The 71,892-nt window shown below is 39.8% G+C and overlaps 6 protein-coding genes and 1 long non-coding RNA gene across 8 annotated transcripts; 5 read left to right on the forward strand and 2 right to left on the reverse strand.

The window, feature by feature from the left end:
• Window positions 1–14,269: 14,269 nt before the first annotated feature.
• Window positions 14,270–17,852, forward strand: LOC121467933. Its single transcript, XR_005977960.1, has 3 exons — window positions 14,270–14,369; window positions 14,433–14,667; window positions 17,795–17,852. It is a non-coding gene; the product is annotated as an uncharacterized LOC121467933 (long non-coding RNA).
• Window positions 17,853–19,114: 1,262 nt separating this feature from the next.
• LOC108134838 (protein Diedel) lies at window positions 19,115–19,762 on the forward strand. Its single transcript, XM_017255300.1, has one exon. The coding sequence runs from the start codon at window positions 19,115–19,117 to the stop codon at window positions 19,502–19,504; it is 390 nt and encodes a 129-aa protein (XP_017110789.1). The 3' UTR covers window positions 19,505–19,762.
• A 3,283-nt stretch (window positions 19,763–23,045) lies between these two features.
• LOC121467852 (actin cytoskeleton-regulatory complex protein PAN1) lies at window positions 23,046–35,599 on the forward strand. 2 transcript variants are annotated; one of them, XM_041710332.1, is made up of 2 exons: window positions 23,046–23,084; window positions 33,167–35,599. In XM_041710332.1, exon 2 carries the CDS (start codon window positions 33,190–33,192, stop codon window positions 35,365–35,367), a length of 2,178 nt encoding a protein of 725 aa, XP_041566266.1. In that variant the 5' UTR covers window positions 23,046–23,084; window positions 33,167–33,189; the 3' UTR covers window positions 35,368–35,599. The 2 variants fall into 2 exon arrangements, with proteins under 2 accessions (XP_041566266.1, XP_041566264.1); XM_041710330.1 differs by lacking the exon at window positions 23,046–23,084 and adding an exon at window positions 28,531–28,653.
• Window positions 35,600–36,998: 1,399 nt separating this feature from the next.
• Window positions 36,999–37,664, reverse strand: LOC108134823. Its single transcript, XM_017255277.2, has one exon. The coding sequence runs from the start codon at window positions 37,537–37,539 to the stop codon at window positions 37,396–37,398; it is 144 nt and encodes a 47-aa protein (XP_017110766.1). The 5' UTR covers window positions 37,540–37,664; the 3' UTR covers window positions 36,999–37,395.
• A 9,578-nt stretch (window positions 37,665–47,242) lies between these two features.
• Window positions 47,243–48,241, forward strand: LOC108134836 (loricrin). Its single transcript, XM_017255297.2, has 2 exons — window positions 47,243–47,323; window positions 47,416–48,241. The coding sequence occupies exons 1-2, from the start codon at window positions 47,318–47,320 to the stop codon at window positions 48,052–48,054; spliced, it is 645 nt and encodes a 214-aa protein (XP_017110786.1). The 5' UTR covers window positions 47,243–47,317; the 3' UTR covers window positions 48,055–48,241.
• A 2,273-nt stretch (window positions 48,242–50,514) lies between these two features.
• Window positions 50,515–52,441, forward strand: LOC108134812 (glycine-rich protein DOT1). The gene is made up of 3 exons (XM_017255267.1): window positions 50,515–50,640; window positions 51,451–51,552; window positions 51,722–52,441. The coding sequence occupies exons 1-3, from the start codon at window positions 50,515–50,517 to the stop codon at window positions 52,316–52,318; spliced, it is 825 nt and encodes a 274-aa protein (XP_017110756.1). The 3' UTR covers window positions 52,319–52,441.
• Window positions 52,442–52,615: 174 nt separating this feature from the next.
• LOC108134835 (myotrophin) lies at window positions 52,616–53,202 on the reverse strand. Its single transcript, XM_017255295.2, has one exon. It carries the CDS (start codon window positions 53,104–53,106, stop codon window positions 52,732–52,734), a length of 375 nt encoding a protein of 124 aa, XP_017110784.1. The 5' UTR covers window positions 53,107–53,202; the 3' UTR covers window positions 52,616–52,731.
• Window positions 53,203–71,892: the final 18,690 nt, after the last annotated feature.

Raw genomic sequence — 71,892 nt, forward strand, 5'->3', positions numbered from 1 at the left:
TAATGTATAGATATAATTTTTGTTTGTTGACTCCTTAAAGTTAAAGTTAAGGTTAAAGTTCATCATGGAAAACCAAAAATTTGACTATATTTTTACTTTTCGGAAATGTTTATATTACTTTAAAAATCAGTCATTGTATTTTTCTAAAAATACCAAAGCCTTAACTATATTTCTACTCTTTAGGAAATGTGCAAAATTTCTTTTTCGGTCATCTTTAAATTGAATTACTTATAAACTGACCTTTTCTTCCACTGCATTCTTTGGGGTGGCGAGCGGTGGGTAGTTGGCGGGGAGGGTGTTAATTTACCATACATGTGGCACGTCTCGCCTCCTTTCTATGCTGCTTTCTATTCCACACCCTGCCATCGCATCGCATCGCATCCCATCCCATCTCGTCCCGTTCAGTTCAGTTCTCGTCTCCTGTCGCTCTGCGGACCTCCTGCGGTCCAGAGCCATGGCTGCATTCATAGAAAATTACGCGCTAAGCTGCAGTCGCAGTCGGATTCTGATTCTGATTCTGATTCTGATTCTGATTCTGATTCGGATTGGGATTGGACTTGTGGACTTTCGGACTTCTGGACTACTGGACTACTGGAGTCCAACTCGGACCGGACTTGGGTTCGCTGAACGGGATTGGGCGCATGATTGGGCTCTTGAATTGGTTTGGAAATGGAATTGGCCTGGGGACTGCTGTGATTTCGGACATTATAACTTTGGCGCAGGATCGTTGCAGAAATTCTCATATATTTGCGAAAGCCACGAAAGGTGGGTATTTGCAGCTCGCAAGACAAAAGTGCGGTTGACAAATTGTTTACGTAACCTAAGCAGTTGAAGAGGGGGAACGGATTAAGCTTGTTGCATAAAGCTAAATCCAATGGAAAGTCGGACACAAAGATGGGTTTTCCGCTTATGCGGCTGATTAGGGTTGGCTTAAAAGTTACGTACTATTATATATTTTAAAGGCTATACTATATATTTTAAGATCACCGAGACCTCCCAGTTGTCGACCCTCGAGCGAGGTAATTAGCTCTCCAAAACCTTTAGTCCAAGGATATCGGCTTTCCGCTCTCTAGATTTCCGCATCTGCCGGATCCGAGCTTGTTAGCTGTCAATTTACATCTCACGTTACGTGATGAATTACGCCATTACGTGGTGGGGTGTGCGATGTGCGATGTGTGTGTGTGTGTGCGAAGTGTGTGGTTTTGGGCGCAGCGAGTTTTTCAATTAGCTCATTTCTAATAATTCAGGATGTGGAGGGAACTGCCGAAAACCCCGCCGGCCATTGTAGTCATACACGTATGGCCTTAGAGCTGTACGGCAGTAGTTCAATGAGGGCGGGGGATTACAACAAAAGCCGGCACCCACCCACCCACGTGTGTGTGCCATGTGCGTGTGTGAGTGTGAGTGGCAGGACCTCGTGGGCAATTCACCTGACTAATTAATAACTAATAATGTGCAGTGCGCTTATTAGAGAAGCTTGCATACATTAGTCCGGGACTAATATCATTATACGCTGGCTGGCGTCGCTCTGGCTCTATAAGGCCCCCTCTTCGGGCCGCCCCTCCATCCGGTGCCAGCCCCATCAGTAGGATATCCACCCACAATGTGCTGACGGCTCTGACAGCAAAGCCTTCGTCTGGTGCCTACTCCTGCACTGGAGAAAATACGAAGTACTTATAAGCAAAACAAAAAAAAAGGGGGAACAGTCCGTAACTCTGTTAACTAATTTTCAAATAGATCTATATTCCACCGGCAGATGTCGCCAGTAATTCTGTAGCAAACCGTAAAGTCGAAAGCTCCATCTGTTGTGGAGTACATATATGAAGGCATTTCTTGTGACTGTGACTTTAATTTCTTAATAACCTCCAGAACAATTATTTAATTTGAAAAGTGGCAGTTCTGTCGGTGGATATAGACCGAATTAACACATACCGTTCTGAATAATTTAATATATTACTTTCATTTTTCAGAGTGTAATAAAACAGGATTTTAAATTAATAACAGTGTAATTTTCTTTGAGTGCATTGGTATCTCCTGTCTGACTTCCTGCCATTGTCACGTACACAGTGCAGGCTGGACACCAACCAACACACACACACACACACACACACACACACACACACACTCGCACACCCACAGGCACATGGCCACGCATACAAAGAAATGCAATTATGACAATCAAAGTGGACAAATGCATTTTGCTGCCGAATGCCAAATGCCGAATGCTAAATGCCGAATGCATCCGTGCCCCAATCGCAGGCCCATCAAAGGTGCGACTCCGACTGACAAATGACAGGTGCACGGCCACTCAAAGTCACCTGGCCGCCCAAAAAGCACCCAACCACCCAATCACCCAACCACACAACCATCCACTTCTACTGTCTGTTGGCCTCTTTCAACCACCCCGAAATGCTCCAGGAAAGTTCTTTGTTAAAGTGGAACTTCACTGCAAAAACATTATATATACTTCATTAGGAACTATAAAATATTCATATAGTAATATAATATTTATTTTTAAATGAAATATATTAAAAAGTGTGTGTTACATTGGGTTCCAAAAAGATTGGCTATCTCTCAAGATAGATTGGTAATTGGTAATTGGTAATTGGTAATTGGTAATATCAAAGAAAACGGAAATCTCCTAAGAATCAGTAAGAAAATGTCGTTAATTATAGCTTAATAAATTTGTACTATTCGTACCACTCCGAAAATGTATCTCATTATAAACATGGGTATAAAAATTATCTAAATGAGTTGATGTTTCTTTATAGATCTTACCCTTCAGTTGAACCCAAAAGCTCGCGTTCTTCAACTGGCTGCAAGAACATTTTCCCTCGACTCTCAATTTAATTTGCAACTAATTGCGAGTCATTAAAAGGCATCTACAAAAAATGCGGGAAAAGGTCAGCACTGCTCATTTCATTGCTTGACTAGCTCAAAAAAAATACCGAAAAGAAGATGCCGGATGCTGGAGAAAAAAAAAAGGCATTTTAATCTAGCAATTAAGGCATAATGTGCTTTAATTAACCGCTAAAATCTAAAAAGCGGGCATAAATAACCAATTGACAGCAACAGGGAAGTGGGGCAGAGGGGGTGGCTAGGGGGGTTGGGGCTTACCAAGGCCATAAATTGAATTACGTTAAGCCCCAAGCATAATGGTCAAAATAACACGCAATTTGCCGGCTGGCCGCAAAACGCCCGAGAAAAAGCGCCCAGCCACCCACAGAAGGAGCTATTTAAACATCGCCAGCCACTTTCCACCACTCAACCACCCAACCACCCACAGCAAGGCCAAATCGATGGCGTCCGGCCACCAATGCCACACCCTCACTTGTGTTAATTTCTGGGAAATCACTTAATCCTTTAAATATCGCCCGTTCGGTGCTCTGTGACACCTTAACCCACATTTGCCCGACGAACCGAAATGACGCGCAAATTTACATTGCCACCCCCACTTCGACCGTCCCGCCACGCCCCCTTTATTCGGGGTTCGCCGCGAGAGGGCGCCAGAAAGTCATCGCATTAGTGACGCTCTGAAGATTATTTACCTAGGAATGCGTGTAAAATGACACCAATGTATTGCGACACCCCTGCAAATCTGCCACCCCCCTCTGCGCCCCCCTCTCCCTTCCTATCCGTCACACTTTCTCCCCTTTCTCCCAGTTCTTCGTCTCAGTTTCTCCCATTTCTCCCGGACTCTCGCCATTTCTTCAGGCCACCAAGCGTGTTACTCTATTAAATTTAAATTAAAAATTGATTAAAATGAGCCCGGCTCCTGGGCCTTTGCCGCCCCCCATTTGGGGTCACCACGCCCTTCGAACCCTCCCGCCCCTCCCGCCTACCCTCAGACGGTAAAGGACGAAAAAGGAGGTGCCAAGCACTTGCAACTCACGGCTCGCAGCTGGAGGATACACACAATTAACGTAAGCTTTTCCCTCGAAATATGGGCGGGCGGCAAAATGGGCGGTGGAAAAATGGGGAAAAGCGGACAGAGGACAGCGGACAGAGGATAGCGGACCGCACTGAATGCGTTGCGGGTAAGCAACTTTCGCCGTTGATGTTCCGTGGCGAAAGTTCGCCGAACGGGCAGCATCTCTTTCTTGGGCTGCGTTTTGGTAAATTAAATTTGTGCATTACGCAAATGAGCAGCCGCAACATGAAGGTGATGGCTTCCTCACTCTGAACTACACAGAGAACAATGATACAGAATAGCAAATGAATGATATGAAATGTTGTATATTACGCTGATTAAAGTTCTATAATCTTGGCCCTACCTACGAAAATCTAAAAGTCAAATTTAAACTGAGAAATCTTATGTTATTTTACACTTTGAAGACTGAGAATCGCATAGAAAGTTAGAGTTTTGAAAAATACTTATATCTAACCCTTATGTAAGGTATTATGATGTAGGGGGTGGTACAGAAAACACTAAGGTTTTGAAATAATTTATAAATTAGTCTGAAAAGTATGCAATCAAAAACATAAGCATTGTCTTTCGTAATGACTCTATCGAAATTTCGGACTTCAACTATATTGTACATTGCATACTTTTAGACACCTTTAGATTAATTATTTCTGAAAATGATAAGGCTTGGGGACTTCTGGCAATGCAATCATTTCGATTAATCTCATCTTTTACCGTGTAGGCCAGATGCGGTGCGAATGAACCCTTGCTTTTGTATCTCCCAGTATCCCCTCCACAAGTCAGCGCCTAATGATCCCTGGCCAAGAGATTGGATGGCAAGCTGGAAAATCAGGAAAATGAAAGGGGCTGCCAGAGGATAATGATGGTGCCATTTGATTGGATTGTTGTGGCCTGAGAAGGCTATGTGAATAGTTTGGGGGAAGGACATCAAGCTATTTCGTCATCAACTAAGAATATTAGTAATATTGTTACTCGTAAGTCGAATATTCAAATCTTCAAACCTAAGTATCTTATAGCCTCTTGAGTCACCATTAGTATTTAAATCGAAGTATTTCGTGTATTTGAAATAAAGGGGAGTGGCTCCAATACTATAAATTAATTATATCGAGAGTATAGGCAATGAAAGGTTATATTTAAAAGGTTTTCCCTTCCAAACTTACTTCCGCAAAGGAAGGAAGATGAGGGATTGCGTTAGTTGTTCAAATGTTCAGGCAAATGCGCTGTGATTTGATTGAATTTTTGTGGTCTCAAGTCTCTCCTCGGGAAAGGTGGATTCTCCTCAAGACGGCAAGTGATTTTGCCGGTCCTCCTCCGTCTATTTTAGCCATTTCCCCAGCAGTTCTTTTCACTCCCGCTTTGTTCTAACGTTTTAATTAAAAAGTGTCGCTTAGTGCGACTGTCCATTTGACTGATGGGTGGAGGATATAGAATGCAGGGTGGTTGGGTGGTTGGGTGGCTGGGTGGTTGAGCTGGTGGGTGGGTGGGTTGGTGGGTTGGTGGAGCGTTTCAGCAATTAAGCCGCCGTGTTGCACGCTGGCGCCCCCTGTCGCTTGGCTTAATGAAAACGATTATCGACTTGGACGAGGAAGGGGGATTAGGGGGATTCGGCTATTGGATGGATGGAAATAGGATTGGCACAACTGGATCTGGATCTGAATCTGGATGTGGATGTGGATGTGGATCTGGGGCTAGGCGACGGACGGGTCCTGCTGACTGGCTACAAACTTATTGCTTTACAAATTCTTTAATAAATTAAATGTCCTGGCAGCTTGGATTCCCGGTTTGTCCGTTTGCCTGGATGAGGAATGGGGAATGAGGAATGGAGAATGGAGAATGAAGAACGGAGAACGGAGAAATCTGCCATAGCATCATTGCCATTGACTGGGCAACTGAATTTCCATCGTTCGTTGGCGCTTGAGTGAGCAACTTCATCATCAGTTATGTACCAAAGCAATCGGACTGCGGATGGGTCAAGCTGATGGATGGCCAAATGCCCGACTGCTCCGGCCGGGCATTGAGTGATAGGTGGATAGGTGAGCTCGGAATTAAATTAAATCTAATTTGTCCTTGACTGTTTGCGGGCGGCTTTTGTCAAATGTCTCCTTGTCGCACAAAAAAAAAAAGCAGTATTAGAAACAAAATTTCGGCAAGTTGACTTTTTGGTATTAATTAACAATTCTCATTTGGTATTAAGTATTATTTTTTCCCAAAAACATCAATAAAAAAATTATTTATTTCTTGTAAGCCAAGAACATTTTGAAAACAATAATTTATTTTAGTTAATATTATTCTAACTCTGAGGCCTGAGCAAGCAATTAATTGTTGTACGAAATAAAACAAATCTAAGCCATCGAAATACATTGACTAAAAATCTGCAATATTGTTTATCAGCTCTTTAGTCAATGTAGTAATGTGGGTAAGATTGACGTCTTTTAATTATATTTTACAACATCTGAAATATGGATGTAACATTTTTTTAGAAGTTTAAATTATTTAATTTTGGGATTCAGTTTTGGAAGATGCCGATTAAAGTGGCCACCGAAACTAGGACTTCTGCATCATTCGCTTAGCCAAGTTTTGTTTTTTTTTTTGGGTTTTTGAGTTAATTTTAATTTTTGGCTCTGAAAACCGTTTTTGTGTCGGATGATAAATGATGTTATGATTTTAAAAATATTTAGGGTTTTGCCTTTTGTGCATTCTGCTTAAAAATTGATTTTCCTTTCTTCGTGGGATTTCCTTTTGAATTCTGTTGAATCGATGGAATTCCCACTAACTGGCGCTGGCCAAGAACATTTACTCATTTGGCAGTTTGTCATTTTCATTAAGGAAAAGGCAACAACTTAATAGGACGCCTTTTGTGCTTTCAATCCTAACGTTTTTATTTCTCATTTCTCTTTCTCATCTTCTTTGGATTGCATACGCAGAAAAATATACTTCGGAGAAATCTCAATCTAGGTATTACCCTTTGATATAAACTCCTCGATTAATTGTTATAGAAAACTTTTACCTTTTTTAAATATACAATTATTGTATGAACCCAAAATCCCTTGTTTATGTAATACAAATTATAACTATATGTATATGGCCTTGTCTCATTAAAATCAAGGGAATATATTTCTCAAGATGAAAGTATATCAATGCCCGGAAAACCCTTGCTACCCTGCGAGTACCAGGAAAAAATGAAGTCGGGGAAAATGAAATGGGAATTAAAACGAGCCACTCAATTACGCAAATTAAAACGAGAATGTAGGCGGCGCGAAGGCAAACAAAACCGAACCGAACCGAACAACACAAAACAAAAACAGAATGTTAAAAGGCATAAAATATCTCAAAAGAGGAATGCGAACAGCGTCCTTTCCGCATTTTCTTTTCGCCCACCCTTTTCACCCTTTCACCCGTCGTGTTTTCCCTGTTTTTCCATGTCAACGTTTCTTTTTTTTTGTTGTTGTTTGTTGTTGTTGTTTTTTTTACGAAATAATAAAGTTCGCCGAGGTCGCCGTCATAAAATGCGCCAATTGACGCGGGTCACAAGCTCCTCGAGAACCCTTTCCCAGACCCATTTACATCCCCCCTTGAGGTCCTGTGCCGCGTGGCATGCTGAGGGCCAATAAAATCAAATTAAAAGGCGCCAAAGTGTCACGATTATGAGACTTAAGCGAAATCAATTAAAAGCAAAAAAAAAAAACGGGAGCGGGCAAAAAAGGCGAAAAATGAAAACGAGAAAGTTGAGGGCAAATGTGAAGAAGAAAAACTGGCACAAGTGGGTGTTTTTTGTTTATTTATTTATTTGTTTTTTTTTTTTTTTTTTTTTTTTTTTGGGGGTGCAGCGATGGAGACGTTGTCCATGTGTCCCCACTGACTGACTGACGTTTTTGGGTGCGCCCATGCAAATTACAAGGGCTAACAAATACTTGTTTTTTCTCCGCTTCCCCGGAAGATAAAAAAGTGCAAAAAATGAAAGGAGGACAAAGTTCCGGACAGGGAATGGGAGGACAACAAGCCACGAACTGGGCTGGGCAGCAAAAGTCAAGGCAAATGGGGCGACGAGCGTGGCATAGATGTAGCCAGAAACCCATCAAAAGTCCGGCTGAACGTGCGGAAAGCGAAACGGGATGGCACTGTCTCTCCACCAGGAAACAATCGAATTGTTCGGGAAAATGCGTAGAGAAAATGTGTGCTAAGATATGACTCATACCTTTGTTTAATAGCATTTTACAATGGTTTTATAAGGTTTTTTCGACTTGGAAACACAACAATTATATTAAAGACTTAAGGAAACATAAATGAAAAGGGTTACAAAAAATATATCACCAACATCTGCCATGGATTTTGTGAATTGTCTATCAACTATATCATTTATATAACTTCAGTAAACATATACAAATAAAGTACTGTTCATATTTATAAAAAGTTGTAAAAATATATGTCTTATTATTTAATTTAACTAATTATGTTATAAAGTTAAATGCGATGCATATTAATTTAAATGATTTAATATTCAAAACATTTATTTATGTGGAAAATATTAGATTTAAATAGTTCCTTTTTAATTTCAATGCATTTTATTTGAGTGAAATATTTTTTTTTATCTGATCCCGAAAAATCTCAACTACTAAAAAACATGTGCAGATTTCTCATGTTTTTCCTCTTGTCTAATTTCGTAATACTCTATTAATTTGTAACATGGAAAATTCATAATTAATAACATGGATACAACACCACTTTTTTTTTATAAGCTGAATAAAAATTCGAAGCCTCCATTTGCTTTCAACTGACCCCAGAGTCTTAAAATCGAAATATAAACTTCCCAATTACTTAGAAGCATGTCCAGATTTTCCATAATTTTCTCTTATTCTAATTTCGTGGTACTTTATAATCCGGAATCGAACAAAGCACTCGGGGAAAATGGTCTCCTCAGCAGTTTCATTTCATCCTACTCATCAGAATAAGTTCTTTGCATGTGCGACTTCAAACGAAAGTTGAAAATGTTAAGCCCGAGTGTGCGTATAGAAAAGAATTACCCGTAGTCTTCCAATTACAGATGTTTTCCCCCAAAGCCCCTCTCCCCCCTCTAAGTTCGCCCCTCTGGAGTTGACTTAACATTAAGTATACGGGATTGAGGTGGGGAAAATAAATGGAGAACCGCTTCAAAGGCGACGGAACGGGAAGTCGTCGGCCAGCTTCCGTTCCTTCATTTTTCAGTTTCAGTTTCGATTTTCCCCGGCTTTTCTTTGCACATTTTTATTTATTTTTTTTCATGCAGCAACAGCAGCAGCTTTCACTCGTACAAAGAAATATTAATTTAAGAAAAGATTTTCAGGCAGCTTGTTTTTTAATAACCCGCCACAACAATGGCGGCTTCAGTGGGTGTGGATGTTGTGTATGTAAAATTAATAAAAGTTTAAATTGTTGCTAAAGGCAGGGGCTGTTGGGGGACGGGACATTGGCCATGGGCGCAGGGCCAACAGGAACAGGAAGTCCAGAGGGGTGGAGTGGTGGAGAGTGGTGGACAAAGAGGGGTTTCAAAAGGGGGTTCTGCAGACAGGATGCCTTGACAGCAGCGTCTCCGAAGTCAGTCTCTGGAATGTTTAATGGCCGCATTTCGTTTCATTAAAAATGTATGCGGCCTTAAAAGCTTTCGTTGTTGTTCCTCTTCCTGTTGTTATTGTTATGTTTTGTTAGCATTGCTTTGTTGTCAGTCAGTCAAGAAGGGGGCGGCCAACGGACGGACTGACGGGGGCGTGGCAGGCTCCTGGCGAAGCGATTCCGTTGCGATGCAATAAAGGCGTTGATAAAAATTGTGTCACTGCTCAGAAGCTGACAAGGCGAAATGAACCATAACTGTAGCATTCAGCTGGTGACTGAAAAGAGTACACAAAATATATATATTTCCTATAGTATCAAAAGTCAACTCATTCATAACTATTTTTTCAGAACAATAGAAAGTTAAGGTTAAAGGTAAAACATCACAAATTGAAATACGTATTGCAACACAACAAATTCCAAACTAACTTATCAATAAATACTTAATCAGTGATGAGTAATCACACTCTTTTCTCCCTGTGTATTGGCACCAAAGCAAATAGTTTAGCCTTTTTGCAGACCCAGCCCCATTGGAATTTATTGTGTGGATACTCAAGCTGGCCATTAATCTATTTTTATTTATTTCTACTTATGCGCGACCATCCACCCAAAAAAAAAAAAAAACGAGATTAAGAGTGGGAAACTCGTGCGGGAAATTATAAGCAATTGAAATAAATCAAAGTCCAAATGGCAAATAAAAAATGCTTTATATAGAAATTTCCTCCCAACCGACCAGCACCAAGAAAAACCGTGGAAAATGGTCTAGTCTGAAGTGGGAGTGATAAAGGGGGATTTGGAGACAGAAAAAGGTCAATATTGTTTCAGCTTTGGGCTTATTGCTGTTTATGACACACGCCCCCATATGTGGACATACATAAAGCCTTTAACACAACAATTGAAGGATAGCCAAGGTGTCAATGAAAATAATTCGATTTACTTAAACTTCTTCACCCCGCCAGTCGTAAAAACAATAAAGAAATATATTTGTCAAAGCTGAGAATGCATTAATTTGCAATTACATGTCTATTAATTATGCATAAATACCGCCGACATAATGTTAAGTAATCGTTTTAACTAATAGACTTTTTTTTAATTTCGCTTTATGTATGCTAAAACTTTAAACAGCTATATATTCGTTCTTATTCTCTTACTAGTAGTAGCATTTAAAACTTGTGTAGATATTTAGTAGTGTTGTTGGTGACGCTTTTGGGCCTTAGTTTATGTGGAATGATATAAATCTGAGTTGTGTCCTTGGTCGTTGGTCCTTGGCTCCATCCCATTTTCTTCTATCTCCATCTGCAATCCACTCAATTTCTCAGCCATCTTCATCTGCGTCTCCATCTCGAGGTTGGCATTTCTTTCAGTTTTTTTCTTTTTTCAAGTGGCGACATACACAATTTATATTGCCATTCGCCCACATTTATTGCGGCAATAATTCATTTAATTTTCCTTGATTTACTTTGTCAAATGTGGGCGGGGTGGTGTCCCTTTTTCCTTTTTCCTATTTCTATTGCTATACCCATTCCCATTCCCATTCCCATTCTTGCTGTCCATGTGAAGTTCTATCGCGCATCATTGGAGACCACTTGTTAAGCGGGCATTTCGCTGAGTTCCGATACCCTTGTAGTGGGTGTTTCAATTTGAGGCAAGAGTTAGATTCGCAATTTAAGTACTGGACAAGTTTCTAGTTTAGTGACTATAGCTATAATGAAGTTACTTTTAATGAAAATCGAATCTATAACAAATGTCCAAGTATTATTTTTATTAACAGAAATCAAAAGTGATACAAATTAAAAACTGGAGAGGTAGATAAATAAACCCCCAAATGATAACTTAAAATAAATTTGCTTTTGTTAAAATATCTTATATCCTTATACCTCTTAAATTATCATTTAGTTTCCTCTCTTCACTCCTCCTGACTTAAATAATAATTACAATAATAACAAATAATAAATAATATATACAACTTTTATTAATGTGATATATATTTAAATTTAATTTTTTTGTCAAGTTGGTAAGGATATATCAATTAAATTGAAATATGAACTTGATAAGCCTTAATTAAATTAAAATTTACTGCGTGGTACTCAAAAGGCATATTGGCCGAAAAATTACATCAAATTTGGGAATTATGACCGAATAAATTCAAAATAAATACATTTTATTTAACAATTTTTGGGTGTACACTGTACAGGGTATTATATGAATCGGATCCCGATTTCAGCTCATTTTTCCTGTTTTTATTTTCCTAACTAGCTACCCAAGAGAGTGGTGGATGTGTAATTTATGCCACGTTTGCCACTTTTGTCATTTGGCACGGCTCCATTCCGCTCGCCCCATGTTTGTCTTCTCCTTTGGGGTTCGTTCCAGTTCGCTTTTGGTTTTGTTTTGTTTGTCTGCCTTTGTTTTATTGACACTTTTGATCTTTTCCAATGCATGCACGATTCATTTATTATGTATGTGTGTGCGAAGGGTGGTGGATGGTGGGTAGTGGGTGGTGGGTGATCCGCCAAAGAGAAAGAATATCCTTGTGCACACTGATTGATACATAGGCTCGGGACAGGACCACGCCTACCTCAAGCGCCCGTAATTTGTTGACAAATGAGTTACAATAATGTCACATTATCAGTTCATCACAATAAAATTATACGCCCAAGGCCATTTCCAAAGCCCACCTCCAAGGAGCCAAGGGATCCGGTTGGGCATCCTTTGGTCACTCGGCCCTCACAATCGCGTGCAGAGAGAGAAAATTAGAGTGTATTAACAGTAATGCGATTTAATTTATATAATCCATTAGAAATAATTTTCTAAAAATAATACATCTAATAAATAAAGACAAAATAGGTGCCACTTAAAATATAGCTTAACCATTCAAATGTTTCTAAAATATTTTAATAAAAGGCTGTTATTTCTGACTGAGATTTTATTTAATGCAACTGGCAGATTTGGTAGCTAAGAGGAAAAGAATTGTTTTAAAAAAATCTGTTTAATAAATACACCTTATCAATTTAATCAAATTAAATATCTGGAAGACAACATATTTACCAATTTTAATATATACCTAAACCAAATTAATAGTTTAATAAGTTGTTGTTATTTTTGAAAGTGATTTTCTTTTAAGCAACTGGCAAGTTATTTTTGTTACCTTTAAAATTATAAGTCTAAGAATATTACATGTTATAATACTTAATACATTTTAATTAAATTAAATATATGGAAGACAAAATGGGTACCAATTTTAATATATAGCTAAACGATTTTAATGTTTATAAAATATTTGAATAAATTATTGTTATTTCTGAATGTGATTTTATTCAACGCAACTGGCTAGTTCATGTTGCTGCCTTTATATAAAATATTTGGTTGCTATGAGTTTTCATTAAACCAATATAAAATTGATTTTTAAAATGTTGTAGATAATCTTTATCTGATACAGCAAGTTGAGATGCATTTTCGGTGCTATTTTCTTTCCGTGCTGCTTAATTGGCTCTGGCCGAGTTTATGGCATCGCCCTACCCTGCGGACAAAGCTACTTAAGTGCCTCGGCATTGGCATTGGCATTGGCGTTGGCATTGGCATTGGCATCCACAACAATCAGTCCGGAGGAGCTCGGAAACCTGTTAATCATCGGGGGCAAGGATGTTGGATTGGGGGCACAGGATGGGATAGGATGGGATGGACTCGGATGAGAAAGCAATGCTTTCGCTTGTCATGGAGCGCATTAGGCCCAGATAAATGACCAGCAGGAAATGGCAATTCCAAATTCGCACAAATTCAAATGATTTGCCAAAAGATTTGGCAGCTTGTCAGGCTCGGTTCTCTGGCCTCTCCATATACATATATATACACTAAGATATTTTTATATACATATATATATATGTATATATATATATATATATATATATATATATATATACAGAAACCTTATCGTGGCGTGACGTAGGAGAACGGCGCTGCTGAGGCAACTGTACTCGGGAGCCAAAGTCATTTGACAAACGCCAATTGACAGGAATCGAAGACGGGACTGCAAAACAACAAACAAAGCCGAACAGAACCAAACGGAGACAGCAAAAAATTCATTTTTGATTGCCAAATGAACGAATGACGAATGACTGATACCAAGTCCAAATCGGAATAGGAATAGCAATCGCAATCGCAGGCGGCGTTGGTTGGGATAAGTAATGGGGAGCAGGAGTTTGTCAACGTGATAAATGCCATTTTAAGTCCCGAATAATGATTCGCATTCGGGATGCCTCGCGTTCCAATACAATTTTTCACAAGTCAAATAAATTGGAAATATTAATTTCTTTTTTTTATGAAAAATAATTTCTTTATTTTTATGGCATTGAACGGGGAGTCGAACTCCTTCGGTTTCAGTTTTATTGCCCTGTGGTTATGTCCATGAACATGTTTGCGATCCCAACTCGAGAAGTATATAGAATTTAATGGGTCCCAGATCGAGAGGCTTCTCGGGTTACCACAATTGGTCCCCCACCCGAAAATTTCCATTGGGCATGTATACTGGTTAGGGAACCCTGCCTCAGTTGTGTTGTCGCGGCAACTTGGCGTAAAAACAAGGGCATTTGTTTGGATATTCTTCGCACTTCAGTGGCCGAGTCAGCAAATCTCAACCCAAAATGTGTACATAAGTTATATATGGTTTAATGCGATCCCTTGTATATAAGAGCGAATTTAGAGCGCCATGGGTTAGTTGAAATGTTTTCTTTGAAGGCAGCTTCACTTTTGATCCGACACGCCAGCAAGTCAGTTCTGCTTTCAATTCTTCAAATTCCCTTTGCGAAAGTAGCCCGAAGAATCAAACAATTGAAAAGAATTTTATTTTCACAAAGAAACTTAATTGGTAAAATAAATCAAATATCTAGTGACATATCCAGTTTTATACGTGTAAATCTTTCTTTTACAGGACTCAGGCAGTCAAAAAAAGCATAGCCAGTCAACGAGAATTGCAGCTTTTGGAAATTTATATCCAAAAAAAGATCAAAATGGAGGAAACTACGGCTGCAGACAGTGAAAGATCCGTAATGGATACCCAAAGAGTACTAGTGGAAATTGATATACCCGACATGGTTCAATTGTTACCCACGTTCGATGGTGACCAGTATACACTTTCTGATTTTATTGGGAGTGTAGAAGATATGGTAATTAACGTTGTTAAAAGCATTTACAAAACGGAGTGTCCAGTTTTTATATTGAGAGCTATCCGAAGGAAAATCGTCGGGGAGGCTAACAAAGTGCTCATTAGGGAACGAACAAAGCTAAGTTGGGACGAAATAAAGAATGCACTCATAGACAATTTTGCAGACCCTAGAAGTATGCATACTCTAATGTTAGACTTGCGTGAAATCCCGAACTTCGGACTGACAATTTACAACTTATATGTAGAAATTTCAAAAATTAGATGTGCATGTTTCGATATTTTAGAGAGGCAGGAGGATAATCTGGAAATTCGAACAACTCGAGAATTTTTTTATGAAAATAGGTTTCTAGACACTTTCATAGCTGGTCTTCGGGGACCTTTAAAAGTTTCGGTACTACGCAAGAATCCGCAGAGCCTCAGGGAGGCAAATAAAATTGCCATGCAATTAATAGATGATTTTCACAGAGAAAGAAAACAAAAGATAAATTATAACAAAAGGCGGATCTACACAAATAAATTGTTTTTCAATTCAAGCCGAGAATGTCAGAATGCCAACAAAAATTTTAAGGGACCAAATAAAATGTAATTTATTAAAAACAAAATGTTATTCACCAGATCTATGTTTTGAGAAAAAAAAACAATTTTATTTTGACCATTAAGCTGTCAATTGAAATAATGGGAATACAAATTTATGATTCCACTTTAGAAAAAGAGAACGCGTTACATAAATAACCATATTGAAAAATTAAATTAAAGTAAAACAAATACTTTTTGGAATTATACCACCAATTTGTTCTTCATAATTTTTTTAAAACTTAGACCTTAAGCTTCAATTTAAGAATAAATTGTTGCACAAAAATGTAATTTCAAAATTTTACCTATGCGAGGTGTGCAATTTATATGCAGTTAAGGTCAAAATTCTGGTAGTTTATAAGCTTATGGAAATATTTATCAAATTTAGTTGTGAGAGTCAACTTTTGAAAATTAGTTTTAAATTTTGTTTAATAACTAAAACAATGTCAAAGTACTTTAAAATCTGATTTTGTTTTTTGTTTGGCTTGCATTATGATAAATTACAAGAAAGGTTGTCCTATGCCTTAATGATATGTTCCTAAGCAATTTACATTTTCTCTATTATTTTGACCGCAGCTGCATATGTTCTTGAAACAAACAGTCGATTTGGAATAGATGAGATATAGAGGATAAAATTACTTATTATTTTCTGGAGCTTATGTTAAAGTAAATAAGGTTAACCCTGATTGTGCCTAAAATTCGACAATTTTTTCTTAACTATCATTAAGCTTAACAAAACGACCTATATAAAACGATGTAAGGCAACATATCGGACACATTTTATACATTTTTATAACATACATTTTTCCAATTGAATTATATTTAAAGAATAAAAATATTTGATTCCATTAGTTTCGTTTTCATCAAACAGCATTCAAAATCCAAGCATGTGTCCACTCAAAGTGATCAATAAAAGTACTGTCAATGCCATTGTACTGCCAACCTAAGATACCCTCAGAATATCCCTTTCAAGGCGTATGACAAGCTATGCGGGCATCTTCCTCCGGATTTTCATTCACTTTTTACACATTTTTAATAAGTTCCATGGCTGGGGGCTGCTGGGACCTGGTCAGCCGTGAGGATATGCCCCAGAGGAGCCCCTCCCCCTTTGGGATGGCTTCCTTCCGCTACACAATACACGGAATTCGCCATTGACCATCATTCATCATTAAATTGTTTCGCTAACTGTTTTCAACAATATTTTTTTGGTGTACGCGTGCTGACAAGCCGCTCCCTGTCAGCTCCCCTGTCAGTTCCCCTCAACAACCCTCTACCCCCCTCACCGAACAGGGGCGGCGTTTTTGCTACGCTCCCGAAGTTTGATGAATTTCTTTTTTATTCATTTCGTCGCAGGCTTCTCGCCCACACGCCCACACGCCCCAGAATCTTCTCATTCAGCGCCCAAATGTTTCGCCTTTTCAGTTTGCTTTATTTCATTTTATTTCAGTTCTTGCTTGCCCGCTTCTTGTGTCTTACAATATTTTTCTAATCAGTCAGCGTCCACGTCCGCTTCAAAATTTTTTGTTGTCTTCCTTCGATATTCGTCTTATTGTATTTCCTATCCATTTTTTTTGTGTTGTGGGCGCCATTTCGATGCGGGCCACTGATTATGCCTACCCAAAAAGGATGCCGGCGCGCGGAAAAGTTTTGGGGAAAATTCGGTTGTTGGCGGCGAGTCAAGGCATAAAAGCCTAAAAATCATTTTTGAAACTCAGAGCCAATGGATCCTTGATTCCTCACAGAAGGTAGTTGAAAAAAAAAAATGTACGCATATTTCTCTCAAAAATCTTGCAAATTTGGACAGACGTCCACGTAGTGGCGACTTTTGTAGACAGCCGCAGAATAAAATAAGAGCTTAAAATCGGTCAGGAATAGCAATGATCAAAATAAATGTTTAAAGCCTGTTTCAAAACCTGGGCGCATTCTTTTAATACCTTCCAATTTTGGGGTTTCCAAGTTGTAACGTCACTTTAGAGTTTTTCTCATCACTGCACTAAATAAATAAATCGCTGTCCACCTTTCCTTATCAATTAAAAGCATTATATCTTAAAATATTCCACAATCAACAAAGTAAGACAAGCAAACAAAGGAAGTTTGTATAAGCAAATACAAATGACTAACGTCTACACGGCGGTAAAAATATTATTTAACAAGAAAGGAAGCCGAATGCAATACTCTTGAAAACATTAAAATTATAATTAACTTTCGTATATGTTCAAAAACATTGAAGCTATGATGATTTGCAGCTAAATTATTCGATAGTTCATATGGCAGCTTTATGACATCGTTTTCCGATTTTAATAAAATTAAAAGCATAATTCTGAACTGTTAAATTATTAACAAGTCAGAATGAAGTTCAAAAAAATTAATTACAAAATAGATATAGTCGGCCGATTGTGATGAAATTTAAATCGTAGTTCTGAAATATTTAACCTTTACTATATGTCGAAGAAAAAAAAAATTATTAATAAATAGCAACGTCCGCTTCAATTTTTTTGTTGTTTTCCTTCGATATTCGTCTTATTGTATTTCCTATCCATTTTTTTGTGTTGTAGGCGCCATTTCGATGCGGGTCACTGATTATGCCTACCCAAAAAGGATGCTGGCGCGGGAAAATTCGGTTGTTGGCGGCGAGTCAAGGGATAAAAGCCTAAAAATCATTTTTGAAGCTCAGAGCCAATGGATCTTTGATTCCTCTCAGATGGTAGTTGAAAAAAATTTCAAAATCTTGCAAATTTGGACAGACGTCCACGTAGTGACGAAACGTCTTAGAAGGCGACTTTTGTAGACAGCCGCAGAATAAAATAAGAGCTTAAAATCGGTCAGGAATAACAATGATCAAAATAAATGTTTAAAGCCTGTTTCAAAACCAGGGCGCATTCTTTTAATACCTTCCAATTTTGGGGTTTCCAAGTTGTAACGTCGCTTTACACTTTTGCTCATCACAGCACTCAATAAATAAATCGCAGTCCACTTCACCTTATCAAGCATCAACAGTTAAGATAACCCACCATCAACCAAGTAAGACAAACTAACAAATGAGCAAATACAAATGACTAACGTTATAATCTCTTCCGCTAGGCGGTTGGAAGCAAAGGAAGCAAACATCGGCAAGTCGAAGTTCATATACCCCTGCAGCTTTTGCAAAAATTAAACAAAAATTTAAAAACATTAAAGCTTAAATTTTTGACAGTTGCTATGGCAGCCATATGAATAGTTTTCCAATTTTAATAAAATTTAAAAAAAATTAAAAAAAATTAAAAAAAAAAAATTACAAATCATCATAGCTTCAATGTTTTTAAACGCAAGAAAATCAAAATTTTAATGTTTTCATGAATATTTAGTTTTTGCAATAGCTGTTTTCTTTGTTGTTTTAAATTTAATTTTTTTTTTAATATTTTAATTGTTCCCATGGGAGCTTTATGTTATAGTCGTCCGATTTTGATGAAATTTAAACCGTAATTCTGAAATATTTAACCATTACTACATGTCGAAGAAAAAAAAAATTAAAAATCAGCAAAGTTATAATTTTTTTTTCATTTATTTTTCCGACTGTTTCGATCCGGCTCGTTCCGATAGAATGACAACTTTTGGGAAAGTTTCATGTAGATAACTTTAAAACTGAGACACGGACATGGCTAGATCCGCTCTCCTAGTGATGCTGATCAAGAGAATATATATTGTTTATAGGGTCGGAAATGTCTCCTTCACTGCGTTGCAAACTTCTGACTAAAATTATAATACCCTCTGCAAGGACTTACAATTTGACACTTTATTCACTTCATAGCAGTATGTAAATCAAGTATATACTATATGCTGCTGTATTTAAGACTATCCATTCGCAGTACTTTCATTCAGTTCTTTTGTGTTCCGCGATGCGTCTGCTTTCGGTTTCTTCCCTGCTCATCGCAATTCTTTGGCTGGCCTGCTTCGATGGAGCAAATGCCGAATGTTGCACCACCGTGGCGAAACTGGACTTTAATATTACTAACGGAGTCTGCGGACAGGTTAATGCCATACCGACTCGCAGAGGTTGTACTATTACTGTTTGCGGAGATGGAAAGGCGCTGGTGGGATCCTTGTGCGGTCGTGGTCCGTGCAACATCTTCGGCTGCAACTGCGATGATGGCTGCCTCTATGGAAGCTATGGCGAAAGCTTTCTGGCCAGAAATAGAAGATTTGACATCCATATAAAAAACACTGAAATGGTAGAAAAGAACACATTGAACAGTATCCTTGAATTTTTTTTAAATTTATTTTATTAACAGTTCTGGTAGGCGCTGTCTTAGCTATCATAAAAATATAAGCATATATATGTGAATACCTACCAAATATTATTCATTTATTGTATAACCTATAATATATTTTTATTGTGCAAAATATAATATACAGCACATATCAATGTTTACAATTTTTAAGGAGGAGAAGGTAAGCGTTTGTGCTTACGATTAATATTTTTTTGTAAATTTAAAATATTCTTAATAAAATTTGCTCCTTAATGTGATGCAATGGTCGTACTCGAATTGCCCTGATTTTCCTTACGGTAACTAGCATCTTGCCAACACTTTGAGCACTTTCACACATTTTTCGCTTCGTTTTTCGTTTCTTCAAAAACGGAATTCAGCTTTGCAACCAAAACAACTTTTCGGTTTTTCTCCATTTTGTTAACTTTTATGATCGAAATCAAAAAATGAACAAGCATAGAAATGGGAAAAGATTTGCTTTCCCAAAACTCAAACTGTCTTACGTGCCGTATGAGTAATTTTTATAGCAAATTTGCGCAAGGCCTTTGACTTAATTTTAAATTGTTTGGATTTTTAATTAAATTTATTTTGCACCAATATTTACTATCTAAAATGGTGAGAGTATAATTTCTTATAAAAAACCACTCTAATGTACATTAATATGTTCAAAATAGAACAATTGAGCATTGAATTGTAACAAAAAATGGAGCCACATTTAAAATGTGAAAAGGTATCTTTATAATATTTTGTTCGGTTTGTAAAAGGGTGAGCCACATACTTAATAATACATAACACAGAATACAGTAATAAAGTTGTCATTTCGGATAATAACTGTTTTGTTGGGTCTAATTTCTATTGTTTTAATGCCTGCAGTATGGATAAGTCTATGCACTCTTTAAACTCTTTTTACGATGACATTGGCTAAAATTGGGGGGTGATTTCAGAAAAGGTTTTAATAAAACTAAAATAATCGCCCGTAGTCGATAGTCAAATGATTTTTAATTAAATTTATATTCACTGATGCAGCACTTAGTCTTAAAATATAGAATGTAAAATAAAAACGTGGCAATTCTAAATGTAAAATAGATTTTAGCACTATTTAATGGCAAGCATTTTAAATGGCAACTAAGAAGTCATAGAACACTGTAAGTTGGGTTTACTGTTATGACTTTACCATTTATAATGCATTATCCATTCGCAACTTCTTGAATTTTTACGCCCCAAGAAAACCAATCATCCGTCCAGCCAATCGCTTTTGGCACATAATCCGTATATCAACTCCTGTATATCGTTATAACGCCCTGTCGCTGAAAACGTCTCAAAGTTTTGGCCCACTGAATGGGTTCAAAAAGTGCCATAAAACACCCGCTAAGACGAACTTTCCGCGGGGCGAATGTGCGGCCAAAGTTGGCTTTGTGCCGGGGGCATAATCAAGGATCAGTGGGTGGGTAAAGGGAGCAGCAGCAGGACTACGTGTCCACAAAGTGGCGCTGCGAATGGGAATGAGGGCGGGCGAAAAGAAATGATAATAATGCCCGGGTCAAAACAATATAAATGCAAATGCAGCGGCGTCGGCAGCGCAGTCGACGTCGACTCAGCGCCTTTTACAGTCCTGCAACGCATTTTAATCAGTTGGCAGTGGGACTCCGGCTCCGAATCCGACTGCAGATCCTCCGTCCTCCGTCCTCCGTCCGCCGTCCTCCATCTCCATACCCACATACCAATCTCACCGACTTTCCGTGAAGCAGTGTCCTGTCCTGAATGCCAAGTGCCACGTCGACGGGGGACAGTTTATGAGGCTGGCGCGAGAGGCGCGAAAAGTTTACGCCCGCGGCTCGTTTGTGGGCGTGGCCACCGGACGGATGTGGCCTGCACCGGAAAAAACATTCACGAAGTTGCTTGCGCATATATATATACTCCAAAAAATAAATTCAAGTGCAAGTTTAGTTTTAATAAGTGTGTCTTGAAAATAAACTACAGCCACCATTAAAGTATAAGTATTACTTCAATACTAATTATGAAAATTATGTCTTTTAATCCACATAAGATTTATTTTGATACTTTCGTGGCATTAATTTAATACTTATCTTATTGAGAAATTTAGCATACCCAATTGTTATAAATGGATGTAAAAATAGCTTACTTCCCATGACAATTTTATTTTTAGGACTATGTGACTTTAGAGGGCTAAACTCATTTCCTTTTCAGTTCGTTTTTTTTGAGCTTATTCATTCAACAATTTTTTCCACCAAACAAACTGCAGTTGCTTAGGTTTTGATTGGGATTTAATCTTATAAAAGTGTATTTGTAACTATTACCATGTAGTCTTTTTCTAGACAATGTTTTAGTTGTAAGATTTTGTTTTATTTTAATCTTTGGTCTTGGAGTGTTGACTTGTCAGCTTCTTTTTATGGCAAATAAAAAAACATTGTTGATTGCGAATAAGTCTACCACCTGTTTTGACGTGTTATTAAAATTATATTTTTTTGAATATCAACTAGTTTTGAGATAAGCAGGTACAACAGCTATACCTTCTGTGACTGTTTAATTTGAATACTTAATACTTAACTATATGGATTCTTTCAGTATCACCTTAACTAATTTTAAGAAAATATTTTTAAATCCTCAGAAAAATAATTCTGACCATTCCTTTGTTGCAAACTTTTGACTGTTTAAGCTCCTTATCAAATAAATTCCAACCTAATCTCCGTGTTTTAATTATTTTCTTCAGTGTTGCCCGGATGTGGAAGGTGTACGGTTTGGCGAGCAGCGGCGGGACTTTGGGCTGGTCCGCCCTCACTCACCTGTTGCCCTGCCATAAATCATAACTCAATTGAGTGGGCGTGGCAGCGGGAAAGGGCTGGGATCGGAGCAGGTAGTATGAAATGGAATTGATTGCGAACAGCCCAAGATTGCAGCAGCTTAAAAGGAGTTTCGTCGGTGGTCTGCACTGCAGTTTTTTACATTCTTTATAGTTCAGAGTCCCGGGCCGTAAATCAATTGTTGGCCAGGATAATTCCCTCTGATGCGATTAGCCGCTTCCGGAGTTAAGCGAGCTGTCGGATCCATGGAATCGGAGCATCGAGATCCAGTATCGAGATGGGGGGCAAACGTCGTTACGCAATTATTGGCTGTGCGCCTTTTCCGAATTTCCTCGAGGGGAAAAGTGCGTGGATGCGTTTATGCATGGCTCAAAAGCCGGCGAAACTCGCTTTTCTTATTAACTAATTAAGCCAGCTGCCAAGCCAGATGTTGCCACATTTTCGCCTGCATGTGTGTTGCCAATTTGCCGCTCTGGCTATGTCGTTGCTTTGTGTCTTCTTCGCTGCCCCTTTTTTTGGTCTTGGATCGGGAAATTTGCATTTCCATTTGCCTGCAGCGAGCGCAAGTTGCAGCTGCAGATCCCCAAAACCGCTCCATGCGATGGGGAAATTTTAATGAATTGCCAAAATCGCACAAATGCTAAACGAAAATTCAATTTGCACATATAACAACAAGCTGGAGAAAGGCCTAAATCGAGTGAAGAGAGTCGAAAATACCCTAGGGAAAGTAAGCGAGCAGTTTACTTTGGTTGCATGATGGCACTTTGTTCAAGCAATTTGTAAGTAATTTCTACCAATTCGATTGGTATATCTTTAATTAAGCAAAGGATAAATTTACAATAACTTGCCATCTCCTTAAAATCATTGACAGTTCTCAATTTATTTGTTGAGGAAAAAGCAAGGCGATATCATTGCACATATGCATGGATGTAAATTTAAAATTTAGAAAATAAAAAAAGATATGATTTAAGATTATAGGTCATCAGCTGCACTCCTTAATTTCATTTCTAGTAGTTTTTATTTGGCTGTTTCAAATAGTTTTTAGCTAAGTGTATTATTTTTAATGCTAAGAACCAAGTTTAACAGACGTGATCGCTTCTTATTAAGACTTTAATACCTAAAATACGAACTAAATAAGGAGCCAGCTAATAAGAATAAGAATAAGAATAGAATAATAACAAGAGCAATTAAAATTTGCAAATATTATATACCAGGGGCATCCATATTACGGGGTAGAAAAACAACAGCAAGAGGCTTTTGCCCAAGTAACAATAAATAAATTGCACATTTGCGGACGTCGACGCCTTTGCAACTCTGCCAGCAAATTGCCGTTGATTGAATTTATGTGTGTCAGGGGCGGGGGAGAACGCGGAGGGGTGCAACAAAGAGGGCGTGGCACGCAAATACATTGGCACAACGATGCACAAAAGACTCTTACATGCTTCATTATTTCTGTGGCTAAATTAAAGGATAATAGATTTATATGCTTGCCTGGGCCCGAGCAGAAATCCATAAGATACACACACACAACCACGGTCGAGTACAAGTATCTCGGTATCCCGCAGATGCACAAGCAGATGCAGATGCAGTTGCACACTCAGCTTTGGAAAAGTAGAAGAATAATAATAATAACAAGCCAGACCAGACCATGCCAGAACAGACCAAAGGCCGAGAGCATCTCAATCCTGCGTGTTCTCGGTTTTCTGCCAGGCCAACCCATGCCTTGGCCAGAGAATTTTAAATGATAAATATTTGAAATATCAAAAATGTTTATGTGGATTTTTCCAGCTCCCCGTCCCTGGCCCTCCGCTCCTCAATGTGTCCCCGTTCGGACGGGATTCTTTCTTTTACGACAAGGAAATTGCAAGATATGCTGCGAAAATGCATAGATATATGGCTGCAAGATTCTCTTGGCTTGTTAATCCTTTTGCACGATTTCTCATAATTTCTGTTAGTTACCAAAGCGGTTACAGTGCTCTTAGTTAAAGAAATAAGTAGCAACTGACAGCTAGGAACTAATCACTAAAAGCATATCAATTTTAAAACCTTTGGTATCAACACCTTTTTGATGGCCAATTGATAAGTAATAAAGTGACAGTGGACTGAACGAATTATTATTGCATCAGGGTGTGCTCCGTTTTTGTCCATCAACTAACACCAGACGCAATCAGAAAGTTCATTTATGCAGTGGCTTATATTTCGTATATTTTTATTTAAATATTTTAAAGTTACAAAGACCACAGAACGTGACAAAAGCACACATGTTGGAAGAGAAAATCGTGTGAGGGCATGAGGTAAACTTTAACTTCAGTAAAACTTTGATACTATCGACTAAGACAGACAGAAATAAGAATTTATTCCTTTTTTCACATTGAAAATAAGTTTCCGTTTCAAATGTGCAATGGCCATTTAGACGAAAATATTTACACAATTAACAAAAGGAACAAAAAAGAAATCCATAATCGATATATATTTAAATTAAAAACTTCACAATAATATGGTAGAGAAATGCTGCACATTTTGCGTTCGATGAGTTCATAAAGTTTTTTTGATGTACTTTGATACAACAAGAGCCATCTACAACTGTGCCAAAATCAATATACTTTCCATTTACTGCCAGAATTGATCACAATTGCAATTACACTATTGGTCTTCAGGATAGTTTAGCATATTTTATGTAGCATACTTTTCTGCCTACACCGCACTTATTTGAAAATTAGAAGAACCGCACCACAATTTACCACAAATTCGGCCACGTGGAGTGGCCAAGCCGAAGCCCAAGCCCAAGCCCAAGTTCACTTAAACTCTCACTTAATTTTTGCTAATTTCTGCTGTTTTTGCCTTTCGCCTGCCTTTCGGTCGTTAGGCAAATGATTAAGTAATTGCCCTGGCTGAAAAGGAGGGCTTTACTGGGGACTGGGTCGCCGGCTCATGACCATCAGTGGCTCATTAGCTGGGCCCAAACACAGCAAGGCCCAAACACAGAACATAAAAAAGGGCCGCTTGCTTCAAATGAGCAGAGGAATTACACGGAATGAAGAGTGGCAAATTGAGTGAAGGAGCGACTTTAAAACGCTGAAAATCGTGGTTGGGGCGGTGGGCGGTGGTCTTATTGCATAAATTAACTTGGCCAAACACAGTTTTGCAATTATTCTGCAATTAATAATTGATGTGGCCGCTGTCCGAGAACCGCAGGTTGAACGGGAGGAGTGGGCGGCGAACAACCTGGCCCGATGTCGAAACTCAAGCCGCTTTAAACGGCTTAAAGGGCAAATTGACCTCCACGCAATCCACTTCATGGAAAACTCGCTTCTCGCACTTCAGGCTTTGCGGTCGAGTTGTCATCGAGCTCCTCGGATCTCCTTGTTGCCGTCTGTCACTTCATTACTGTCACATGATAACTGGAAATTGTTGAGCCCTGCCCTTGGCTTTAAGTGGCTTTCACCTTGACGCCACCACCCACCACCCACCGCCCACCATCCACCATCCACCGCCTACAACCGCTTGTGCCGCCCCCTTCGGGCGGCTCCATAAAAAGGCGATACGGTCCGGCCACAAGGGAACTCATTATGGCCAAGTCCGGCCAACAAGTCGCATCTCTGGAGTGGGACGGCGAGTGTCTGTGTCCATTTGGCGTACGTTTTATGAGCAACCGTCCCCTGCGATTGTATTCGCATATGTGAGATGATGTCAGGAATGGACTAGCTGGATGCCCTGTTTAAATAAAATACAGTTAATAGAGCCCACAGTCTTGACTAAGTGCTAGCAATTAAGGATGAACTTATTTATTTAACTTATTTAGTTGCGATATTCTTGCTTCAATCATTTTGTCTAGTTTAATTAAATTAATTCGAGTTTATGTTCAGTTGCTTCCTTTTATTTATTTTTTTAATTTTTAGATCATTTATTTCCTATGAATAGCAGGATAAGTTAAGAGTTAAAGTAGGGATTTTATTAATTTACTGTTTCTATAATTCACTCAAGTGATGTCTACAGGTGTGGATCATGCTTAACGGCTTATGCGGCTAAGATATAATTTGTTCCTTATGTTTAACATATACATATAATTCGCTTGGATAACATATATTTAAAATGAAATCCACCTCGTTATCGGACTATAAATGTAGAAACCACTACCTTACATATTCGAAAGAATAAAAAAACAGCAGTTTTAAAAATTAATTTTATATTCAATTATTTATACATTTTTTCAGGCGAGTCAATGGCGGAATAGCAAGATTGTTGCAATTTTCATATATTCCTTAACCGAAATCTATATGAATACATTCTCGTACATTTTCGATAGACATAGATTATGAGGCTTTTCTGCAAAATGAACAGAACACAAAGCTACCCAAGGCCGTAGGCTTTCGTGGGTATGGAGGAATAGCATCCGCATCTCTCAGACGCATTCTGTGTATTATTGGAAATCGTGCGCTTCGTTAGCGGCAAATCTGTTGCAAAGTAGCCCCAGACGAGCACCCCTCGCGTCTTCCGATTTTCAGATATTGACCATAGAGAAGCGAGTGGCGAAAGCCTATTTCCCACTGCCTCGCTTTCGTCTTGCCGCTTCTCCTGTGGATGACAGTTATCTTGGGCTCCGGCATCTAAGATGTTTTTTGCCCGGCCTTCGGCCTCTTCGTTCCTCCCCCCAAAGCGGAATGTTCGCCTCGCAGACACACACCCAAACCCCTCACCACCACCCTCACCCATCTAGACTCTTTGTGTTCATGTGCGTCTTTCGGTTTTGGCTTTGTTGCCTCGAAGCTTATCATTTATTGCTGCTGATTGCTTTGGCTGTCCATCCATCCAAACACCCAACCAACCACCCACCCACCCACGCAGCCCTCGAGCCACCCCCTTTCACCCATCGAAGGACACCCTCCTTGGATCTTGCATATGCATATGCGTGGCAAACGAAACGAAACGAATGCAGGAAAAAAGTGCCAATAAAGAAATTTAATTTAATTTCCAACTTTGAGATATATGGAAAACCCAACATCGAACCCCCTTTGTGAATGGAAATCGAAACGCATTTGTCAGCATTTCGCAATTCAACTTTTCGTCTTAAAGAGCAATTTTCAAATATTTTGCGGCACATTCAGTGCTGTCAGCAGCTCGTTTAAGAAATCAGAAAAGATTTCTGGCCAAAAAGGATGAACCATTGGTTTTTATTAAAAACAAAAAACATCATTATTATTATTTCTTTTTCGGACTTAACCTGAGTTAGTTTATAGGCAGAATAGCTTATGTTATACACGACTGCAGCTAAACAATAATAGGTAATTTTCTAGTGTTTTACCGCTGATTTGAAATAAATTTGGACAATTTTTGCGTTTTTCATGAAGGGTAAGAGCACACGTTGCAAAAATGGACAAAAGTAAACATTTCCAGGTTCGAATGCCAATTGATTGGCAGTTTTTTTTTATGGCATTTCATATATAGGCTATTGAAGCCATGGTTTTTTGTCTGAAAGCCTGATTTTTGTGGTGGAAAGCGATAATAACTAATTATCATACTCACAGACAGATCTGTCCGGAAAAAAGACAGAATGACAGCACTGAGCAGATTAAATGGGTGAATGAAGGCGAAAATCGAATCCTGAATACGGTTCTACATTTACATATGCTTATAATTTCGCACTTGGAAAGGTTCGTATTGAGGCGGATAACAACGTTTTTGTTATGAGTTTGGTGCCCCCAAATGAACATATGCTAACTGCTAGGCTTATGCATGCACCTTTTCTTTATTTAACTACTTTACCTGCTCTTCTTAAAATCTTTTTTAGTACTTACTTTTTTGAATGTGAATTTTGTTTTTTATGTTATTTTCTATTTAAATCAATGTTTAAATTGCTTGTTTGAGTATATAAGTATTTGACTAATTTAATAAGTTGGGCAAGACGCGGTTTTTTTTTGCTAAGGTTTCGTATAGGCAGATAGGGATGGGACAATGTGCATCAGTCTACAAAATTTTGATTTTTACCGTTATTTACTCGATGTATACTAGATAATCACTCGAAATTGGTCAATTCGATATACTATCGTGGGGAACTTTCACCAATTCCGCTTCATTGCGTCTATTCCGATTTCGATAGGAGATGTGCGTGAGTATAACTAGACTATCAGATTGCTTAAAAATGATCAATTGTGGGGTCGGAACAAATATTCCGTTCAATATTTTTTGCCCAACAAGTCGGCTCGGGGCGGCATGTCAGTTGAAATTCTACAGGGTCTCCCAAACATTTGACTTACATACAGTTCCAGATCTAAAGGCATCGACACACGGGAAGTCCAGTTTTGAGTCGCTTTAAGTTAGCGAATATCTTGGAGGCTGCCCATCTGATTGGTGAGTGAAAGGCTGCAGTTGCTTCAACAAACCCCCCACACAGCCACCATACACCGCGCTTAACCCTCTGAAGCCTCCTTTTTTTTTTTTTTTTGCACTGCGGGGGCAGATATTGTTTGCGATTTTTATCATTTTAAATGGACGAACAACAAGGATGGCAGTTTGCGACGAACAAAAAAAAAAATATATATAAAAAACAAGAAAGAAAGCAAACTTCGGCAAGCCGAAGTTCATATACCCTTGCAGCTATCGCAAGAATTAAATATTTTTGAAAACATTAAAATTATGATTTACTTGCGTAATGTTTAAAAACATTGAAGCTATGACGATTTGCAGCTTAATTATTTGATTGTTCTTTTATATATTTTTATTATTTGTATGGGAGCTATATGATATAGTCGTCCGATTTTAATGAAATTTAAACCATAATTCTGAAATATTTAACCATTGCTATATGTCGAAGAACTAAAAAAAAATTAAAAAAACAGCAAAGTTATAATTTTTTTCAATTATTTTTCCGATTGTTCCTATGGGAGCTATATGCTATAGTCGTCCGATTTTAATGAAATTTTAACCATAATTCTGAAATATTTAACCATTGCTATATGTCGAAGAACTAAACAAAAAATTAAAAAACAGCAAAGTTATAATTTTTTTTCAATTATTTTTCCGATTGTTCCTATGGGAGCTATATGCTATAGTCGTACAATATTGATGAAATTTTAACCATAATTCTAAAATATTTAACCATTGCTTTATGTCGAAGGACAAAACAAAAAATTAAAAAACAGCAAAGTTATAATTTTTTTCAATTATTTTTCCGATTGTTCCTATGGGAGCTATATGCTATAGTCGTCCGATTTTAATGAAATTTAAACCATAATTTTGAACTATTTAACCATTGCTATATGTCGAAGAACTAAACAAAAAATTAAAAAACAGCAAAGTTATAATATTTTTTCAATTATTTTCCCGATTGTTCCTATGGGAGCTATATGCTATAGTCGTCCGATCCGGCTCGTTCCGACTTATATACTACCTGCAATAGAAAGACAACTTTTGGGAAAGTTTCATGCAGATAGCTTTAAAACTGAGAGACTAGTTTGCATATAAACGGACGGACAGACGGACAGACGGACGGACAGACGGACGGACAGACGGACATGGCTAGATCGACTCGCCTAGTGATGCTGATCAAGAATATATATACTTTATAGGGTCGGAGATGTCTCCTTCACTGCGTTGCAAACTTCTGACTGAAATTATAATACCCTCTGCAAGGGTATAAAAATAGGAAAAAAGAAAAGAATGTGCGGCGCAGTCAAGTGGCGGGCACTTATTGCCCATTTTGTAGCCGTTGTTGTTGCGATCGCAAAGGCGGATTTGCATTATAATTTATTGCACTGCCTGCATACGCTTTGTCCTTGTTTTTCCGCCGACCCACCCCCTTTATTCGTTTCCTCTCTCGCACTTTTTGCTTTGGCTAATTTCGATGCCAGAGCGGTGATAAGAGAAACATTTCTTTAAATGAGTTTTTCCCCATCCCCAAGGTCGTCGCGGAGTTTTCCCCGCGGAAAACTCCCAAGCAAAAGGCGTTGAAAATCCTTTGCCTAATCCTTGGCGCCAGCAAGCATTTATAAATTATTAATTTCTTTTCGCCCAGTCTCTTGTTTCCCCCTTTTTTTTTTGGTAGAGATGAGGGGGCGATTTAGTGGCTGTTTATTCATATGTGACTCAACGGTGGCCAACAACAAAGAGCAGACACGAAACGGCGGCAGCTTAAGCTGTCTCATATTTTTATTAGGCCAAAAGCCGCGTTGTATCAACACCTTTTGCAAAGCCACCCACCACCCCTTTTCAGCCACACGTAATGTAACTGCCACACGTAGCTTATTAGCAGCGAAAGCAAAAACTTTCATCAGAACTCGTAATCCGGTTTTAGGAAAAACGTCCCAGGACCATAAAGTACAGTTTTCAATAGCCAGAAATCCAGGCGACTGTGCCACTGGCAAAAAACTAAAAAAAAAAAGCAAACGAAGCTAAATTTCCTTCAGGGTCAATAGCCCCTTCGACCAAATAAAAAAAAAATGTATAACGGGTTTTAAAAAACTCCTTTAGTATTCCCTTGCCTTTTACAATTTTGTTTTATGATAAACAACCTTTAGAAAAGTGTACAACTACAATATACAGACTACAATGCAGGAAGAGATCATGAACTTTAAGAACCCGTCTTTAATTGATCGATTTTTCCGAGCAAATTGGCATTAAAATTTGAAAGAAAATATTTCTTGCCTCGGCACATGCAATAGTATTCATTGCACACATAATTAATTCAAAAATATATATATATACGAGTGTATGATGATTAGTTTTAATTGGACTGGTTTGGACTTGTTTTGAGCTACAAAAGATATTTGCGTATCGATTTCGGAGTAATTCCAACGATTATCTTTGCACTCAACGTGCTACTCAATACGCACCTATGACCCCATTTGTGTGCAGAAATCTGCTGATTTGGTTTACGAGCTGGTAACGGAGTATTGCTTAATTATTTAGTAACTCGATGCTTAAGAGCTTAACAAGCAAAGGCCATGCCAATGATGGCCAGGCCAGTGGGCGTGGTAGCCTAGCGACGGGGGCGCTCCGTCATAATTTGGCCAAAAATGTTGATGCCACCATAAAACCACAGACGCTTTCAGCTGGCTAACCCCTCTGGGCCAGCAAAGTGTCAATAAACGTACAGCCAGCAAGCAGAATCTAGGGACAGAAGCCAGCTGGTGTCCTTAGCCCGGGCAAACAATAAAATATTCAAAGTTTATAATGTAAATTAACCCAAAGTTGCCTGATGTCCTGTCGGCGCCGTCGTCGCCTGGCCTCATGAATACACAATACACATGTCCGCCCCAAAATTGGGAGGTGGTCGCTCGCCCCTTTTGGCCCCCATAAGTCCTTATATTTCTCGGCTCCTTCTTGGGTCCTCGGCCTTCCAAGGATTTGTCCAGGCCATCGTCTTTCAGTCTCTTCGGCTAATCAAATTTTATTGGGCCACTGAGTGCTGGACGGTGGAAGGCGAAGGCGAAGGGCGTGGCAGCTACTGAAAATGGTCAAATCGAAACCATATTTAATGAGATCCATATGAGTAAGCGCCTTACACATTGATCCTCGTTCTATTAGTTGATTACAACAATAAGGTTGCATTTGCAAAAGTCGCTTTATATTATATGCTTATATATATGAGAAACATAGAAATGTTATTCATTGTAGCATATAATATAGCACACTTTTAGGGATTTCGGTGGAAGACATGAATATGAATATCCCTTCTAATTAATTCATATGCCTAATTACCATTTCGGATATTAAGTGACGAATGCCCAGTTTGATATATGGACATGGGCCCATAAGGAAGAGGCCAATGAGTTAACTCCGGCGCTTGTAAATTGACCTTTGATCGCAACAAGCTGCCTCCATCCGCTCAGTGAGATGGGCTACCCTGCTTAACTAGCCGCTTATTCATCAAAGCTCCCAAAGCCGAAAACCGAAAGCCGGGCAATGATGAATGCCCCCCAGAAAATCTGATGAGATGCGAGCAAGTGGAAGAGCCATCTCGGTGGAGATGCTAGTGGTAGAGTGGGGGAGAGTGGGAAAGTGGATGAGTAGACGCCAGTGGTCACATTGCCAGAGCCCATTCAAGTGTTGTTGGGGCATAAACATCTCCAGGCCCACATGAAATGTCATCTTTCATTAGATTAACGATTGTTCCACTGGCGGTCTGTCCTGGGTGATGGGCGATGGGTGGTGGGCGATGGGTGGTGGGTGGTGGCTCAGGGCGGCGTCCAGTGGCAAAGCTCTCTGCCCGAAATCAAATCTTCAACAATCTGTTCTGCCAAATGCCTTCGCACACACACCCATTCACCCACACACACACACACACACACACACACACACACACACACACACACACAAAGAGAAGGGCGGGCATATGGCTCCCCGCAAAAAAGTGTCAAATGCGTGGTGGTGGTCCAGATGGAGGGGGCAGAAAGAGCCTATGGCGCCAGTAACACAACCAGGACTGGGGCTCCAGGACGACTGTCAACTTGAGCCTGACAAAGTATTTGCGGCTTGCCAGTCATTTTTTGTGCCTGTGGGGTGCGCAGGGCTGGTGTGTGTGTGTGTGTGCACTGACAAAAACTTGACTCCACTTCGTTATTATTTCCTTTTCAATAGTACACAACAAATAAAAGCTTACTATAAATTAAAACAAGGGCATATCTTAGGCGCATTCCTTGTGTCCAAATAGTTTTTCTTTCCATTTGCAAAGTTTTATTTTTTCGTATGTATTTTTTTTTTTTTTTTTTTTTGAACTGACCAGAATGAGTTTGGCAGTGGGCAGAGTTGAATAGTCAGCAGGAATAAAAGCAAATAAGGCTTGAACCAAATGCAAATTAATATGTGGTGCTGCAGGGCGGGACTCCCCCAAAACTACTCCCAACTGAACTCGTCTCATTTCCAGGCGTCACGCAAAGAAGCAAAACCATGGATGACTCTCCCGTTGTCCCAATGGATGTCACGGCCCAGGAAAAGGAGGACAATTCTCTTCCTGGAAGGCAGGAGAACCCTATTGTCCCAATGGAAACGGAGGAGAGTGTGCTTCCTATGTCCCAGGAAAATCAGGACTACCCTGATGCCCCAATGAAAGAAGAGTCCAATGAAACAGAGGCTAGTCCTGTTGTACCAATGGATGATGTTACCCAGGAGCATTATGTTACCCCGATGGGTGTTGTGAATCCTCTTTGCATGTATCAGGAGAACGAGGATAACTCTGATGCACCAATGCCGGTCATGTCCCAGGAAACAGACAATCATCCTTTGCCCATGTTTCAGGGGGAGGAGGATTATCTTGATGCATTAATGGAAGTTATATCTAACGGCACAGAGGTGACTTATCTCTCAATGTCTCAGGAAAACGAGGACAATCCTCTGGCACCAATGGAAACTTCGTCCCAGGAAACGGAGGAGATTCTTCTGGGACCAACTTATTCCATGTACCAGGAAACGGAGAAGAATCATCTTCCCGCCACGCAAGACCAGTTCCAGGAAAAAGAAGATGATATCCAACAAGATTCCATGTCCCTGGAAGGGAAAGAGAACAGCGAATCCAGCGAAACCATTGAAAGCACCGTCGCCCCTGAAGCTGAAGAGGCCACCACTTCGGTGGTGATGGTGGAGCAGCCGAACACGATCATCGAGCTGGTGGATCTGTATGTGCCACCCGGGCACCCGGTGGTCCCCAGACAGATGATCTTCCGCAGCAACGAGGCAGTGCGTCCGCAGCAGCAGCAGCAGCAGCAGCAGCAGCAGCGGCAGATTCAGTTCATTCCGCCGCCACTGCCACAGATCCCGAGCAGCAATCCCACCCTGCTGTACACCGAACCCAGACAGTCGGAGTCCTCGGACGAGGCGCCCGTCCGCAAGCCGGGGAGACGGGGACGTGGGCGTGGCAGAAAGGACGGCGCCCCCAAGAGAGTTCCCGCAAAGCGCAGTCGTCGTGCGGAGACGCCACCGCCATTGCCGCCGCCACCCAACTTCCTGGCGCACTGCATCAATCCGCTGGAGAACGAGATCTATCCCAAGGTCATTGTGCAGCCGGCCCATCAGCCGTGGGTGCTGCCCAAGGATCTGAACGAAGATCCGCCCGTCAAAGAGGAGCCCAAGCAAGAGGTCGTCCCGAACCCGATTCCGAACCCGGTCCCGGTCCCGAACCCGATCCCGATCCGGAACCCGAACCCGAACCCGATGATTGCCGCCAGCGGATCGGTGGTCACATCCACCACCCAGTCGGCGCCGGTGATGAGCCGGGCCCTGCTGCGCCAGAACCTGAAGCTCTTTGGCCCTAATGTGACCATCACCCAGCTGGTCAACCCCAGATCCCCATTTCCGCGCTTCCTGGCCGTTCTGCGCGAGGTGAGTGGCAACCAGCGGCACCTGCTCTTCACCGCCGAGCAGCTGATCTCGTTTGGCGCTGTCTATCGCAGGCACATGGCTTTAAGGATGCAGAGGGCTGTCCCCACTGCCGTTCCTCGTGCCAACCAGCCCATGCCCAGCCAGCCAATCCAGCCAATCCAGCCAATCCAGCCAATGGCTATCAAGGCGGCCCCTTCGCCCTTCAAGGTGCCCACTGGCAGGCCACCAAGGGCTGCTGCACGCGTCCCTCCACCCGACGAGGCGTCATATGTTGCTCCTCCTCGTGCTCAACCGGCTCCCCCTGCTTCCCCTGCTCCCACTGCTTCCTTTGCTCCCACTGCTCCCACTGCTCCCACTGCTCCCCCTGCTCACACTGCTCACACTGCTCACTCTGCTCCTTCAGCTCCTGCAGCTCCTGCAGCTCCTGCAGCTCCTTCAGCTCCTTCACCTCCTGCAGCTCCGGCAGTTCCGGCAGCTCCTCCCACACCCGACGCAACTGTCGATCTCCAACCCAAGCAAACACCCATTCCCGACCCTCCTCCTCCAGTGCAGCCCAGATTCGCGCTGCCCTCGATCCTCAAGCGCAAGTCCAAGATGAAGCTGCTCAACACATTGAAGAACCAGAGGGCCAAGGCCAAAGAGGCGGCCGAGGCCTTGAGCCTTAAGGCACTCAAGGCGACTGAGGGCAATTCGAAGGAGACGCAGGAGGCGAAGCAAAAAAAGGATTCGGGCGACTTAGGCCAAGAATAAATCTGTTATCTGTTATCTGTTATTTGTGACGAATAGTTTATTTACTTTCAAATAAACAAACACAAATATCTTAATATGATTTAAAAACGAATTTATCTATAGTATGTAGATGTTTTTTCTTAAACTGGAAATACGTTGTTGAATATAATTAATGATAAATTAGGGAAAATTAATTATTTAAAATAAAACAAGAAAGAAAGCAAACTTCGGCAAGCCGAAGTTCATATACCCTTGCAGCTATTGCATGAATTAAATACTTTTGAAAACATTTAAATTATGATTTACTTCAGTATATACTGAAAAACAGTGAAGCTATGATGATTTGCAGCTCAATTATTAGATAGTTATTTTATATATTTTTATTAGTTCTATGGGAGCTATATGATATAGACGTCCGATTTTGATAAAATTTAAACCATAATTCTGAAATAATTAAACATTGCCATATGTCGAAGAACTAAACAAAAAATTAAAAAACAGAAAAGTTATAATTTTTTTTCATTTATTTCTCCGATTGTTCCTATGGGAGCTATATGCTATAGTCGTCCGATTTTGATGAAATTTAAACCGTAAATCGAAAATATTTAACCATTACTAAATGTCGAAGAACTAAACAAAAAATTAAAAAACAGCAAAGTTATAATTTTTTTTCCTTTATTTTTCCGATTGTTCCTATGGGAGCTATATGCTATAGTCGTCCGATCCGGCTCGTTCCGACTTATATACTACCTGCAATAGAAAGACAACTTTTGGGAAAGTTTCATGCAGATAGCTTTAAAACTGAGAGACTAGTTTGCATATAAACGGACGGACAGACGGACAGACGGACAGACGGACAGACGGACGGACAGACGGACATGGCTAGATCGACTCGCCTAGTGATGCTGATCAAGAATATATATACTTTATAGGGTCGGAGATGTCTCCTTCACTGCGTTGCAAACTTCTGACTGAAATTATAATACCCTCTGCAAGGGTATAAAAAGCAATGACAATTAGCTTAATGTGTTTCCAAAATGCATTTAAATGGTACACTTATAAAAAGAAATAGAATATGTCAACGCAAATATGTGTCTATTGAATTCAAAATTATATTATATTACAATTTTTAAAGTATTAAGAAAAATATTAGGTTAGGAACAATTTTAGTTCCTATTTGGTTTTAATAACATTTAATAATTAAAAATTATATTTTTTCTTTTAATATTTTCATATTAAGGCATAAAAAAAGATTCAGAACAACATTTTTTAAGGCATAAAAATAAAAGAAAAACAAAATGCCCTAAAGAAATAAAGGTTGAAATTTATAACCTCCTTTAAGAAGTTGCATAATTGCATTAAATATATATAAAATCAAAAATAAGTTAAGATTTCCGTGTGCGTACATGTCAAAAAAAAAAACAAAAAACAAATAGCAATGCTAATTGGCTTTGATAAGCCCACCAAATAATATGGTCTGACTTCGTGGTCTAGTGTAATCTTTCTGACACTAATTGCCGACCGAGGTCAACACTTCATTATTAACTCCGATAATTGCGACTCGTTTGAGGACCATATCAAATTAAATAAAATAAAATAAAAACGGCTAATACACATGGACACGAATTAAATACAAATACACCACGCGGACATTTTGGGTAAATGAGCTTAAACACTTTATTTTGCTTAAATATTAGGAACCTCTTAGCTTATATACAAAAAAAAAAAAGGAACAAAAATGTTACAAAAAATTGTATAAATTAAAGTGAAGTGCACGAATTCAACGATTGTTCTTCTCGGCAGGGAGAGAGGAGGGGAGTGACTTTTGGGCCACCATTAACTATTTCCCGCTTGCGGTGAACTTGTTAATTAACGACAAGCCGGTGTAGTCGGATGGCCAATAAATATACACAGTGGTCTTCCTTCCGCCGAGTACAAAGCACTGGTTCCTGCTGCAGGAACTGGTTAATCGGCTGCCATCCGGAATCCACCGCCTGGCTCTTGGGCTACCAGGCTCCCCAGGATCTCCCCAGGATCTCCTCAGGATCCTTACTCCTTCGGCGCCAGACCCTTGGCCTTGGGCATGGCCACCGGCAGGGAGCGGTCCACGTAGGCAAAGTTGTCCACCACGCTGAGGGATAGAACGCCACCCATTACGAGCAGGGCTCCGGCGATGCCAACTTTCGACCACATGCTGCTTTCGCTTGGGAAATCGGAAGTTCACTCGGGGACTACGGAAAATGCGGGGGCACTACGGAAAATGCGGGTGCGAAGTGTACGCGGGCAGAGCTATTTGCAGAATGCGCGGGACGCACGCCCTGCATGGGGCCTTTTATACCTACACTCTATAGCCTCTCGTCGGCGATTCGAGAAGCACTCCCAGAACCAGAACCGTAGTCAGAGCCCCCGGGAAGCTTTCCCCTTTGGCTGGGTCCGATGTGCCGGCGGTCACGTCGGCCAGTCCCATTCCCAGGCCCAATCGCCTCCAGCTCCGTATTATTATTCCACGGAACCCAGAAAAGCTCCCACAACCATGCCGCCCGCCGATGATGCACTTCCTTCGCCGTCGCCACTCGCCCACATTATCGACTCATTAGATAACCGCGATTCGCACTTCGATGGCGAAAAGCTCAAGCATTCACATATGTGCGAACAGCTGCACTGCGAGAAAATAGGACATATGCAAATATTACTCGAGAAAAAGAATGTACCCTTATGTTATAATGCAGAGACTTCCATTTAATCATAAGTTAAATTAAGCTTAGTTTAGCCTTAAAAAATGTATATAAGATTAAGAAGTAATATGTGATATCCCTAAGGTTCAAATATACATACAATTTCAATAAATTTATAAATTTCAACATAATCAAAAAAAGAAGTGTGATTGCAACATAGATTTTATATATTGTTAAATAAATTCATTGTAACGGCAAGCATTGAGCTTAAGAAAGAAAATATGTATAAGACTTTAAAATGTATTGCATAATTTAATTTGAATTTTGGGGGCTATATGGTTTAGTTAAAAAATCTTAAACAAAAATACTTGAACGCAAAATACACGATATATTTAGTTCGCAATTGAATCCAACATTGTTTTTCTGTGTGTATGTATGGACACATGTCTGCGCAAATCTGATATTTTTATATTTTTGCAATGTTTTTATTTGTTTACTCGCGGACTCTGTTTATTAGCAGTGTTTATCAAGAATGCCTAATCTGGGAACGGGGTGCGTCACTATCTAAACAATTTGCGCCTAAACACGAATACATTTGTGGGCAAACATTTGATCGCCACACTCAACCGATTTCCCTTTCATGTTTGTTCTCAAATTTACACTATCTGGAGAGGCCACCTAGTTTTTATTTTCTGCAAACTACTGGCTCTTACAAATGCAGTAACAATTAGGATTTAATCACAGACTGCCAAAAAAAAAAAAACAAGATTAAAAAAGCGTGAAAATCATACTACCGGCAAAGCTATTTTGGAAGATTTACAATCGGCACTATTTTACGACTAGACTTTCCTCAATAAAATCGTAGTGCATCAGCACAAAACAAAGTAGGGAGGGTGAGGTCATTTTCAGGTGAAGTACCTGAGATCTGTCGTCAATTTGTACTGAAGTGACTTAAAAACTGATGGAAGTGTCTGAATTTTGTAAAACGGTTGAGTGAGTAAGCAAAAAGGCTTATTGAAGATAAGCATTAAGACTATGATGTGTTTTTAATATTCAACAAACTCTTTTCATAATAAAAACTGCATGACTGTTTCGATATCTAACCCTCAAGTGTGCGTAAGTTAGCTTTGACTTAGTTTAAAAATATTTCTATAAATATTTCGGTGAGTTTGTCATACCCATTTTTTGATTATTTATTTTAAAGGCTTTAAATTGGTAAATATTAATGTATTTAAATGATTAATATCAACAGTAAATTAGTGTTAGCTCAACTTAGCCGATAATTGAGATGATATCATAATATGTTACTTGAGTTATCACAGTTATTTGCGATAATTCTCTTGACTAAATTTGCTAATTTTTCGCTCTCGTTTATGGCAGACTTCAAGCGAAATGTCTGCAATATTTATGCCTCGCTTCTAATCGCTCCAACAACAACTAATAAACTATGTTTAAATATAGCCCCGCAGATAACAGCAACAAATTGCCAGAGGAAACTCTTCACTTCTCCGCCATTTACGCGCAAAATTAATCGAAGGCCATAAAGCAGCGTAAACAAAGACACCCCCACAGATCGGGTGGGTGTATATATATATATATATATATTTATATGTATATGTATACAGACTGGGAGAATAGGGGGCAGAGGGGGATGGGGCAGCTGACATCGTCGCATGCAGATAAACAGACATTAATAATAGAAATATTTGGCCCTAAAAGCATACAACATGCTGCCACCCACTCAGCCACTCACACACCACCCACCACCCACAAGCAAACAGATTGCCAACATTTGTATTCCACCAGCTCTTTGCACTGAAAAAAACTACTACCTTGTTACCAAATGAAATTGTCTAACAAGTGATTTTACACATTATTTTGATTTCTTTGCAAGCGGTAATACATATTTACTTTATTAAACTATAATGACAGAATTACTTTAAATCAAATAAAACCTTTTGCTCCGTGTAGATCCGGATAGTTCGAAGGTTCCCCAACTAATACCGGTTGTGGTGCACATGTGCTTTGTGCCGGGATCTGTTGATAGGACTCCACCGGTGCTCCTGGCAGCTCCAACTATATTTCCAAAAGGCGCTTAATTGTTAGCGAAAAAGCCGGAATGTAGAGTAATGCCGTCAAAATAAAGTAAAAATAAGTGGTTAGCTTGAGCGCTTGCATCTACAAATTTTTAGCAGCTTATGAAAGGCAATTTGTGCTTTTATAATTTTAATGGAGCTTATTTCAATAGGATTTAAACAATTTTTTTGCAAGCAAAGTAGAACCCATTATTGAGTTTCTAAATAAAATAATCTACTTTAATCTCTGATGAAGAACATAGCGCCATACAATGTTTTTTATATAATTCAATAATGTGTTTTGCTGGTTCTATGTTGTTGTGCTCATTGCGTTTTATATCATTTTTTATTCAACGTTCGATTTGATAAGAGTGCGATTGCTTTAAGACCAAGGTCGCTCGTTTTTAATGTTATCAAACACAAAGCTTTTAGAGCTGCACTAAGGTTTGCTTAAACTTTCACTTTAATATGTTATATTTAACATTTAAAATTTCTTGGGCACTCTTTGTTTCCGGAACTTGTATGGCCTCTCGATTTGTATTCCTTTCTGTAGGTTTACCTTGTGGACCTTTTAGTTTTAACTTTTGAAGCGCAATAACTTCGTTAAAGTGGAGTTGCCAGTCGCTTTGGAAAACCCTTTAGCTTCTCTACGTTGTGTGGGATCCCCTTGCCCACCAGTGCCCTCGTCGAATGATTGGCGACAAGTCTGTTGGCAGCAGCGAACTCAATCGACTTCCGGTTGTGCCAGTTTTTGGTATAAGCCAAGACATTGGCGCTGCCTAACCCAGACCGAAACCTAAGCCACTGCACCACCATTACTTTCCACCATTTCCCACCATTTTCCACCATTTTGCACCCACTCCCGCTGAATATTTGCCTGGCGCGCTTCGTTTGTTCGCTTGCATTTCCTTCCGGCTGGCCCTCATATGCCGACAGTGAGCGGAAAAGTCTAGGGAAAATGGAAGGAAAGTCAAGTGGGGGGGGGAGGGGCGTGTTGCGAAAACCTCAAGTAAACAGGCAGCAGGCCAAGCCATAGCCTAACCCAACAACATGCTGTACAGCCATGGCCACACCACCACTCCCCAAGCCACTCATACAACACCATTTTCTTTTCCACAAATTGAATTCTCGCGCGCGCATTTTCATTTGCCACACTCGTCTGTGTGTTTGTGTGTGTGTGTGGGTGTGTGGGTGTGTGTATTTGTTTGTTAATTTTCGCACAGGAAAATTGCATCAGCTGAGGGGTTTCCACAGCTTTCGTTTTCCTCTTTTTTTAACCACCACCACCACTACCCCTCTCCCGTTTTTTGCCAACCGCAACAGGAGAAATGCACGGCAACTTTCCACGTGTGGCAAAGGAGACTGCAGCGGGCAGGTTGCAAGCGGTGGTAAAGAGATGGGGGAAATTTGCGGGAAAACCCAGCAGATCGATAGACAATCAACTAATGATTGCGTGCGAAAAGTTGCCAGGTCGGGTTCTGTGCCAATAATAGTTGTAAATACCTTATTTATTGCTACTGCAAAGATGGATTTACCCGACTAGCTCTCTCTCTGTTTCGATGATTAGTATGACTTGAAAAAAACTTTTAACCCGATTTAGTTAATTATGAAATCCACAATTCTTTCCTATTTCGAAACCCAACAGATCAATGACTCTGTCATTGGACTCGATAATCGCCGACTCGTGCAACTGTCATTTTTTCAATGATTATCTTAAAACCCAGGGGCTGGACTTTTGCTGGATTTTGCATTTTAATTTATGTGTCCAATGCACTACGACCTGCTGCACTTTGTCGGTGGCACGCTGTCTGTGTGTGTGTGTGTGTGTGTGTTTGTGTGTGTTTGTGCACAATTAAATTTTCAATGTAATTTCACGCACAAATGCCTCCAATTGCCGGGCGGAGGGTGTTGCAATGTTCCCCCTTTTGGAAGCCACTTTCTATAAGGCCCTAATATACTCCTGTCCTCTCTCCTTGCCCCACAAATGCCTGGCCCTTTTTGATGACATAATTCACAGCTCGGGGCAAAATAATATTAATAATAAGATATTCATATGGTACAAAGGTAAGAAACTCCATTTGGACTTTGGCTTACTAATTATATTGTGGAGAATGAGTTTGTTGAGTTGTATGTATTTTAATAATGTAGTCATAACTCATAAAAGCAAATTTCAATGTGATATACATATACATAGAATTTTAGCCTTTAATTTTTATAATACATAAGTTAATAATATCAGATTAAGTTCAGTCTTAATTTGCTTCAATTTGATTTTATGGTATTCTAATGCCACATGCACAAAAGATTGTTTTTATCAAGCTAAGCACGTGTTGCAAATATAATCAAGAATGGTTTAGATTGACCTTCTTAAGGTTTAGTCTTATGTCGTTTGATAGTTTAAGAAATTGCCCATAAACCATCTGTTAAGATTCATTTTATCGATTTTTACTATAAAACTTAAAAAATTAATTAATTTTCATATATTTATATTCTAAAGTAGATCATTTTTAAAATTATATGTTCTTAGTAAACTTAGTAAATACTTTGTAGTGGGTATATTCTTGAGCAATACGATTTATAGGAATACCCTTAATGTCTCAAATTCTTACTGCTATTATTTCGACCTCCATTATATATGCCCTGAAGCGGCATAATCATCATAATCGCGTTGACACTACAAGCGAATGCCAGAAAGTGCAAAAGAGACGGCAAAAAGGTGAGAAAGAGTCGGCAGTCTGCGGAAACGCATCGAGTGCAAAAACACTTTTATAGTCCAACCCCCACACTTTCCCCCACACTTTCCCCCACACTTTCTTTCTGCCGCTACTGCCGTCGCGCGATTAGCGATTGCTTATCAATTAACACAGTTGGCCAGCTATCAAAGTGGGTGCCTCAAAAGCCTCGTCGATAAGGCGAAATAAGTCGACCAAACTTTGCCAAGCGGCTTAAGGTGCGTGGAAATCACCGTGTGCGGAGGTGGGGGCGGGAGGGTGGTGGGTGGAGGGTGGAGGGTGGAGTTTTCCGGGTGCAAGCCATATGGGGTGTCACCTTCACGGCGCAGTAATCATGGCTTAATGGTTGGTTATAACGATGCGGATATGTGTGTCGGTATCAATGCAGCCACTTGGGTGGAATAAGCCGAGGGTAAAATAAAGTCAGGCAAACGATTGTTGTATTGTGTCGACTGGGTTTCAAAGTGAAATCGTTTCAATTAAATCACAGACAATATTAAAGTAACCTGATCACAATAATAAACAGCTAAAATAAATGACCGTCTTAAAAAAATTATTATTTGCATATTTTTACTATCATATTTTTAAGATTTGGTTTATTTGTATTTAAGTAATATTTATTTTTAAATACATTTTTTTAAAAGTGCTTTTAAACTTTAAAAACCCGAAATAGATTTTAAGTATTTTCAAACCTTGGACTGCTTACTAACACTACACTTCTTGAGTTTTCACAGGCATGAAAATTAATACATATCCGCACGCGAAGCCGGAAAACAAAAAGCAACGGCCTTTGTATTGTTTTGAAGCCACCCCTTTGCACTCCGCCCATGGACCGCCACCACCACCACCACCACCACCCCTTTCCCCCTGCTGTGCCATGAAGTGAGCCCGTTGTAATGTGCGTTAATAAATTTGATTTTAGATTCTCTCTCGAGCCATCAACTTTAAAGTGTCGCTCAGCCCCCTTTGCCCCTTTGCCCCTTCCCTTTTCCATTCCCATTCGAAAATAAAACCCCACCCACCACTCCAGGCTCTCGTTTTTATCAGTTTAATGGGCGGGTCGTAATGCAATTTGTACCCCCCTCGGAAGCCTCTGTGTCTGTGACTGCTGTGTAAAGCAATTTTGATAAATTTATGTGGAATACGCTTTCATGATAAGCTAATTAAATTCAATCGCTGTAACCAACTTGGCCAAAAACCGAAATGCCACACCCCCTCTGCACCCCGATTTTGGTTTGGTTAAAGCTCAGCGATTGTTTCCATGTCGTTTGGTAAACTAAAGTGGGAAAATTAGCGACAAGCGGATGATTTTTGACTGGAGAGAAAATCAAAGGGAATTGAAGAAGAAATTGTAAATAAGGTTGAGATGCAAAGTGGATAATTTTCAAGTGAGCGATTAAATCTTCACTTTTTGGATCAGCTTAACTATGATTAAGTATACAATTAATATAAAAATTAAAAATGTTTGCACGACTTTATCTTTTGAACTCTTTAATATTTATTAGCATCAGTGAATAAAAAGTTTTTCTTGTTAAAAATTTTTGGCTTTGTAATATTTTAAAATAAAAACAACATCCTTTATGTTCTTCAATATCTGATGGTAATATGAAATTCTTTTGTGCCATCAATAATGCGTATTTAAAATCAGTTTAAAGCACTTCCAATTAGCGCCCGTTAACTAAACCAAACAAGAATCCTGCCACGATATGTAATGGAACGAAACATGATTTCGCCGATACCAACTGCCCGCAATGCACTCTCTAACCTGATGGAAAATCCGTTGACGATTTGGACAAACATTGTGTAAATTTTGTGGAAAAACATGCGCCATTAACATAATTATAATTAGGCCCGACAAGCGAATTGAATTCAATTTTCATTATTTTTAATGAAGAATGCGCATGGAAAGAACGCGACTGCTGGTGGGTGGTGGTGGTTGATGGTGGGTGGTAGTGGAAAAACACGACCACATCAACATATTTATCGCATTTCGCCTGCTTCGTGTCTTGTTGCATATGTTTGGGCGTTCATGCGTGAGCCCGATTTGCATATTAAACGCCATACACAAGGATAACAATGATAAAGCGAAACTAATGGCATACGGGGAGGGGAGGGGAGGGGAGGTAACATTACATGGAATTTCGAAGATATTTTTTACAATTTTAAACACCACATAATGAGTCATTTTTGTACAAATAGTTTGCTTTTTAAACATGATACCGCTTAACAACAAACATATTTCGAATATTTTCGGTAAAACCAGTTCATAACTTGCTTGGAAATGCTTTTCATTTTTCTGCAACGACAAATCAGCAAGCGCTTTGTTTGCAACTCAAAGTGTCGACTATTGCAAATATGCTGATCATCCCATCAATATTTGCTGCCACTTCATCAGTAGGTAAAGGTGATGCAAGCAAGGCCAAAAATCTAGTTACACCGACTAAAGTACACCATGTGGTAACCATGGAGTCTAGTGAAAATATTTGGAGTCATTACAGAATGTGATTGGACTGGCTGAGAAAAATAATAAAGATAAATATGTGTGATGCTAACGAGTACAATGCCAGAAAACAATGAACAAAGCGGCTAGAAAGTTGCCAAATGGGTTTTGGGATGTATATTAATCGTCTGTCTCATGCGAGACACCGAAAACAAGCTCTCTGCATTTCAGTGGCGATGTTTGGCGCTTAATTAAGCAAATGTGCATACGCAATAGTAAGTGGCTGGGCTGGCTTTGGCTTTGGCTTTGGCTTTGATTATGGTCTCTTTCTCTTTGACCCACGCCACGATTTGCATAATTCGGTCATCTAAAGTGTCTTGCCAATTTGGTGCACGAAAGTGAGTCTAGTGCGAAAAAAGAGAATCGCGAATCGTAAAACGCAAAACGCGAAAACCGGTCGGTGGCAAAATCAAATCACGATGGAACACTTGTTGAGGTGTTTTCCGCCCAGGGCAACCAGCTGTGTGAAGATAGTCTGAAATAGTGTTGCCAAGGCGGCGTCTTTCACGACAAATTAGATTTTATTTTAAAATGAAACAAGAAAGAAAGCAAACTTCGGCAAGCCGAAGTTCATATACCCTTGCAGCTATTGCAAGAATTTAACATTTTTGAAAACATTAAAATTATGATTTACTGCGTATATGTTTAAAAACATTGAAGCTATGATGATTAGCAGCTCAATTATTTGATAGTTATTTTATATATTTTTATTATTTGTATGGGAGCTATATGATATAGACGTCCGATTTTGATAAAATCTAAACCATAATTCTGAAATATTTAACCATTGCTATATGTCGAAGAACTGAACAAAAAATTAAAAAACAGAAAAGTTATAATTTTTATACCCTTGCAGAGGGTATTATAATTTCAGTCAGAAGTTTGCAACGCAGTGAAGGAGACGTTTCCGACCCTATAAAGTATATATATTCTTGATCAGCATCACTAGTAGAGTCGATCTAGCCATGTCCGTCTGTCCGTCCGTCTGTCCGTCTGTCAGTCTGTCCGTCTGTCCGTCTGTCCGTCCGTTTATATGCAAACTAGTCTCTCAGTTTTAAAGCTCGTTCCGACTTATATACTACCTGCAATAGAAAGACAACTTTTGGGAAAGTTTCATGCAGATAGCTTTAAAACTGGGAGACTAGTTTGCATATAAACGGACGGACAGACTGACAGACGGACGGACAGACGGACATGGCTAGATCGACTCTACTAGTGATGCTGATCAAGAATATATATACTTTATAGGGTCGGAGATGTCTCCCTCACTGCGTTGCAAACTTCTGACTGAAATTATAATACCCTCTGCAAGGGTATAAAATGAAAAAAGATGACAAAATAGCCTATGTCAAGTTAAGTTTTGAAATTGGGTAAAAATCTCTGTTTCGTAAACATTTTCTTTTTCAAAGTCTTGTGGGAGTTTATCAAATTGAAAACTTCTAGCTAGAGGCAATGTTCTGGTTGAAAACCATTTAAAAAAATAAAAAGATAATAACTTTTCTTGGCGGTTTTTAATTTCTTTAAAATTCATGGGCCAATATGTGTTTGCGAACAATTAGACTTCTCTGACAAATTACCAACTAGAACTTTAACATGACATTGAGAAATCGGTCCTAAATGCGGCTTGCAGCATTAAGCCTTTCAAGTTGTGGCACCTCTAATTTACACTCCAGTCGGGAGAACACCAGACCCACATAACCTTTGGACCTATTTGATTAATTGCCCAAGCTGATTAAGACTCTTTGGAAAAATCGGTGCATTAGTAATGTCGTTTGGGTCAGCGAATGTCACGCTCGGATTGGGATTTTGAAGAGATGGAGGGGAGGGGGGGAAGGGGGGCGAGCATTTCTCTTCGCAGTGACCCACATCTCAGCCGTATAAATAGTAGCCGCAGGGCAGAGTATTGTCATCAGTTTTCGAGCTCAGCTCCCCAATCCCACTTCGTTAATCGTCCAGTGCCAGTTCAACCCAAGTCTAGCCGACAACAAAATGAAGGTATGTCCCCAGGAAGGAACTCCTCCCCACGAGCTCTGGTTAAAATGCATTCGATTTGGTATCAGAATATAATAATATTCATTTAACATTAGGTGTTCGTCTGCCTGATTGCCTGTTTCGCCGTGGCCCAAGCCGGATTCATCGGAGGCGGTGGTAGCAGTGGCTGGTCATCCGGCGGCGGCGGTGGTGGTGGCTGGTCCTCCGGCGGCGGTGGTGGTGGCTGGTCATCCGGCGGAGGTGGTGGTGGCTGGTCCTCCGGTGGTGGCGGTGGTGCCCCACCCACCATCGTCAAGGTCATCAGCGAGGAGGCTGGCCACAGCGGCGGCGGATGGTCCGGTGGATATTCCGGCGGTCATGGCCACGCTGCCGAGGAGCTGAAGATCATCAAGGTGATCAGCGAAGGGGGCCACTCCCACTCCCACGGTCATGATCATGGACACAGTCACGGCCACGGCTCCGAGGTTAAGATCATCAAGGTCATCCAGGAGGAGGATCACAGTCACGGCCATGGCCATGGTCACGGGTACAACTACGCCAGCGGAGGACATGGCCACGACCACCACACCGAGGATGTGAAGATCATCAAGCTGATCAGCTCCGGAATCGCCGATGGCGGTAGCTCCGGCGGTTGGTCCTCCGGCGGATCTGGAGGCGGCTGGTCCGCTGGCGCTCCCAGTGGTGGATGGTCATCCGGCGGTGGCTGGTCCTCCGGCGGTTCCGGCTGGAACTAAGCGGATACCAGACGATCCCGCCAGATCCACCAGGCAATCCAGCGCGCTGACGTCAACTCTTTTGTTCCTGTTGTTTGAGTTGTGTAGCGACATTGGACTTTTTGATGTTACGAAGTTATGTTTAAGATAGTGCACGCGTTTTGTGTGTGCGCTTAGAAACGCATTATTTTTTTTTTTTGTTAATTGCTTACAAAATATAAAAAGAAAAAAAAAACAACTAACACTGCCTCATTCTTTGTCTACAGATTGGGAAGAGCCATTAAATGATTACTCATGTACGGGGGTTTTTCTGGGCATCTATGTTGGCCGGTTTCACTCTTCACTTAACCCATAAAATATTGAAAACCAGTTTGCCATATTATTTCTAACGTACCATTAACAATTCAAGTGGTATATTATATCACATAAGGCTACAAAATTACTTAGCAATTTTTTTAAAGTTTCAAATTGAATGACAAATTGTTGACCATAAGCTTGTTAATTCGCCTTTACTTTAATACTTTTACTTGACATATTTTTATGATTTCAAACACTTTCTATTAAACATATATACACTGCTAATTCAATTACTTTTAAAACGTGGAAATTTTTTGTTGGTTCAAGCCACGATTAAGCTTTGTATCCTCAGCACGATGTGGGTTAAGCTCAAGGTTAAATCGAAACCATTATCGTCTGGTAATTATGTCCATTCTGGCCATGCTGTGAGACAAGTAAATCCCCCACCAAAATATATAATTGCGGATGCGTCTCGGTTTTGTATTGAATTTCCATCATTATATTTATGGGATTTGATTGTGGCGTAACTAGTTTTGTATGGGCCGAGTGTTAGTCTCGATCCAAAACGGACTTAAGTCTTTCAGTTCTTCGTGTTTTGTTTTTATCCACAAATTCGTGGGTTTCGGTTTTTTTTTTTGCGCATCAGCATACATATTTTATGGCTTAATTAATGGATACTCAGATGATGGGGTGTCTAATTAAGATTGCATATATATTTAATCTCATGCATATTTACCAGCGCTACCAATTCGATTTGTATTCGATTTCCCAGCATAAATATATTTTACGAACACCAAACTGCTGAACTGTTATATAAATGCATTACTCGTCATCGAACATTATTTTAGATTACACTAATGTTGGGACTTACTGCTTTATTTAAAGAGGTCATTCGGCAGTTCAAAAAAATGTAAAAATAACTTTAAAACCCATCAGACACTTTTAAAAAATCACTTATTGCATGGCAATAACTCAAAGATTAAAATAAACCATTATAAAATGTGGATGCCAAAAAATAAATGTGTTCCGATTGTCTTAACTGAAATACATTATCGATAATAGTTTTTTGCTAGTGCATTAAATGTTTTTAACTGTTTCTGCATTTATATTCAGTCAGCCTTGGCCTTTAAAATGTTTTCCAGTGAAAAACTGAATTAAAAAAATACTATTCATGAATTATCAAACAAAAATACCCTGGGGAAAAATATTTAATATTAATCAAATTAATAGAAAATTGGTGAGCAAAAATAATTTGTGATGGAATATTTGAAAATTTTGCGTGGTTTGATTGGGTTTTTTTTTTGGTAACCAGTTCTTTAGTGATGTAACACTTATCAGCCCGCTTTGTTAATGTAGGCCCAAAATAAATGTTATACAATAGCCTTTCTAAATGTTCTACAGATGGTCTTTCCTTGATTCGGTAATTTCGTGTTTCGTGACGCCGAGGGCCAATCCGCTCGAACATGAACATGAAATCGCCGACAATCGGCGGGAAATGTATGGCTCATCTATCAGATCGAGAAGTGAAGGTTGGCTGCAACCGAATCGAGTCGGCGGGACCGGCAATTAATAAGCATTCTGTTTGACCCGAGAGTTAATGGTGCCCCGATCGCGTTGGCTGAATCAATCAAGATCGATATTGTGCCGGGCACAGAGATGCCTTAGTTGCACTTATATGTTACCTGAATTATATCGTAATATTTGCACAGATCTTGAGCTCTGTTATAAGTTAAAATATACTATAATTAATTGAAGAGCTTCCACAAACCCCTTTTATTTGTAATTTATAGTTAAAGTCAAGTGAAGCTCATTGCATTAAATTAGATTTGGCCATTGGGCTAAAAATAAAAAGTACCGAAAATAAGTACCTAGTTTTAAGGGACTTGGGTGGGTACACTCCATATAAAATCTCCATCACTGGCCAGTGGTGTGATCGCTACCTGTTCATTGGATCAAGCTGCGGGCAGCTATTGTTTATTATTTTTGCAACTTTGTGCCGATTTGGGTGAATTGCATAACGAGCTGGAAATGCGCTATCAAATGGTCTTACCTCGGCAAGTGCAGTATCTTTGGGGAACGGTTTCCGCCGACCTGCGTTGCAAGTTGGCTTACTTGACAGCTTCAGCTGTCCGGATTGCAACATAGTCCGAGACATAAATTAGCTCGGGGTGGAGATGAAATGGAATGGGTTGGGATGGGGTGGTCGAGGTGGATGTGGATGTGGATGTGGAGGTGGAGGTGGAGGTTACCGGGATGAGGTGGGGTCAGGGCCGTTGCCCTTATGCAGACATGTTGATGGTGATGGCAGTGGTAATGATGATGCCACAACGCGAACAGACCATCGCGTGGACCGGCAATTAGTGTGTCATACACGGGCAGACTCCACACAGTGATACCGTTTCCATATATTTTGGGACAATTCATTTGGGTTTTTATAAAAGAAATCATCCCTAAATAGAATTTATAGTAACATTACATTTATTTATTTATTGTTATTTAATGTTATTTATTAATTGTCATTTAAAAATTTGTTTTTAAAACAAAGCCATTGACTATATAGATGTGAAACAGTGGATTTTATCTTACTAACCATCATATTTTGATTGTATATTTAGAGGCCATGGTACTTAATTGGTTTATTTAAGGAATTCGGCTATTATTTTTTTCTGGATTCTATAGGGCATTAAGCGGTGTTATTTATTCTTTGGCTAGATCATAAGCTAGGTAAACCCTTAGGGATAAAACACTATCTATTAAAATCTTACGTATGGATATGAAAAAGAAGTTGTGCTCGTTGTATTTTTTAAACAATAATTTATTATTATTATTATTATTTTTTTATCTTCTGTAATAAGATATTACAGTTTTAACAATTTGAACATTAAGTATTTACCTTCTTTCAACAAAGAACTTTTCATAGCTAAGACTGCGAATGGTAAATTATTATATATTACATTTACATTTATCTCAATCTACGGTATCTCAATCTCTTTGCCTCAGTTGCCCACTTCAGTCTTGGTGGAATTGTGCCCACTGTGCGCCACAGCAGTTGGGGAAGGGCAGGGCTGGGCAAAGTGAGCCAAGCTGGTTACCCAGCATCCGATTCGCTGGCCATAAAAGCGGCGGCCAAAACGCTGCAGACCACAGTCGAAGATCGCCCTTCCAGCCCGACACAGTCGCAGTTCTTCCCAACAATCAATCTCCAAACACGTCGACATGAAGGTGCGCCAAGCTCTGGCTGAAAAAAAAAATATAAAAAAGAAAACATTTCGCGGTTTAACACATTCGAAGAAAGCGAATCTTTATTTTTTTCAAATTTTTTTATGTGTGACTTTGTGAGTTTCTCGTAAAAAGGAGTTCGATTAACGCGATTCCTGTCAATCTCTTGCAGGTTTTCGTCTGCTTGCTGGCGGTGTGCAGTATGGCCCATGCGGGATTCCTGGGCGGCGGCGGTGGAGGCGGCAGTGCCGTTAGCTCTGGCTGGTCCTCGGGCGGAGGATATGGCGGTGGCTACGGCGGTGGTCATGGTGGAAGTGGTGGCTACAGCGGTGGCTACAGTGGTGGCTACGGAGGTGGCCATGGCGGCAGCAGCGGCGGCACCGTTAAGATCATCAAAGTGATCACCGATTCTGGAGCCGGTGGTGGCTACGGAGGTGGCTACAGCGGTGGCCATGGAGGCGGCTGGTCCGCCGGTGGTGGCTACGGAGGTGGCTCCTCAGGTGGCTACAGCGGCGGCCATGGCGGAGGCTGGTCCTCCGGAGGTGGCTACAGCGGTGGCGGCGGATACGGCGGCGGCGGCGGTGGCTATGGAAGCGGCGGAAACATTAAGATCATCAAGGTCATCTCCGACTCCGGATCGAGCGGCGGCCATGGCGGCGGCTACGGCGGTGGCTACGGCGGTGGCTACGGCGGTGGCCATGGCGGTGGCTCCGGCTACTCCTCCGGCGGTTGGGCTCCCCAGGGCGGCTGGGCCCAGAGCAGTTGGTAAATGCTCTGCGTTGGTCAACGCATGCTTTTTGGCTACTGTTTGTTACTGACCTTATTTGTAAATACTTCCCAATATTAATGAATAAAACCAGAGCGTTATAGTTAAACAATTTAACCCCAAAAATAACAATTGAGTTTGAGTTCCTTCTGTTTTGTAAGCTAAGTATTTTTAATTCTTAGCTGAAGACTTAGTTTTTTAAGTTTTAAAGTCTTCTCATAACTCTCAAGTCTTCCATTGTTTTTCAAAGAGCAGACTATGCTTTGAACCATCAAATGTATACACATATCACAACCGATGCACCGTTTACAACCAGCTAGTTTTCTTTCTGACAAACCAAAAAAACGAAAATATCTCCATATGGCGAACTATGAATTTACAAAACTAAAAGTGATCAATTAGAGTCCCCGAGGATTTTACTCCCGCGCCAGGAGCCGTCGAATGTCCTCCTGCTCGGCAGCCTCCAAGTAGCTTTGTCCTTGGGGCGTTCGCTCCGACCGACTGGCGCCCATCCGGAGCAGGAACTCGACGCAGCGCGTGTGGCCCTCCCAAATGGCCGCCAGGAGCGGAGTGACCCCATACTGGTCCTTCCGGTCCACCTCCGCCCCGATCCTCACGAAGAACTTCAGCAGCTTGAGTTGGCCAAAGTCGGCGGCGTAGTGCAGCGGGTACCGGACGCCCATCTGGTCGTTCACATTATGCGATCCGGCCAGGAAAACGCGCTCCACCTCATCGTACTCCCCGTGCTTAATTGTCCAAATGATATCCTCAATATTGCGACTGCTGTCCATTTCAATGAAAGTCCTAAAATGCGTATGATCCAGTATTTCAATGTGATGTGTTTCAGTCAAACCAGCTGATTTGATTTAAGATTTAATGGAGTCAAAGTCAAAAGTTGACCGTGTTCGACTACTTTGTGATTTAGCTTCCTCACAATTAATAAAGTTTTAAAAGTATGTTTGCGATTTCCGTGATTCAAATATATACATATATTTTCATTGTTTTAAATTTATGTTGCCATTTATGAGGCCCTTGAAAACTATAAAGTAATATTCTCAATGAATATGTTTGAGAAATCTGCCTTGCCTTCGTCATAAAGTTGTCTGCCATTTAATTTATCGATGGTAACCCACAAAATTTGACAGTTGTCAGGTGCTGCTGTTGCTTGCAATGTTTTAATTTTTTTTTTTCGGTTTCGGTTTCGGTTTTGGTTTTGGTTTTTTGTGTTGTGTTAACCCTTCGTTAACCCCATACACGCATGTCGGGCCATCTGTCCCCGTCCTCCGCTTGTGTTTGTAGTACATATATCCTATATCCCGCCATTGCCCACCAAACCGACGGCTTCCTACGCGCCAGACGCAATTTGTATGCAAATTTCCATGAGAATCTCAACACATGCAATAACAACAACAACACAAAGGACACAGAAGCAGCAGCAGAAGCAGCAGCAGCAGAAGCAGCAGCAGCAGAAGCAGCAGCAGTGGCAACAAAAAATTGACTGAGCGTGAATGCAGAGTGTGGGGTTTTGGCAACCAATTGGTTACAAATACATAATAAGAAATGGACAGAAATAAAATGGAAAGAACATGGGGCAAATAGCTGCTGCGAAAGTGAAATGTTAAAAAGTGTCCAACAAGTAGGAATATTGCGTACTTTAACATCGACTAGTTGACTAGTTAAAATAAAGATGGCATAAGAAAATGTGAAAAATGTTTCCGAGAACTAAAGGTATTCAGAGTCCGAAGATATACTGCTAGCTGAGTTAGCCCACTAAACTAGGGCACATACACTCTTTAAGACTTAGCAAGATACAAATACCTGTCTAAATATTGATGACACATAATGGCAATAATTTGTAAGAAAAAATTGGGAAAATGTGGCCACAACAATAAAAGATTTAGAGAAGCTCCTAGATGGTAGCATTTTAACCGAAGGTTAGCGACTAACTGAATTAACCTACTAAATTAGGGCGTGGCAAGCACAAACGCATGCATAATGCTTAGCATAATAAACTAGTTTAGATAAAGACGAGACATAAGCGATGCCAATAATTAAAAAGAAAGTGTTGAAAGTATGCACTGGCGCCTAGAAGGGCGAATATTAACCGAAGGTTAGCTGCTAGCTGAATTAACGAGCTAAATTAGGGCGTGGCAACCACATACACACTTTAAGGCTTCGTATAATAATAGTCAAGTAGCGTGGGCCGGAAATAAAAATAAAAATAAAATTAACTTCAATTGTTCTGCTACTCGCACTTAGATAGTGCGGCATTCGAAGCTGGAAATGTGGTGCCCAAGGCGGGGGGGAGGGGATGGGGAAATGGGGGTGCGGGGTTTACCGAAGCCACTTTCTATGCAAATTTTTATGTGTTAAATGCATTTTGTTGGATTTAACATTCTCGCTGATTTTTTGGTTTACATTTTTGCATATAAATGAGGGCAAACTTTGCTTAGCCCGGGCTTCAGAAAGCCCAGAAAAGGGGCGTGGCCCGCACACACACACACACTGACACACAGAGACACACAAATTAGAGGATTAAGTAGCTTGAGTCCTGCTGCTGCGTCCTTTTCTCTTGGCTCTTTTGTCTCAGAAGAAGCAGGAGCAGCAACCGAAGCCGAAGCAACAGCAGCGGCGAGACAATTACGCTAATTCGCCTGAAATTGTTTTGCATTTTCCAACCCACCCACAGCCACATTCACCACCCACTTTCACCACCCACTTTCCCGGCAATGACAATGACTGCACCACCCGTCGCATATGTGTGTGCGCTGGTGGTGTGTGGTTGAAGGGCAGAATCTTTTCATCGCTTGTTTAAACAGTTAAATTTGATTGCGCTGTAACCAAGAAAGAGAGAAAAAGACGCTCGGAGACGGAGGCAACAAACTACGGATGGAAAACCCCGGAAAACCCCTTATTATATCCGCACCGAAGGAAGTTTACTTAATTGTGCAACAATTTCCCTTTTCTCACCAGCCATAAATCGCGACGTTCTGCTCGGTCTAATTAAAAGATAAGAGTAACATTCAAACAATGGTAAAACAAACTGAAGCGGCCAAAAATGGATTGACAAATAGGCTTTTACTTCCCCATCAAGACTACACCCAAAAAATGGTCATAGAAACTTAACTATTGTTACATGAATTTTAAGCTATTGGGTATGAAAAATGCTCAATAAGATGAATATTAAATTTATACCACGAAAGACTACACTAGACTACAGTCTTAGACTCTTCGGTATAGAAATGCAACTAAAAAGTATAGGGGCTATATGATTTAGTATTGAATTAATGCTTTACTTTACACACAGAATGTAATTTATTTTCAAGGCATACTTATTGGGTGTACTTAATACGGATTTGGTTTACATAATTACCAAAACGTCTATAATGTTTAAATTATTTATAATATTTTATAAGACAATCTTCATCCCTACTTAATTTTCTGTCAACTGTGTTCGCTCTGTCTTTTTGTTACTGATCATTTAAAACTATATGTGGGATATGTGATCTATGGACCTATGGTGTTTTTAATTGTTTATTATGCCGTTAACATAAACCAGGACTTTAATAAAGCCAACTATTCAGCAATTTAAGACCCCAAAGGCAGCTGGAAAAAGGAAAACCAAAAAGAAAACCATAATGAATGGAAAAATAGGAAAAACAATTTACTAGAACACATTTTCTGCCAGCATACCATCATCGGTGGCCTTTTGCCCACTTTTGACTTTTCCCATAAATAAACATCACAATTATCATAGGTAAACAACAAAATAAATACGCTGAAAAGCCCGGGAAAAACAAAAAAGAAGAGCAGCAATTCAATTTTCATAGCTTTTCGCGGTCCGACTGTTTACGTTTTTCGGTTAGCGAGGGGCGGCGGAGGAGTTAGCAAGTTGCCAACTTTAAGTTTAATTGTTGCTGCTCTCGCAGTTGATTGCTTAAAATTCATAATGATAATAATAATAGTGCGCTCTTCACTAATTGCGCCAGCAACAACGGCACACAAGCACTCGAATTGTTCACTTGAGTGGGGCGCCGAGGGGGGTGGGAGCACTTAAGTCAAAGTGAGAGAAACTTTTCAGCGCCATTCGAATGGGCCAGCAGATAGGAAAATTCGCAGGACGCAGAATGGAGGACGAAGGACGAAGGAGGAAGGAGAAGGGCGACGGGGCTGGCAGGGATATGCCCATTCAGTCATTCATTCATTCATTCGCCCATTCAACCATTTTGCCGCTTGCATTCAGGCAAAATTGTTCCACAAAGATACGAGTAACGAGTGGCGGAAAGGGGGGTGAACTTGATGGAACGTGGCCTAGGATATCCTAGCTGGTAGTATACACTCAAGAAAAAAGGGCGGCATGTTTACAGGACTGTTTTGTTGATTTCTGTATATTTCCCAAGAGGCCTTCATTTACATAGTTTTTAAAGAGTAACCAAAAAAAATGAAACGAAACAGCCAATATTATTGTTTTTTAATGTTTGCTGCTTAAAGAAATTTAAAGAAAATTGTTCAATATACGATCAGCATAGCAAAAAACCTAATGCACATATCGGCATACAAAATATAGTGAAAATATTGTAAACAATGTCCAATAATTTGTCAATAAACTTTCATAATTTTCTACCTAATATAATAATTTCACCTTAAGCGCAAAAGCTGTTTTTCCGAGTGTAGAGCTTGGCGAACGGCAGCAATGAGACACAGAGAGAAAAGGGGGGACACAAACAGAGCACCCAAAACACTCCAGCCCATTCACATCTCGAGTGCACTTCATTGCTGTCGCATCTACCCAATCCCTGGCCTCCTCATCGTCCTCATTCTTGGGCCCTCATCCGCGTGTCCTCGGCTCCCATCGCCCCCGAACTGCGAGTCCTTGCTCTGAAGTCCTGGCTGAGCGTTGAGAACGTCGAGCGCCGCGGGCGCTGCTTAACTTTAACTTGAACTCTAAAATAACAACCTTCCGTTGTTTTTGGCTTGTTCAGTTTTCGTATAATTTCCTTGCAGGTATTTTCATTGCCCCGCCCCACCCGCCAGTGACAGCTGAGGAAGGACAATGGCAGGGACATTGACAGCGGTTCGGGAGCAGGACTCGCCTGGCGGGCATTCAACCAGCTGCCAGTGAATAACTGAGTGAATGACTCACTGATTGAGCGAATGAATAGGTGAGTAGTTGATACTCACAAATTAAACTCAAGCGGACCTCGAATAAGCGCGTGAACGAAGTGACTAAGTAAATAAATCAAATAGACACACGTCTATTTAGAACACATTAATTGATATGAATTATTTCAAATAATATACCGCTGCGGTCATAATAATAGTGGTTGGACAATGTAAAGTGCTCAAAAACAGTTGAAGGAAATTTTTTGAATTAATTTATCTCTATGTTTAGTTACCAAAAAACAATACTTCGTTTTTCCAGAAAAATTAAAGCTGTTAATAATTTAATCAAAATACTTGAGGAAATCATTTTCAACTAATTTAAAAAAATCAATCGCCCATCTGAGTTTTGTGTTGAAATAAATATATTTTTAATAACTGATATATATGTTAAGTTAAAAAATGAACACATTCTAAAATTTGTTTTTTAAATATTATACCTTTGTTTAATATGGGTTTTTTTATATGTGCCATATTTGATTTTTATTGTACTAGCTTTATGATAATACATATAACAAGAATTCGAAAGTTGCTTCAAAACTAGTTTTATTGCTATTTCCATAAGCTAAAAACTTAAAATTTTCGTGACCGCAGTATATATAGAATATGTAAGGGGCAATTCTACAATTTCTATATAAAAATGTTAATATTTATATTTGCATTTATTTATTTATTCAAATCTTTTCATATGATTTAACAAAAATAACATTCTTTTTCCAGTTGTATTTGATAAATATTTGTCTCATCTACTCTGACAGTTTTTTATGCATTCACTTAAATTCCATGACTTTTTCACTCTGAAGTGAGCCAAGATATTCTAAACAGAGTATTACAAAATAGATTACAAAATCATAGCATGTGTGTAAGTCGCTTCTACGGAGTGAATCGCATCTGATTAAGAAGGGAAAACAGGGAACAGAACAGAGGGGGGACGATGTGATCAAATCAGGACACTCGATTACTCATTCAGTGCACTCATTACACTTGATGAGTGTTTGGTATTCATTTGCGAGCTGCGCTGCTTATCTTTTATGCTAGTTCCCTGGCCCTCCGACCAACTTATTACTGGCTACTTAGGACCTGACCCCTCCCATCACGACCATTCCAGCCCCCCCCCATCCTTCGATTTCAATGAAGTGGAGGAGACTGCAAGTGCTTTTCTCCAATTTCCCTGCAGCAAATTCTTGCCGTCACCTGTTCCCTGACCCCCCTGCGCACCCACCTATTTCTAACCCAAGGGCATTATCAGACAGGGTTCCTTGTAAATGTTGGAAATCTTTATGCCGCCGTCCCTGTCGCTCCAGTGCAGCTGCTGTGTTGTCATAATAGCATGTGCCACGCCTTCCCAAGCAGTTGCCGAAGGCGGTCTATAATAAAAATAACAACTTAACTAAGTAGACGATGCTGTATACCATTGTACGCTGCCAGAAAAAGTGTATGGTTTTTTGTAACTCATTAGTATGTTTCTTATGATTTTTGACCTTTTTGTGTTTAACACGTAAATAAGCTTTCGAACTAATTTAAAATAGGTAATGTTTGTATTGATTATTGATTGTCAGTAAAGGGATAAGTACTACTGTTTATTATTTGTTTTAACATTATCTTAACAATGGCCTTGTATAATTTATGAACTCATTTTCTCCATTTAAAGGAGTCTAAAACAGTGTTTCGGTGTAGCTCGAATTTATTAAAAGCCAGACAAAAGAGGTAAGTTGAACACATATTTTTTCTCCGTGCATTACCTGTTTCTATCTCTCAGAATATTTGTTGTCTTGACAATCAGTTTGGTGGGTGGGGGAGTTTAGTGGCTGAAATTGGGAGCTGCATCATCAGGCAGTTCTTGTCAAACTGTAAGCCGCTTTTGTGCATCAGCAGTGGCGGCAATAATAATAATAACAACAACAACAACTGCAACAACAGCAGCAACAGCAACAACAATTTAACAAGCAACAACGAGAACAACAACAGGTGCATTGGGGAAACCGTTAAGCTGCGCAGTCAGCGGTTGTCGGTTGTCGGTTGTCGTTGTCGTTGTTTGGGTAACGTTTTAAAGTTTCCTTTTATCTAAGATGAATAATCTAGTAGCAGCAGGGTAGTCCAACCACCCGTCCTCTCATTTCTCACCACCCATTCTCATCAGAGGGGGTGGTGGTTGATCCACCGCAACCGCAACCGTCGCACCTTTTTACATTTTTATTGTGGCTTCCAGATACCCTGGCAAGCCGATGACCACTGGTAATCGGGGTAGACTGGACTGGCTAATGAGTATGCCAAGTGTTACCAAGAACTGTTGAAACCCTTTAGTTTAGTTTAAATGATTTTTTTAAGTTATTTGCCATCAAAAATGTCTTTTAATCCCTTTAAAGGATTTTAAAATGTTCGAAAAATTCATGGGATCGGTATTTGTTTTAAATTAAAACGGCCTAATAATTATTTATAATTTATTTATAAGCAACCAGTTAAGGCTAGCCGCATAAGAAGTACGAAAATGCTTAGCTACAAATGTGTTTGTTTGAAAATCAAGATATTGTTATGACCATATTTAAGTCATTAATTTTCTAGATATTTTAGCAGCACAAAAGAACAAATGTCTCTTAGGCTGGACAAGAATTTTTCCTTATTATTGGACGTCAGATGCTGTGTATAAAACAAAAATTTAGACATTCACTTTTTAGAGGTCTTTAAATAAACACTTCATAATTAGATTAATCTTTAAGACCTGATGTTTTTAATAAAGACTGAATGCTTTTTACCGAAAAGTTTAACGTGATCTCTTGTATCAAATGATACAAGATACAAGTAACAATTATTTTCCAAATAAAAGATTATTTTACTTACTGGTATCTCACTCAATGGGTATCGCATAGATCGCCAGGTGAGTCTTGTCCAGCTGCTTACACATTATGCTCTGGCAGTGGCTGCTCTGCCCGGGTCCCTTCTCTTGGCCATGTCCTTTTTCTGGGGAGGAAGAGCGATAATCCAGGAGCATCTGTAGCCAGGTAACCAGCAGCTACCACAAATTCAGGAGAAGGTTGGGAAGGTCGTTTGTGGGGTGGAGCCCCTGCTTGCCGCTGGCCAAAAGCATAATCCTTGTGCGGAAATAACGTTACGCAGCCAGAGTTGCCACAGTTGCCGCAGTTCTTTTTGGTTCTGGCTTTGTTTTTCTTCAGCTGCCGCATTGTTGTTGCTGTTTAGTTAACTCAATAAACGCAAGTGGCTAAGGAGGGGGAGGGGGGTGGAAAATAATCTTCTCTAACCCCCCTTCTCACTCCACCGGAAAAGTGCTGACATTTGCGGAAAGTTTCCTCATGCTCATTTACTTGTTTACGTTATTTCTCATTGTCGCCGGACTGTTTGTTGTACTTGGTGTTTGTTGTGGCTGGTTGTTGCTGTTGCTTTTGCTGTTGCCGTTGACAATTACACAAAAAACTGTTACCATTTACCACAAACATACGGCCACAGTCAGCAGTAGCAACAACAACGAGGGCCAACCAAGGTTTGAATAGATGGAAATCAGCGAAGATGAGGAGGATCCTAGTTGCTGCCAGCACTGAAACAAAAAAATGACCTCAGTAGATGCCCGAGACTAGTAAAGATATATGCAATTTCGAGAAGCAGTCATCTCATTAGAAGTAGAGGAAATATATTTCTAATCTAAGGCTTTAGTCTATAGACAGTTTGTTTCAAAAAAAAAAACAAACGAGGATAATAGAAATATAGTAATCTTTATGAACATTATAACGAATTCTCAATGTCAAGTTAAGATTCTAGGTGGTAAGCTGTCGAATGAATTCTGCTTGAAGTCAAATTGTTTCGAAACACAAACTCGTTTTCTGAATGTATTGTTTGTTTTTGCCTTAACCAGTAAGAAATTGGTCCATATTGAGTCAATCATTTTAATATTAATTTTATCTAAACCAAAATTATTATATATTACTAACAAAAAAATAATGTAATTATAACTTAATATAAACTCAAAGTAGGAAAATTGAATTAACAAATTAAGTCGACATTAGCCAATCTTTTTTCCCAGTGCAGCGACTATGGCAGACGACAGTTTCATGTCAACAGAAACAGCAACAGCAACTGTTCGCTTGGCCAGAAAGAGAAAATGGCCAGTAGTCAGCACTTTTTGGTCGTAAAAGCTGAGCGGTAACTGTGTGGGGGGAGGGGGGTGGAGGGGGTAAGGGCAAAGGGGAATGGGAAAGGGAAAGGGAGAATGGGGGTCACCTCCAGCTCCTCGCCGAGGGCCGCCTATCCATTAAAACGTTAAAAGCTTCTTGAGAACGCGTAAAAACTATTTGGCTATCTGGCTCCCCCACTTCCCAATTTTCCATGCCCCCAGTGGCAACTGGAATTACGACCGCCGTCGATTCCCAGTCCTTCGACTGCTCCTTGAAGTCCTTCTCCTTCCTCGGCTGCGTAACATCATTAAAACTTGAATAATCAGCTATCCATCTCTTTTGCCGGCGTAGAGGAAGAACAACAACAAAGTAATTCACTTTTCCGTTTGCAATTTGGTGCGATTTTGCGAAGGGCAGGGGTTAGTTTTATTTGGTTTGTGTCTGGGCCAAGGAAACAAGTCGTGAATTGGGTTAGGAAAAGCGGAGAGGGGGTGGAAATTTGCCACCCAATTGAATGTTAAAGTAACTACCGAATGGCAATAGAATGAAAAGGAAAACAATCAATTCTTTAAAAACATGTGAATAACACAAATTGGTTTTTAATGAATAAAACAGAATTTCTATTCGAAACAATTGGCAACTAATAAAAAAGCAAAACAAAAATAGAGTAAAATTGTGAGTTCCATTAAAATTTTGTGGAAACATGATTGCATTTTTTTAAGGTAAGACCAAAAATATGTTGAATTTGTTAAGAAGTAAACAGAAAATAATTTGGTTATAATTTACTGGCTACTTTGAATCTATTACAATATATTTTCCGCACAAATTGTTCAAGTATTCAAATTTAGTAATAAGAATATGAATTCAATAAGCAAAGTGAGTGCATATGCCCGATAACCTAAACATAAAATAAAACAACCAAAAACGAGTTTGAATATTCATCAATTTAAATAGTTGAGTGCACCCCATCCAAACACACGAAGAGCAAGAAAACCGAATGAAGCACATTTTTCAGTAAATTTCCAATCGAATGCATTTGAATGCCCGACACGCGAAGGCCGCAAAAAGCGTAATGTGGGCGGTTATGAATATTCATGGCATTGAAAGCGAATTTTGAAAAACAATAATCGAGGGCGCCGCCCCTTTGTTTTGCGCCCCCCTCCCCCTCCCATGGGGGTTCGCCAATCGATTGGCCATCGATAAAGATTTGTGCCCCTTTCGGGACGGAAATGATTGCCGAATGGCAAGTAAACAAAATAATTTATCATTTTGGCGGAAGTCCTCGCCTGGAGATGTCTAAAAGGAAATGCGCCTGCCGGATCCACAGCCCGCGGCAAACCCACCGAAAATCCTTTGAGAAAAAAGAGTCAGCAAGGGGAAGCCAAACTTTGGCGCAAACAAAATTAACGGTAATAACTTGGACTTGGCCAAGCGAAAAAAATCCCGAAAAAAACCAGGAAAACGTTCCGCTGCATTTACATGTGTATGTGTGTGGGTGTGCGGCAGGGTTGCCACGTTTTGCGTTGAGCAAATAACCATAATGAAGTTTGCAAAGTTTTTTTGACACATGCAACACCCCAGGAAGCCGGAAAAAAATATATAAGAAAAAATTTATGGGGGAGGAGTGTTGGCCGGTACACGGAAAATATAACTTCAATTTGCAACTTACACCATAAGAGCATTTTTTATTATTAATACTTAATACAGCTGCCTCAAGATCTCGATATGTTTATCTTTAATGTGTTCTCAACTTAAAGTAGTCTTAAAGCCATCCAAACCATTTTCAAAACATATTTTACTTAACTATGTGATCTTATAACTTGACGTCGTTAACATTTAATTCCTATATAAAATAACGTACATAAAATCATAATTACATTTAAAATATATGACTTAATGAAGCGAGAATCAAATGTTAAAAACATTTGTTTACCTTTAATCTGACATCTTTTTGTAACAATTCTTTAAAGGGAATTTTAAAAACTATTAAGTTTTACCAATCAATATGAACAATAGATTAAAAGATGATTTTTAGTGAAGAATATTTTGTCAACTGCTGAAAGTTCGCACATATACAAGTTTTCCGTGTAGTCGCATGTCCTGCAGGTCTCCGGCCTTTCGCCTCCTTGCTTTTTGGCTACGGCCAAAAGTGTTTTGCGCGACTAGCAAATATTTGCAAAGTGGCAAACAGAACTTGGACCAAGAATTGCGGACTCAGGACGCAGGATGGGGACTTTCGGCATCCTGCTGAGCTCAACGATTGGGCACCGCTCCTTGTTTTTTACCCCAGCGAAAATATTATTTTTATTAATGCTCGTCTGGACTTTGCTCTCGCCCGTGAAGACGATGAGGACAATGATGATGGCGTCGTCATCTGGGGTGAAAATGTGTTTTATATTTGTCAAATAAACGCAGCCGATGACGAAAAAAAAACACACACACACACACAAAAAATAACCGAAGGAGCGAAAAGTATTGGGTGCAAAGTTTTCCTTTCCGTATTCCGTTTTCTCGTATGTTTTTCCCCCTGGTTTTTCTCGGGCCGTCGCCGCAGGAAGCGGAAATCGTGCGTGTAATTGAACGGACATTGAACGAAACTTTCGGCGCAAGGTTGTGACGCCTTGGAATCGCAGGGCACAGGACACAGAACACAGAACACAGGACACAGGACGCAGCACGGAGGACGAAGGACAAAGGACGAAGGACGCTGGGAGGGTCACCATTTGCGGTCAATTTTACGGGCGCTGTAAAAACAAAACAGCATCGAAGAGCATCGGCAAATGGCCAGCGAATACAAATAAATATTGAGATAGGCGAATACATTTTGTATTTTTATGCTGGCCATATTTTTTACGACCCTTGCGATTTTCGGGGGGTCGAAGGTTCTTCGAAGTGGTTTTAGTGCCCTGCAGCTGGGTCCTTGAGCGGCGGCCAAATCGCAACTTTGCAGGTCGTTTCAGGCAATAGTGGTGGCCAGTTTAGAGCAACATTTCAACACTCCACAATAACTAGTCAACATTACGAACAAATAAAATTCAAGTATCACATTGAACTTGAGACTTCACATGGAATATATAATTGTAAGTTCATTAAACCTTGGGTGACCTTAAATCAAATTTTCATCTTCACTGTTGCCAGCTATTAATCCGTTTAGTAAACAACGTGAAGTTCAGAGAAAATTCTAAGCAACAGTTGATGTAATTATCATAATACCTTCGCCTCCAAATGGCTCCAAACCAGTCGTCAATGCAATCCGTCAGTTGTTTTTCCGCCGCGGGCGTGACTGCTCAATTAACAAAATGACAGTGGGGAATGGGGGCGTGGCAGGGGGCCAAGGAGGCGCTCGAGGACCTTCATCTGGGGAAACAGCAAAAGGCACAGCAAACGTCAGAAGTGTTTTCTAATTTGCGCAACACTCAAACGGGGGAAACGAGGGGAACGACAACAAAGACAACAAATAAAGCCAAAATGTATTTAACAAAGAGACAAAAAATTCGGAGAGCCCCCCTTTCCCGCAACGCTCAGCTTCTAAGCTTGGCGACTGTACAAAAATGTTTAATTTATCAAATGTCAACGCCTAAAAGACGGCAACATTTGTCGTCGTCAATGACAATGATGATGGCGATGACTACGGCCACCCATCACCACCCATCTGCCACCCATTTACCACCCCCTCAGCCACCCACCCGTCTTGCGGCAATGTTTTTTTTTTTTTTTTTTTGAAAAATTAACGTGGATTTCCCCATACGGTATTATTTATTGCAGCCATCTTCGCAAAAGTCGAGCCCTATACATTTGTATAATGAATTTGACAAGTGAACTGTCCCGACAGATGGTTTTCCTATAATTGCAAGTGGAAGAAATCGCAGAGAAGGAAAAAATGGTTAGGAAATGACCAATCGCTATATGAAGATCCATATAAAAGTGAATAAGAATGGAATATTCAGGTATTTCTATTTATCTCTTGTTTATTTTCCATTAAGCGATGTAACTATAAAATGTATCTCTCCGTGCTTGCTAAATTTATTATGATTATGTATTTATTAATTATCGTAGCGCAAAAGACATGCACTAAAATAATGTTATGCAAGTTTGGAAGTATTGTTATTGATCTTTTAGCCAGTATAGAATTATTGTTAGGGATCTTTAATCTGAAAATAAATCCTGTTACCTAAAAGGGCAATTTAATAGAAACAAAAAATGCAAATAACAAAAAGCACCGTTCGCACACACATTAATATCGAATAAATGGAAATTCCCACAAGTTTAGGGCCCTTGGTTTGATTGATTTCGATTGCTTTATTGAAAAAGGAGATATGCGCTGTAGGGGATTTATAAATGGTCATTGAGGTACTCAACGACGGCCGCTTAATGCGCTGCTGGGTATTATAAATAGTGCAACTATCACCGTCTCGATTTCCCAGCAGGTTTTCCCTGCCCTTTGGCATCCGTTACCCCCCGGTTTTCCCCCTCTCGCCAGCACTTACTCGAGCAATTAAGCGGCCCTTTCAAAACAAATTGAAATGCAAACGCGTAGTAAATTGACTGACTCCCAGCTCCCAGCTCCCAATCAACTGAGCCTGGCTAACACACACGCACACATATGCCTGAGCACACGCACACACACAGGTAATTCTGGTGGCTAACAATTGCGAAAAGCTAGCCGTTCGAATAAATGTCCGAAAAATGATGCACCTGCTGATTGCTTAAAGCCAATGCAATTGCCACTCGCCGCTGCACAGTGAAAAACTAAACAAAAATAAGGAAAAATCCAGTACAAAAGTACAAACAAAGGGCTATGAAACGAGTTAAATTGTTCCATGAAAATTAAATGAAAACGATTTTGTAGAAACCCCCCTCGAAGTGTTGAAATTAACTAAAGAAAAAAGGCTATTTTGCTTAATCGTGAATATGATATTAAAATTAATTTTGTAATTAAGTAAACCATTTTTTTTTCAGTGGCCCCCATCATTGAGCTCCATTTCTGGGCCCAGAGCGGCTATGGCCAAATGAAGGCCAGTCCAGCAGTATAAATCGGATTAATAATTAGAAGCAAACAAGGACAGCACAACCACTCGAGTTTGCTTAAGCAGCGCGCCACTAAATTAAAAATGTCCCCGGGGCAATTCATCTTGGCACAGCTAGAAATTACTGAAAAACGGAGCACAGAGGCAAGTCCAAGCGAACAACCCCACAGAAAACAAGAATAAGAGTCCCCCAACAGGCGATGATCAATGCCCCATTGTTGGGAGATGGCTGCAAAAGTTTGACCAGGCTCGGCCTTAACCCATTAAAATCGGTTTCTAAACAATACCTTTTGCTCCTAACATAGAGACAATAACTTAGTAATCAATAAAAGACAATATACTTAATGGATACTTGTGCCCAGAATAATATATTGTTTTCAGTTTTTAAAAATGTTTAAAACAGAATGTTTTGATAAGTTTCAAGAACTAAGAGCATAGAAGCTTAAAAATAAAATATGTTTGGTAGTAGCTTTCATTTTTATAAGTTTTTATAATTGGTTCTCATCTTTTGAAATTGAAAAACTAGGTTCATATAATTTGAAACATTTCAATAGCAATTTTCAAAGTCGCCAACGGTCGTTAATGGGTTAGATGGAAAAGTGATGGAAAACACCCAGAGACAGACCGAGCCTGGTAAAATAAATCCTTGAGCATATTAAAACCCCAAAAGCCTCGAAATGAGTTTACTTGAAGGGGAAAATGCGGTAAAAAGGGCGGGAAAAGTGAAAATCAGGCTGAGCTTCTCTCCATTCATTGCTTTGTACTCCACGGCACGCAGCTGACAAGGCTCAAACGAATCAAAGCCTCCGTGAATGGTCTTAGGACAACATTAAATATGACAGCGCCGGAAAATGGGTGGAAAATGGTGGGGAAGTGGACGGAAAAACTAAGGGGAACCAGGGCAAGCGATTTGATATTGGAACATGTTGGCCAGCGAACATGTTGCATGCCCCGAGCTAAAATCGAACATAATCACAAAAAATTTAGCGTTTTAACATGCAATTTCGTTTTTGAAAATGGAAATGGTAACAATGAGAAATTTAAAGTTTTCTGATGAACTAAAATTTGCTTTGGGCTTCAATTGGTTTTTTTAGTTATTACTTTGAGAAACGAAAATACATTATTAAATTGTTGATTCTTTTCCTGCAACAAAATGGCACTGGGCTTACTGTTCATATTACTGTTCAATTTATTCAAACAGTACATTTTGTACAGTAAGTTCCTGCAGGGAACTTCTTTTTTCGTACGACAAATGCCGTCCATTTTAAGGACACCGTTTTTTTCTTTTGGTTTAGATTGAACTGGTTTGAAGAAAAGGCAAATTGATTCAGAATCGTGAAAAGCGACGCGAGAAGACTAAACTTTAATGGAAAGTGGGAAAGATGGGAAAGATGGGAGTGCTAAACTCCCACTCTCGCTTGGCTAATTTTAGGCTGATATGTACACTGAAATTATTCAAAGTTGGCAGACTTTCTATTCTTTTTAAGATTTAAATATATTATATATTATTAATAATAATAAATAAATTTGTTACTTTGGGCTTGCTATGAGGCTGCCATTCAAAAATACCTTTTTCAGGGGATTTTATTTTGGGCAATCTCTGAAATATAATCCTTGGCAATGCTTGCTGCACGAGCATATACCCAAATTCTCAACCTAATAAATTCCTCTTTTTAAGCCCATCTTCCAGATACTTATATTGATTGTTTTTTGGCTTCCTGATTTTATAAGCTTAGTGATTATAATTAATTCCAGATTCTTGAATATTAAAACACAGCCGCTTCTTAAACTAAGTAATTTGAGGGTTAAATAATAATAAATAATTTGGTTAATAGATGGCTTTTACTAAAAATGTAAATTTTAATATATAGAAACTTTTCTGTCATCAACTTTTTCTGTGCTATTTACACATTAAGCCCCCAAAACGTGTACACATGCTCGTGCTGAATTTTGCAGCTCCGATGTGAGCCCAAATTTGGGAACTAATCAGATTCCGTGGTGCCTAGGAGTATTAACATATCGAAGCCCGTTCGAAGGGACCTGATGAACCAGCAAACAAATTGATTACCTTATGCACTGGGCCACCAAATCGGCCGATCTCTGTTTGCTGTTCAAGGAAGCCGGATTTTCGTAAGGATTTCAGGAGGATTGGAGGGTGGGGGGGGCAAGGGCATCCATTTCCCAGCTGGGCGGAAAATGGAAACTCCGATTTCGAGCGCTTGCTGTTTTGCGGTCCTTGTCGAGTGTCAGGGCCACGTTTGTCCTGTCGGATGCGACAATATAAATTGTAATTAATAAATCAAAACAGCAGCAGCAGGCAGCCAGTGATACAGCCAAGCCAAATACAAATATGCAACTTTATAGCCGGCAATCAAAGTCAACAGTCAACAGAGTGCTGGTGTTGGCGGGTGGGAGGGGGCGTTTTGAAGTAAGAGAGACAGATGCACAGATAGACAGAGATGGAGCGACAAAGTTTGCGCTGGCCAAAAGTTTTGCCCAATGGAAATTATGGCATGGCATGGCCGAACTTTTGGTTTATTTTCCAACGCCATCCTGCCCACTTTGTGCTTCTTTTATCCGCAACTAAATGAAATTGTTTTTAAATTTGGCTAAGCCCTTTTGGTCAGCACACAGACAAAAACAATGTAGACGACAATTGGTCATTGACGACAACCTTATCTTTAGCTCAATAACATGGCTATATAGAGTTGTATAATAATAATGGTTACATTACATGGCCACATTGATGAACCATACTTTGAGTTTAACTCGATAAAGTTAAGAACCCAAAATAAATGCTATTCTTTAATTAGCTTCATATGCTGCATATGCTGATTATCATTTGTTGATGTTTTCATTCATTTTTCTCTGTGCACATATGCACTTTTACGGTATACGTGTGACATGCAGTCAAAGTTTTTCTTTGCTCTCTCATTAACGCCCCCAAAGTTTTTCCAGCTGCCAACGCGCGTGGGAGTGGCGCAAATCAAACGGAAATTAAAAGCAAACTCAGCAAACCGCTTGACACGCCCCCTCAACCCCTACCCGCCGCCTACTTGGCATCCCAAAAAAAAACCACACATCCCCCGAACGGAAAACGCATTCATGGCTAAGCTGTCTGAGCATAACGCATCATTACGTTGACAAAAATGGGCAACCGGCAAAATGGCAAATGGCAGAATAAAAGTACACAGGGGGGTGGCAAGCGGGTGGAAAATGGGTCGGCCGAGGGGGCGGGGCTGAGGGTGGTCCATAAGAATTTGAATTTCTAGGCAGGCAAAAAGAAAAGCGAACGGAAGCGGGCAGGAACAGAGCAGGGAAAATTGCTAAATGCCGGCAGAAAAATGCAATGCCACATCAGATCTGTCATCTTGGATATTTTATAGGGCAAACAAAAAAACGAAATTAGCCTATTTCAAGAGTTGGGAAATCTTCCCTGTTTTGCTCAAGGCCCATATACTTGAAAAGCATTTTGTAATAATACCATTAAATGATATGAATTTAGCAAATTAAAAGACACTAATTCCTTTTTTATTCGATTTTTTTTTTTTATTCATGTAAGTTAGAGTTCTACAAACGAGTCTTATTTGAAATTTTTTGTTATCTACTTTGTTTCTCCCTATTAACTATTTCTTTAAAATTTATATCTTATGCATGTTCATCGTTAGTTTTTAAATAAGCCAAACAAATTCAAAGAGTTTCCTATAATTATTAAACTCAGAAAATTATTTAAAATCCTATTGCAAGTCAGCTAATTTGTTAATTTATTTTTTATAGTTCTCTTTTAATTATGCCCTTTTTGCAGTCCTTTCGGCAACAACGCAACACTGGTGCAAGGCTAAAAGACAAGGACGTGGCCAGGAGAATCGAAGGGGGCTGAGCTGGTCATGAGCCAAATCCGCTGCCAGACATCGAGCGTCTATGGCAACATAAACATTTGCCAGCCAAGCGTCGCCGACTTGGCCCGAGGACACCGAGGCCACGGCGGAATCATGGAATCACAGAATATTAGTTGCTCCTTTTGGCCTCGTCTGCCACTGACGCTAACCGTTTAGGCCATCGCCTTGAGTTGTGAGCTTCGGGATCTGTTCCCATAGTGGCAGCGATTCGAAGGTGCGATTTAAGAAGACAATAGAAAAAATAAACCTGGCAATATTCTTTTCCGTCCAACTATGTGTTTGTCTTCAGAAATATTCAATTATCTATTACCATTTACTTAACAAACCAAAAGCTTAAAGTAAAGCCAATAAAATAAAGATGTATATGAAATGCTTTTTTAAATCATAATATTCAGACTCCGCCTGGAGTGCAAGGTCATTCGGCAGTCCTCATTGCCGGATTTTAAGGATATCCATTTTGACTGCTCTGTTCTTTGTTTTTTTTTTTTTTGTGCTTAGTCCTATGTGAGCGCCTTTTTTTGCAGCTTATTTTGCTTACGACAAGCGACGATGTTGACGATGACGACCATTTTGCTGTTGCCTTGCGAGTTTTTATCACTTGTCCTTCGGTCTTGCCCCTGTTTGTAAACAGAGAAAAACAGAGCCATGTTTTAAAAATTTCATTAAATTTGTTTTAATCTTAAAAAGTGCATACTTGTTCCATATACTTAAAGCTTTTTGTATGTAATCTTTCTTAAATACTATTTTTATAAAGAATTTCGTGTCTGTTCCGTCAACTTAATTTTTGCACTCTATTTGTGTATAATACCAGATGTTTTCCAATGCTAAAATTCAAAGAAATTTATCTAATAACATTTTCTCTTAATTTGTCTTAAATACAAAGTATTTGCATAAGACAAAATTCAATAAATTTTTTTTGTATTTTAGAGCCACAAGAAAGTCCATATATATTTAATTATATCAAAGCAAATTTGTTTGCCTAAGCTTGTCTTAACAACAAAGTATGTGTTCGGTCGGATTCTAAAACATTTTCTCTCTGTGTAGCTGCCTTTTCTCGGATGGCCCAATGTTGTGTAGTTAATGTGGCGTTCTAAAACGCAGTGGCTGCCCTGCCTTCCATCCTGGCTATAATATATGTAAACACTCAGCCGCACACACACACACACTTCCCCAACCAGTTACACACACACACATACACTCCGCCAAAGACACACACACACACACAAAGGCAGGCAGGAAGCGCACATCGCATATTTGTATAGCATACTTTTTTGCGTAGTTTGTCGTTGTTTTCGCATTTGTTTGCCAAAAAAGTGGCTGTCGTCTGCGGGTCTTGCGTTTGAGGGGGTAATGGTGGTGGGGGAGGG

Source organism: Drosophila elegans, unplaced genomic scaffold (genome assembly GCF_018152505.1).
Source record: "Drosophila elegans isolate 14027-0461.03 unplaced genomic scaffold, ASM1815250v1 contig_149, whole genome shotgun sequence".
In the NCBI taxonomy this organism is placed as follows: domain Eukaryota; kingdom Metazoa; phylum Arthropoda; class Insecta; order Diptera; family Drosophilidae; genus Drosophila; species Drosophila elegans.

Bases quoted from the DNA above. Each gene is read 5' to 3' on its own strand.
- LOC108134838 (XM_017255300.1), top strand. From the start codon at position 19,115: ATGCGTCTGCTTTCGGTTTCTTCCCTGCTCATCGCAATTCTTTGGCTG.
- LOC121467852 (XM_041710332.1), top strand. From the start codon at position 33,190: ATGGATGACTCTCCCGTTGTCCCAATGGATGTCACGGCCCAGGAAAAG.
- LOC108134823 (XM_017255277.2), bottom strand. From the start codon at position 37,539: ATGTGGTCGAAAGTTGGCATCGCCGGAGCCCTGCTCGTAATGGGTGGC.
- LOC108134812 (XM_017255267.1), top strand. From the start codon at position 50,515: ATGGGTTGGGATGGGGTGGTCGAGGTGGATGTGGATGTGGATGTGGAG. The intron at 50,641-51,450 runs GTAATGATGATG...TGGCCATAAAAG, and splicing joins TGTTGATGGTGATGGCAGTG to CGGCGGCCAAAACGCTGCAG. The intron at 51,553-51,721 runs GTGCGCCAAGCT...AATCTCTTGCAG, and splicing joins CCAAACACGTCGACATGAAG to GTTTTCGTCTGCTTGCTGGC.
- LOC108134835 (XM_017255295.2), bottom strand. From the start codon at position 53,106: ATGGACAGCAGTCGCAATATTGAGGATATCATTTGGACAATTAAGCAC.